At 40.1% G+C, this 65,981-nt stretch overlaps 1 protein-coding gene across 1 annotated transcript; it reads left to right on the forward strand.

Moving 5' to 3' along the window:
- Nucleotides 1-46,710: 46,710 nt before the first annotated feature.
- On the forward strand, nt 46,711-48,746 carry LOC141627503 (uncharacterized). Its single transcript, XM_074440748.1, has 3 exons — nt 46,711-47,044; nt 47,368-47,494; nt 47,597-48,746. Exons 1-3 carry the CDS (start codon nt 46,711-46,713, stop codon nt 48,744-48,746), a joined length of 1,611 nt encoding a protein of 536 aa, XP_074296849.1.
- Nucleotides 48,747-65,981: the final 17,235 nt, after the last annotated feature.

Genomic DNA, 65,981 nt, shown 5'->3' on the forward strand with positions numbered 1-65,981 from the left:
AGTTTTATCACAAATGTACTTGAAAATTGAAGGTGATAAACTTGCTCGTATTTGGTCGGGTATGAAGGCTACGGATGTCGCCTCCTCCTCTATGCAATCGTCTTCTATGACACGTCTCACTAAGGATGTCAAAGCCTTGTTGGATCTCCAACATGCTCAAATGGGTGAGATTGCGGGTCTTCGTTTGGAAGTGTCGGGTTTGCGTAAGGAACTCAAGGAGGTTAAGGGTCAAAATGAAGAGCTTATGGAGATGGTTCACGGGTTGGTTGGAGAAGATGAAACCGAAGAAACCGATGATTGATCTCTTGCTCCTAGCCGTGCCTAGCCTATGCCGTATGTCGTACCAAGCCTTTTGCCATAACCATGCCTATTGCCTAATCAAAACAAAAGCCTTTCTAATCCCTTTTTACCTTGGCTTTGTGTTTGTGATAATTTACTAATATTGGTTATGTTGTTAGTTGTTGAACAATTTGTTTTGTATAACTCTAATCCTTATTTAGACTTATGTTCTTCCTACTTGATGATGTCAAGAGGGGGAAGTTGTTTAAAATTGCAGGTGGTGATTCAATGACTCTTAGGCTTGCGTACACCGTAACTATGTTTACTTGGCGATAATATGTTCTACCTAGGCTAACGAAAAATTTGACCAATTTTCAATGACCATGTATTTATGCATCTTATTTTGATCATGTTTTGACTTGTTAACCTTGACCATGGATTAAGGGGGAGTTGCACACTGAATTTTATTTGTCTTGCCATCATCAAAGGGGGAAATTGAAGAAACCCAATTTGATTAAGATTGTGTTGATGATGCCTTAAGACAAATTAATCTCATTTGTTATTTAATTGTGTGCCTCTTAAGTTTAACCATGTAGCATGAAGCTCCAATTGTCAATTCAAGGTTATCAAGAATGTCATCATGAAGATCAAAGATGAAGATAGTCATTAGTGCTAATGTCATGTGTTGTAAGGTGATCGTTTAACACGAATTTACGTTTAGGTGCAAAAACAACAGTTGAGTCAACAGTTAATTAAGGCTCGTCTTTGAAAGAAATATTTCGAAAATATTTGAATCTTTGTTAAAGTGCTTTTAACTTTCACAAATGTTTTCTGGAAATACTTTGAAGTCTTTTAAAGAATATAGAGCTTTCAATGACTTGCTAAGGAGTTTGTTTGCACAATAAGACACTTACTATAAATGGGTTGTTTGCTTTTACATTTATGGAAATGTTTATGGTTCCCATAAACACAACCATTTATGCTTGTTTCTTGTTGAAAAACCCAGCCTATTTTTGTATGTGTGCACAACCTGGTTTCTTGCAATCTTAGGCACCGATTTCTTGAGGAAGAATACTCGGTTTCTTGGAGAGCATTTCGGTTGGCTTTGCATGTTGCCCAAGCAAACTACTTACATTATTTTAATCACTTATTCTTATGAGTGTAAGATATTTTAATGTAAAGTATACTACTTGAACATTATAAATAGCTTGCTTAATTCATTTTTACAAGTGTGCAACAAACGAGTTTTAAACTGAAAAAGACTTAAGCTTTCAATCGAGTAAATTAACTTTGCAAAACCGTTTATCATTTTCAAATCTTTGAATCTTTTGCAAGTTTGTTTATTTATCTTTTGAGTCTTTTACTTGAGTTTGTTGTTGCACCTAGTCGTTTTAGTCGTGTTCAAGGATCCCGTGTTTTGTACTTAGACTTTATCTCCTCCGTTCAATTGAGTGAACAACATTGAGATAAGTGGTCTTGTAATAAACGGGTAGAACCGAACAAAGTCTTAGGATAGAGTTATCCTTAAGCACGAAGTCTTCGAAGCGGAGTAGCTTTTTAGCATGAAGTCTTTCGGCGGAGTAGCCCAAAGCAAAAGTCTTGGAAGCGGAGTAGCTTTTAAGCATTAGCAACCGGAGTAGGTTGGGGAGTTGTTTTATTATTCGGGGTGGTCTTAGTTTGTATGAGTTTACTTCTGAGACGTTTAATAAAATAGCGCTGGACGTAGGTCGCGGAGTAGTGACCGAACCAGTTTTTAAAAACATCGTTAGTCGTGTCTATTTCGTTTTATTTCCGCTGCACACTCTACTCACGTCTTTATCTACAGAATCAACTGTTGAGTACATCAGTAACCACGCTTCTTTAATCGTTGTTGAATACTTTTAACTCTCTAGTTCTAAGTATCGACTTCTCCTTTCATCTAAGCATTGTTTAAAGTGTTTAAGAGTTTTTTTAAAGAAGCTTTCATTAAGCTTAAATTTTAAATAGACACCTAATTCACCCCCTCCCCCTCTTAGGTGCCCTCGTCCTCGACTCTTCATAATACTCCTTATCCATAAGGGCTTGTCTGGAATCCATGGAATTATTAAGGGGGTAAGTTTTATTAGGCGATCATTACTGGAGAAATTAATATGAGTTCCTTGATGATATGTTTGGCATAAGAGTAATGATTACTGAGTAGATCTTTTACTCCATTAATCATTACCCAGGTGGGAGGGTGGGTAATGTAATAGCCCTTCACAAGGGTAATAATTCCAGGAGGTGAATAATTACCTACATACCAAACATGAGAAATACACCTCACATATTACTCCCCTATTTATTCCCCTCCTATTACCCTTAATCCAAGCAAGCCCTAAGGCATAATGATCAGTGGAAATCACGAAGAGGGAGGTGTGTCATACATTGCATAGATAAATATGTTTTTTTTTTCTTTTTGTAAATTGCATAAATATATACAGTGAGAAGCGGTTAAGACTTAAGAATAACCATACGAATTACTTATGTAGGGCAATTTTATACTAATATAGTTATAAAATGAATCCAAAGATAAGTGTAGAATTAGTGGGCAAAAATGATTACTTAAAAATCTCGTTGACAATAAATTTGTGTAAAACTGTCCTACACTCTAAATCATTAGATTAAAAACATACAAATACCTTTCTCCGTAATCTCACAAATTCTAAACAAACTATTATTGTTGTTGATGACTTCATCAAAGAGTCAGTGAGTATTCTCGAGTATCTTTACCCCTGAAAATACTATTAGAGAAAATTCAACTATTACTTCTATTAGTACATATAGACAAAAAAACAAATTGGGCAACAAATTTAACAATTATATTGATTATAGAGAAATAGACGTGTATGCAAAAGTAAGAGAAATATTGAAGATTATACGTAAAGGTCAATGACTTTTAGCTGTTTCTAATACAAAGGCTCTGTTTGGCACGATACTTCAGGTAGCTTATTTGACCAAAGTAGCTTATTTGACCAAAATTTCAGCTACCTAATTTTTTTGCAAGTGTTTGGCAAGTAGCTTATTTGGTCAAATAAGGTACCTGAAATGAAATGCTACCTCAGGTAGCATTTGAGAAATCAGGTACCTGAAATGATTTATTTTCCATTTTGTACCCTGATGCGTGTTATTTATATGATGTTTTACATCCCATTTTACACGCATTTCAGAGCTCATTCTTGTAGTTTATGCTACATTTCTCCCTATTTCCGTCTACTTCCGTATTTTGTACATTATTGCAGAAATGTGGAGAATTCAACGGGAAATCAAGCCAAATCCGTCCCCGAGTAATCTGCATTACAAATGACGTAAAGGAATCACTTAAGGAACGAGCTTGGTGCGCAATCCAAGGCCCAAAAGATAAGTCCACGAGTTAAAAGAAGTCAATAGCAGCTCCATTAGTCGATCGACCATAATCCTCAGTCGATCGACCAATGTTCGGGTTCCAGAAGCTACTGTTTGCTGAGGAGCAGTCGATCGACCAACCTTATCAGTCGATCGACCAGATTTCTATTCCAGACGAGAATTAGAAGACCGAGAAAGCGCAAGCCCATGATGCTAGGTTTAGGAAATAAGATGTTACGTTATTTGCTATATAACGTACAATGAAACATTCAGTTTATCATCAAGTTTTTATCTCAGTTTTAGATCAAGTTTTTATCTCAGTTTTAGATCAAGTTTTTATCTCAGTTTTAGATCCAAGTTTTTATCTAAGTTTCATACAGTAGTTTTCAGTTTTGTTCATTCGAGTAATTAGGGTTCGGAACATTGTTTTAGCATTGGATTTCTCTTGTTCTTTATCTTCCCTCCGAAACCTCGGTATTCCTTCCCGCCCTAATTTCCGTTTATTGTTTTACTTTCGTTATTAGTATAGATTTGCTAGTTAGTACCCCTAAAGCCAATTATCGTATTATCGCTATTTGTTATCTACTTTAAGCATGAATTCAGTAATCATTATTAGTTTTGTTGTTGTTTTTACCCTTAGCATGAGTAGCTAATTCTATAGTGCTAGGATGTAGGCGATTTATGGCAAAGGCGGCATTAGATTAGACACGGATGTCTCGCGTGTTGGTCGATCGATCGACATTGTCGGTCGATCGATCGACCTCGTAGGGTTTCCTTCGTTTTAATTGAATTTAATCTTGTATTTAACGAATCGAATGCATGCGACCAGTTAGATACCTATTTTGTGACCGACCCATTAGATCGAAAGATAGGGAAAGTTTTTAGACCATCAATTAAATCGACTAGACTGTGCTAAGATCGAAAGATAGGTATAGTTTAGACCGTTAGTCGCCGACGAGAGTCGATATTAGTGACATTAGGGACCTATAGCGAGATCGAAAGATGCTATTTGTTAAGAGTGGACCGAGAGGACCTCTTTATTTCCCGCCTTACCTGTATTTGATTCAGACCGACTTAGTTTGCTGCCGCCGAAGCTATAATGAACCGACCATCCTAGTACCCTCCTTTTATCTGTCTAAATCGTTTATTTAGTTTATTATCTTTATTCGCTTTTAGTCAGTAGACCAATTCAATTCAACCCCCACGATAGTTACCTCGGATCAACATAAATCAACTAAAATTTACAACCGCCTCCTTGTGGTTCGACCACTGTACCACTAGCCTAGGTTAGTCCTAATAGGAATTATAAATTTTATCTTTGGTACTCTGTTGACGACGGTATCAAATTTTGGCGCCGTTCTTCGGGAGGCAATAGTCCTAATTTTAGTTGTTTTTATTTTTAGTCTTTCTTAGTTTAAGGGACATCTGTTCCTTAAACTTTTCTTATATTCTTTTTGTAGTTTCTTCTTATGCGCAGTCACGGTGGTGGAGAATTAGTACCGTTGAACCCTGAGCTTGAAAGATCCTTGCGCGAGTTGAGGCGAACACAAAGAGTATTACCGATAGAGGAAGAGCTGAGTACTCTGTCAAGCTACTACGAGAACGAATCGTTCAAGATAATCCACCATCTTCGCCCGTTTCCACTTCTTGGTACCGAGACATTACTTCTCCTAAATTCCGGTCATGGCCGAGGAGGCAAGTATAGCTAGTTATTCGAGCCGACAGTGACAATTTATACAAGGGGTTCGAATTACCAGGAGATGCCAGGAAATTTGAACCAAAGCCTGCCTACATTACTATGGTCGAGAGAAACCAGTTTAGGGGAGCTGCAAATGAAGATGCAGCCAAGCACATGGAGACCTTTATTGACTCTCTTGTTCCATACCCCCACCAAACGGGCGTGACCAGACCAAATCAAGGAGACCATGTTCATCTTCTCCTTCGTGATGTTTGCAAGGGAGTGGTATAGAGATCCGGGACCGAGTCATCCAAGGATCACCGATTGGAATACATTGGCACGGCATTCTACAAGAAGTACTTTTTCGCTTCAAGGACGATTGCGATTAGAGCTCAAATCACGGGCTTTAAACAAGGGCCTGATGAGAATTTCCACGAGGCATGGGTCCGATTCAAGAAGTTGGTGCGAACCATACCGCACCATGGGTTCGAAAAGTGGAGCTTGTGCAACCATTTCTACAATGGGTTGTACGACGATCGAGGGCCATTTTGGATCTGCAGACCAATGGAAGATTCATTAAAATTTGGGAGCAACCAAGGGGTGGAAGATCATTGACGATCTAGCTACCCACAAGGCCGAGTATGGAAATTCTAGAGGGAACCGGAGGAGAGTCTGCTTGAATCCTCCTCTGTTCTTTGCACTTGAGGCTCTCACTGCGAGATTTGACAAGTATGAGCTAGGAGGAGCTTCTAAAGGTGGGATGTACCAAGTCAATGCTTTGTGTCGACGGTCCTTTTGTCTGTGAAAGGTGTGGAGGTGAGGGCCATGTCTCGAAAAAACGCCTAGTCCCTTTGAATCTTGTCTTTGCCTTTCAACACTATAGGCAGACCAACACCTACTATGAGCCGAATACCCATCCGAACCTGAGTTGGAGGAGCCAAAATGTCCTTAACCCAACTCAAGCTCCACCGCAAAGAACAACCTTATATACCACCTCATCAAAAGCAACAAAGAATATCGAAACCTCCTTATGTGCAGCAGAAACAATCACAGAATTCAATTTTCCGAGCTTAAAAATCTGCTTTGCTAAAGGAGTCCCAAGCAAGAGAAGCCGGGATGAAGTTACTAGAGAGCCAAATTGCTCAACTGGCTAGTAAAAGTAACACTCGAGCTCCCGGACACTTACCCACTCAACCCGAACAAAAGGAGATCCTAAATGCCATCACTTTGAGGAGCGGGTCCACCCTTGATGGTCCTGCCATGGTTGAGGATGCTGTTGGAAAAGATGAGCCGGAAACAAGTCAAGAGAAAGCTTCAACGAACAAATCAAAGAAAAAGGCGTCTGCCAGGTACTTCAGTCGATCGACTGATATACCTAGTCGATCGACTGAAGTACGGGTTACAGGAGCTTCTGGAACTGTACATTTCAGTCGATCGACTGAAGACAGTGGTCGATCGACTGAGATCGCTGCTGATGCTGAAGAATTCCGTCCTTTGATGCCAAATAATCCGCGAGACCACTTGTTTCGGGGTACCACGGTCCCGAAGATTTTAGGACAAGACCCGAGTGCTGATGGGTCGGTCCCGGCCCTGAAGTTCGACCCAATGACGGTTAATGGTTCTCATTTGAGACGATCTGAGGAGGGGTCTAGCTTCAACAAAGAGAAGGTGACGGACTTCCAGCCTAAGTCCAAGGACACCGGCGCGCGTGAATTGGAGGAGAGGGCTATGGTACTCCTCACAGCCCCATATCCAGAGAGACTCGTGCCAACCAAGGAACAGGTATCTTTCAGTAACTTTGAGAAAGTTATCCGTAGTCTGAATGTACAAGTCCCCTTCCTTGAGTTAGTTAACTAAGTGCCCGCTTATACTAAATTTATGAAACAATTGTTGTCCAAAAAGCGGTCACTTGAAACAGTGCACACTGTTGCACTCACCAAGGAGTCTTGCTCCTATCTGTCTTACACTGCGCCCCATAAGTTAGAGGACCCGGGTAGCTTTTATGTTCCTTGCAAAATAGGTACCTTCTCAATTGAGAAGGCATTATGTGACCTAGGGGCTAGTATAAGTGTCATGCCCTTGAGTTTAGCTAGGAAGCTCAAGTTGACCCGGTTTGCTATCACAGACATGACAGTTCAGATGGTTGACCGATCTGCGGTCGAGCCTATAGGAGTCCTAGAGGACATACCCGTCCAAATAGGGAAGTTTTTCTTCCCTGTTGACTTTGTTGTCCTTGACATGCCTGAGGATGCCCATAAACCGATCATCTTAGGAAGGCCGTTTCTGCACACTGCTGGTGCAGTTATTGACGTAGGCTCTGGAACTTTGACCTTCAAAGTTGGGAAACATTCTATTATTTTTGCCCAACCTGCTAAAAAGAAGGACCCCATGTGGCCTGTTACATGTAATACGGTTTCTGAAAAGAAATCGTACTTTGTGCTTCCTGAATTGCCTGTCTCTACTACTACTCCTGTGCTAACCCCTCCGCCCCAGATTGGGAGAAAAATGGAGGAAGAATCTGTTGTTTTAGATAATGCAGGAGCTGGTTTGGGGAAGGAAGTGCTACAAGTCACTCCAGCCACGACAAAGCCTATCATTCAAAGAGGAGGTCTTGGATGCCTAAGCTATGGGACCGATGAGGAAGTGGAAGACGAGCCAACCAAGGTGAGACGGTCTGACTTGGATTCCGTTGAACCCAAGGGAGCCTTTGATTGGGGGGATGACGAAGTTGATCCATTGAGCTCTCCGACTGTTGAAACTAAGAAGGGTGCAACTGATAAGATGAGCACCATTGAGGCTACCTCTAGTAGCCGGAGGAAGCCACGTGGGCCATACCGTGGTCCTTCTTGATCAACTATTAGTTGATCAATCTCGTTACGAACTTCTCTTTATTTGCTTTGTTAAGACAATTTTATTGCTTTTTATTGTGCGAACGCTTCGCTTTTATTTTATTTGCTTAGGATTTTTAAGAACTTTAGGCTTTATTCTGGGTTTTGCGCAATTTTTGGGCGCGTTTTATTGTGTACTTGCAGGTATTTAGAGCTTGTTAGCTCAAATTATTAAGCTAATACGAGAAATTGGAGGTTGCAACAGTGTTTTCAGTCGATCGACTGGTCTTTATGGTCGATCGACTGATTTGCAGGTTTACAGGAGCTACTGTTCACGCCCACCTGGTCGATCGACTGATATCAGTGGTCGATCGACCACTGCTGCTGCTATATCCGTTCACGACCTCTCCCCTGCTGTGTTTGGTCGATATGCGGACCTAAGGGAGTTTTCTACTCCGCTTTATTTTCCGTCATATTACTTCTTTCTTCAAGTTCTCTTATTTGTGCACAATTTTACCGTTTCAAAATTGTTTTCTCAGTCTTATGCGTGGTATTTTCTGTCTTTCAGGCACTCTTATTGGTAGCATCTGCTGGGCCATCTTGAAACCTCCTAGCTCACGCTGGTTTGGGGAGGTTTCCTCTTTGCGCTTAAAGTCTTGTGAGTTCCATATCTTTCCTTTGTGTCTTGCTTATTTATTTTCTCGCAAATTCCCATTTCTCTTTTCTTCACTATATGATTTTGCACAATGGGGACATTGTGCGATTTGGTTTGGGGAAGGGTTTTGCGTCGCATATCATTTGCTTGCATTCACGTTTATTTTTTGTTTTGCATTATTTTTGTTTATTTCTTCATATACATCAAAATTCAAAAAAATTGAAAAAATTCAAAAATTCCATAAAATGCACGTTTATTTTTAGCATATAGGTCGAGTCGGAACGGTAGTATTTCTATGATGATTTTGCATTTGCGCCTGTTTCAACTGAGCCTTGCTAGATTAACATGTTATTAGTAGAATCGTAAATGCATATCTACGAGTTTTCGTTAAATTATTTGCTGAACTTAAGACTTGACTTTAATAATTGGCAAACTACATCATATTTCCGAGAATTAGAGCCTATAACTGGTGACATTCTTGACCGGTTTATTTAGGAATGTGAGTAGTACTCCTTATGAGACATGTTTCCTTAATTTGCATGAATATGAATTTGATCTACTTAATACCTGTATGCATTCGGTCTATGGTTTGTTGACACATGTGGTAGAGGTTTCCTTTTCTCATTTTACCCATAAGCTCCACACTGCCAAAAATACCCTTTTTTGTCCCATTACTACATCCTACATTTAGCTGTCCCTTGTCAAGCTAGTAGTCTGTGTTTTCGGGATTGTTACTCATTTTTGGTGGCATATGCTCTGTTGAGACGATGGTTGGGAAATGAAATGAAAAAAGGAAAGAAAGAAACAAAAGAAAAAAAAATGAAAAAAAAAAATTGATTCGAAAAAGAAGAGAAAAATAATAAAAAGAGTTCTGTACTGTAGAAGCAGTCGATCGACTGCCCCCTATAGGTCGATTGACTGAGGTTCGAGAGAAAGAAAAAGGAAAAATCAGTTCGCATGATTCAAGCTTTTATCTTTTGGCGATTTTTGCTCCCATGTTTCATTTATATCCTATGGGGAGTTTATTGATTTGATAGTTTGGAGATTGTGAGTTTTGTGCTTGCTATAGCACCGTTTCGCTTGTTTATGAGCAAGAAGCTGGATGTTGCCACTTGGTTCCGTTTTGGTACTAGCTTGATCACCTGTACCTCCACTTTACCATAAAATGTTTTGCCTCTTCTTACCCATACCTCACATATCCCATATATACCTCGGCATGTGTCATTAGTCATCTGTTTGGTTGGAATGCGTATGTACGGTCGTAGAGGTCATTTTCATATTTTATTGCTGGCATGTTTTCATAGGTCGTAGTTAGGTGAGAGTCACTACAAATATACTTCTTTCTATCTTTTACATTATTCACCTGTGCTTATTTGAGTGATTTGACCGACCCGTGAGAGTCCAATTTGATAAGTCTCTACAGTTGACGGTTCAGCAATCTTTAACGACTTTATAATTCGTTTGCATGATTCGCATTACTAATTGATTGTTGGTTTTGCATTAAATTGGTTTAGGCTTAACAGTCTGCATTTTGCTCTGAGATTGAACTCGTTCCATTAGGTCATTAGATCGAGTCTAGTTCTTGCTTGGGGACAAGCAAGGGTTTGGTTTGGGGAAGTTTGATGCGTGTTATTTATATGATGTTTTACATCCCATTTTACACGCATTTCAGAGCTCATTCTTGTAGTTTATGCTACATTTCTCCCTATTTCCGTCTACTTCCGTATTTTGTACATTATTGCAGAAATGTGGAGAATTCAACGGGAAATCAAGCCAAATCCGTCCCCGAGTAATCTGCATTACAAATGACGTAAAGGAATCACTTAAGGAACGAGCTTGGTGCGCAATCCAAGGCCCAAAAGACAAGTCCACGAGTTAAAAGAAGTCAATAGCAGCTCCATTAGTCGATCGACCATAATCCTCGATCGATCGACCAATGTTCGGTTCCGTGCTTACCGTTTGTTGAGGAGCGATCGATCGACCAGCCTTATCATGATCGACCGATTTCTATTCCAGGCATTTAGAAATTAGAAGACCGAGAAAGCGCAAGCCCATGATGCTAGGTTTAGGAAATAAGATGTTACGTTATTTGCTATATAACGTAACATGAAACATTCATTTTATCATCAAGTTTTTATCTCGGTTTTAGATCAAGTTTTTATCTCGATTTTAGATCAAGTTTTTATCTCAGTTTTAGATCCAAGTTTTTATCTAAGTTTCATACGAGTTTTCGCTTTTGTTCATTCGAGTAATTAGGGTTTGGAACATCGTTTTAGCATTGGATTTCTGCTCTTGTTCTTTATCTTCCTCCGAAACCTCGGTATTCCTTCCGCCCCTAATTTCCGTTTATTGTTTTACTTTCGTTATTAGTATAGATTTGCTAGTTAGTACCCCTAAAGCCAATTATCGTATTATCGCTATTTGTTATCTACTTTAAGCATGAATTCAGTAATCATTATTAGTTTTGTTGTTGTTTTTACCCTTAGCATGAGTAGCTAATTCTATAGTGCTAGGATGTAGGCGATTTATGGCAAAGGCGGCATTAGATTAGACACGGATCTGTCTCGCGTGTTGGTCGATCGATCGACATTGTTGTCGTCGATCGACCGACCTCGTAGGGTTTCCTTCGTTTTAATTGAATTTAATCTTGTATTTAACGAATCGAATGCATGCGACCAGTTAGATACCTATTTTGTGACCGACCCATTAGATCGAAAGATAGGGAAAGTTTTTAGACCATCAATTAAATCGACTAGACTGTGCTAAGATCGAAAGATAGGTATAGTTTAGACCGTTAGTCGCTTTTCAGGATGAGAGTCAGTATTAGTGACATTAGGGACCTATAGCGAGATCGGAAGATGCTATTTGTTAAGAGTGGACCGAGAGGACCTCTTTATTTCCCGCCTTACCTGTATTTGATTCAGACCGACTTAGTTTGCTTTGCCGAAGCTATAATGAACCGACCATCCTAGTACCCTCCTTTTATCTGTCTAAATCGTTTATTTAGTTTATTATCTTTATTCGCTTTTAGTCGTAGACCAATTCAATTCAACCCCACGATAGTTACCTCGGATCAACATAAATCAACTAAAATTTACAACTGCCTCCTTGTGGTTCGACCCTGTTACCACTAGCCTAGGTTAGTCCTAATAGGAATTATAAATTTTATCTTTGGTACTCACAACGACGGGTATCAAATTTTGGCGCCGTTGCCGGGGAGGCAATAGTCCTAATTTTAGTTGTTTTTATTTTTAGTCTTTCTTAGTTTAAGGGACATCTGTTCCTTAAACTTTTCTTATATTCTTTTTGTAGTTTCTTCTTATGCGCGGTCACGGGGTGGAGAATTAGTACCATTGAACCCCGAGCTTGAAAGATCCTGCGAGTTGAGGCGAACACAAAGAGTATTCCCGACAGAGGAAGAGCCGAGTACTCATCAAGCTACTACGAGAACGAACTGTTCGAAGATAATCCACCATCTTCGCCCGTTTCCACTTCTTCACCCGAGACAGATTATCTTCTCCTAAAATTCCAGTCATGGCCGAGGAGGCAAGTATAGCTAGTTATTCTGAGCCGACAGCCGACAATTTATACAAGGGTTCGAATTACCAGAGATGCCGGAAATTCGAACCAAAGCCCGCCTACATTACTATGGTCGAGAGAAACCAGTTTGGGGGAGCTGCAAATGAAGATGCGGCCAAGCACATGGAGACCTTTATTGACTCATCACTGTTCCATACCCCCACCACCGGCGTGACCCAGGACCAAATCAAGGAGACCATGTTCATCTTCTCCCTTCGTGATGCTGCAAGGGAGTGGTATAGAGATCTGGACCGAGCCGTCCAAGGGATCACTGATTGGAATACATTGGCACTGGCATTCTACAAGAAGTACTTTTCTGCTTCAAGGACGATTGCGATTAGAGCTCAAATCACGGGCTTTAAACAAGGGCCAGATGAGAATTTCCACGAGGCATGGGTCCGATTCAAGAAGTTGGTGCGAACCATACCGCACCATGGGTTCGAAAAGTGGAGCTTGTGCAACCATTTCTACAATGGGTTGTACGACGATCAGAGGGCCATTTTGGATGCTGCAGCCAATGGAAGATTCGCTGAAAATTTGGGAGCAACCAAGGGGTGGAAGATCATTGACGATCTAGCTACCCACAAGGCCGAGTATGGAAATTCTAGAGGGAACCAGAGAGGAGAGTCCGCTGAATCCTCCTCTCTTGTCGCACTTGAGGCTCTCACTGCGAGATTTGACAAGTATGAGCTAGGAGGAGCTTCTAAAGGTGGGATGTACCAAGTCAATGCTGTGTCAGATGGTCCTTTCGTCTGTGAAAGGTGTGGAGGTGAGGGCCATGTCTCGAAAAACTGCCCTAGTCCCTTTGAATCTTGTGCTGCCTTTCAACACTATAGGCAGACCAACACCTACTATGAGCCGAATACCCATCCGAACCTGAGTTGGAGGAGCCAAAATGTCCTTAACCCAACTCAAGCTCCACCGCAGCAACAACCTTATATACCACCTCATCAAAAGCAACAACAATATCGAAACCTTCTTATGTCAGCAAAAAGAATCACAGACTCAATTTTCCGAGCTTCAAAATCATTGCTAAAGGAGTCCCAAGCAAGAGAAGCCGGGATGAAGTTACTAGAGAGCCAAATTGCTCAACTGGCTAGTAAAAGTAACACTCGAGCTCCCGGACACTTACCCACTCAACCCGAACAAAAGGAGACCCTAAATGCCATCACTTTGAGGAGCGGGTCCACCCTTGATGGTCCTGCCATGGTTGAGGATGCTGTTGGAAAAGATGAGCCGGAAACAAGTCAAGAGAAAGCTTCAACGAACAAATCAAAGAAAAAGGCGTCACAGTACTTGATCGATCGATCGATATACCTAGTCGATCGATCAAGTACGGTTACTGGAGCTTCGAATCAGACATTTCGATCGATCGATCAAGACAGGGTTTCGATCGACCGAGATCGGCTGCGATGTCAAGAATTCCGTCCTTTGATGCCAAATAATCATGAGACCACTTGTTTCGGTACCACGGTCCCCAAGATTTTAGGACAAGACCCGAGTCTTTGATGGGTCGGTCCCGCCCCTGTTCGACCCAATGACGGTTAATGGTTCTCATTTGAGACGATCTGAGGAGGGGTCTAGCTTCAACAAAGAGAAGGTGACGGACTTCCAGCCTAAGTCCAAGGACACCGGCGCGCGTGAATTGGAGGAGAGGGCTAAGGTACTCCTCACAGCCCCATATCCAGAGAGACTCGTGCCAACCAAGGAACAGGTATCTTTCAGTAAGTTTGAGAAAGTTATCCGTAGTCTGAATGTACAAGTCCCCTTCCTTGAGTTAGTTAACCAAGTGCCCGCTTATACTAAATTTATGAAACAATTGTTGTCCAAAAAGCGGTCACTTGAAACAAAGGCACACTGTTGCACTCACCAAGGAGTCTTGCTCCTATCTCTCTCTACATGCGCCCCATAAGTTAGAGGACCCGGGTAGCTTTTCTGTTCCTTGCAAAATAGGTACCTTCTCAATTGAGAAGGCATTATGTGACCTAGGGGCTAGTATAAGTGTCATGCCCTTGAGTTTAGCTAGGAAGCTCAAGTTGACCCGGTTTGCTATCACAGACATGACAGTTCAGATGGTTGACCGATCTGCGGTCGAGCCTATAGGAGTCCTAGAGGACATACCCGTCCAAATAGGGAAGTTTTTCTTCCCTGTTGACTTTGTTGTCCTTGACATGCCTGAGGATGCCCATAAACCGATCATCTTAGGAAGGCCGTTTCTGCACACTGCTGGTGCAGTTATTGACGTAGGCTCTGGAACTTTGACCTTCAAAGTTGGGAAACATTCTATTATTTTTGCCCAACCTGCTAAAAAGAAGGACCCCATGTGGCCTGTTACATGTAATACGGTTTCTGAAAAGAAATCGTACTTTGTGCTTCCTGAATTGCCTGTCTCTACTACTACTCCTGTGCTAACCCCTCCGCCCCAGATTGGGAGCAAAATGGAGGAAGAATCTGTTGTTTTAGATAATGCAGGAGCTGGTTTGGGGAAGGAAGTGCTACAAGTCACTCCAGCCACGACAAAGCCTATCATTCAAAGAGGAGGTCTTGGATGCCTAAGCTATGGGACCGATGAGGAAGTGGAAGACGAGCCAACCAAGGTGAGACGGTCTGACTTGGATTCCGTTGAACCCAAGGGAGCCTTTGATTGGGGGGATGACGAAGTTGATCCATTGAGCTCTCCGATTGTTGAAACTAAGAAGGGTGCAACTGATAAGATGAGCACCATTGAGGCTACCTCTAGTAGCCGTGGAAGCCAAGTGGGCCATACTGTAGTCCTTCTTGATCAACTATTAGTTGATCAATCTCGTACTTAACTTCTCTTTATTTGCTTTGTTAAGACAATTTTATTGCTTTTTATTGTGCGAACGCTTCGCTTTTATTTTATTTGCTTAGGATTTTTAAGAACTTTAGGCTTTATTCTGGGTTTTGCGCAATTTTTGGGCGCGTTTTATTGTGTACTTGCAGGTATTTAGAGCTTGTTAGCTCAAATTATTAAGCTAATACGAGAAATTGGAGGTTGCAACAGTGTTTTCAGTCGATCGACTGGTCTTTATGGTCGATCGACTGATAGTTGATCAAGAAGGTACTCAATCTGTTTGACGCTCATAGTTATTAGTATGAATATGACACACATATGGTGTGAATATAGAGCATTTGCGAGTTTGAATAACTAATACGGAATAGTTCTTTATCGAGTTGTTTTTGCATGAGTTAATTGAAGTTTATTAATATGTCAACTTATTATGTGGTGTGAATATGAGATGAATTTGCGTGTGAATACAACAACTCAATGGTGCAAAAATGTCTTTTTGTTTCATGATTTATGGTGCAGTGCAGTGTTGTGCTAGAAACGATGGCAGTGATGAAGAATGTAGAGGTAAAAATTTCCGGCGCAAAACAAGGGAAAATCCGACTCTGAATACGAAATCCAATAGTACCGTTGATGTCGCAGGAGATGAAGAAGTTGCTAGGAACAATATGAAAAAGGATACGACCAAATGCTACTATTATATTCACTTTTAATTCAGTGATAATAATGTAATTTGATGAATATGTACAACAGTGCAAGTAGTTTGATATTCACCTTATGATAATATTACATTCACTTTAAATTTAGTGAATATGGTAATGTAATTTAATGATTACGAATTACTCCGTATAAACTTGATAAATTCGAGTACAAATAGAAGAAAAATTGTTGAATTTGATAGAATTATAGAATTTTAAATTTGATAAATTGAGTAATTTGGAAAAAAAGAAGAAGAAGAAGAAGAAGAAGAAACATACAGTGATGTAGTGGACTAGTGGGTAGTTAATTTTGTCTTTTTGTCTTTTTTTTTAATGGGTGTATACTACTCCCTACTCCTAGGAGTAGGATATAATTTGCTCAAATCTGTCTTCCTGTGACCTTGTCGCCTGTAAGGGCTTAAAAAAAACAAAACTTTTTCAACTGTACAATGGTTTTTTTTTTCAAAAAACTCTCTTATAAGACCGTCCTATACGGCCCAAATAGAAGAGAAGCCTAATAAAAAGGTCAATAATTTAAAAAAAAATGGTTAAAATATGAAGTTAAGAACGCACAGTTAACAATTGTAACCGACAAGAAAATGGAGAGAGAAGAGACGACAACTGCACCCCCAAAACATGCTAAAAGGCTATTGGCCATTGCTATTCATCCTCACTAGTTTTAAACCCGTGCAAATTGCACGGGTATGCTCTTTTAAACTATTTATTATAAAACTAATATATATAGGATACATTTTTATAGTAGTTAATTAACTCCTTTCAAAGTTATTGTCTTTAAAAATAAAATTTTACAATAAAATAATAAAATCTCTGTTTTTTGTTAAACAAATTGAAATTACAAATCTAATAGTTGATGAGTTATAAAGTCATATTTTAGTGTTTATTATAAATCTTATTTGCAATTAACGTAAATAAGCATAAGGGTTAATTGGACAGGTAGTTATTGTAGTATGTATTTTCTTGTTAATTAAATTTGAGTTACTAACATAAAAAAAAAAAACCCGACTTACACATCAAGCCAATTTATTCGGATGAAAATTAAACAAATTTAGTAAAAACGAATCGGTTCGTATAGTCGCAGACCCGTGCAAGTTGTTAAACTCATTTTTTGTTTAGTCAAACTTGTGCATATTTGTAGAAGTCGTGCAAGTTTAAGCTAAGAATTTTGACTCGTGAATATTTAAAATGAAAATTTTGACGCGTTTTTCATTTAATACCGACTGTTAATTTGCGAAGTATGACAAAACGAAAATTGTCACTCGTGCACGTTTAAAATGAAAATTTTGACCCGTGTATTTTAAAAAATAAAAATTTTGACGCGTTTTTTTATTGAGTACTGATCGGTAATTAGTGAAACAGGACAAAACGAAAATTGTTACCCATGCACGTTTAAAATGAAAATTTTGACCCGTGTATTTTAAAAAATGAAAATTTTGATGCGTTTGTTATTGAGTACTGATTGGTAATTAGTGAAACAGGGCAAAACGAAAATTGTCACTCGTGCACGTTTAAAATGAAATTTCTACCTGTGTACTTTTAAAATGAAAATTTTGACGCATTAAATATTGATTGTTAATTAGTGAAACAGGACAAATGAAAACTGTCACTCGTGCACGTTAAAAATGAAAATTTTGTTGCGTTTTTTATTTGAGTAGTAATTGATAATTAGTGAAACAAGACAAAATGAGAATTGTCACTCATGTACGATTAAAATGAAATTTTTATCCGTGCAATTTTAAAATGAAAATGTTGACGCGTTTTTCATTTAGTACCGATTGTCAGTTAGTGAAACATGTTAAAATGAAATTATGACTCGTGCACATTTAAAATAATTTAGTCAAATGATTTAATAGTAATGTCATCTAAAGCAGAGCAAAACATTCGATTATCCAATCTGATTCAAAATCAGTATATCTTCTTCGAAAATTGAATGATCCGAAAACCGTTTGGATCGGATAAGCTTTCGAATTTTGGATTTGTTTGAATATGGGTTATAAAATATTCGGATATCCAACTCCTATCCGACTGAAACTCTTTTAGGGCTTCTTTCATATAAAAATAGAAATCTCAAAGTTTCTCAATTTCTCTTGCTTGCCGTCTCTATTCAATCACATTTCCAAACCCTCTCATTTTATCTCTTTCATCACTTTTTCCTCATCAAACATATACTGAGTACTAATATAAAAAAAAAATGTTCACTTTCTAACTATTTCATATGTATCTCCCCAATCTATCATTTAAAAAAAAAAAAAAAAATTCTGCACTCGCTGACTCTAAACTATACTAGTGTGTTGCATTATGCACGGGTATAATATACATTTGATATCAATTAAAGGAAAATATACGTTTTTCCTTCTCAATTATTTGTCTTTTCTTTGACTAAAATACTTCTTACAAAGAATAAAAAAGATAAACAAATAATTAGAATGAAGGAGTAATATCTATAATAATTTTTATGCATATACTCACCGAGGATAAGATATTGGAACACCCTCGCTTATAAGGCGATACTATAAAAACTTGTTTATCAACATAGGTTTACAATGGACTTTTACTATAGGTCGTAATATAAATCTTTTATGAAGTGATTACGAAGGGTGGTGTAAGGCTCAAATTGAGGTGATGAGAGTACATTGGTGATGGTGGTCGTTGATAATGATAGTGGTGATGATCTGATCAGGAAGGTGGCATTAATAGTGGTTATAACCCGTGGTGATCTGACGATAACCCGTCAACTATGAGTCAGACGTGTGAGAGATGGACTAATTATGTTAAACTTATGGACCTGTTTTTGTAGTTGATCATTAGTATTAGTTAAATATATTTTGTAATGAGTTTCTCAAGAAACATGAACATAAAATCTGATCATTTGAGTCACCTCAACACTTCACCGCCACTCATTGTGAACTAAAACAATCGAAATCTGCTTCTGTTTATCAACCACTCGCTCAACAATCACACTACGATCTATCTCTACCTAAGTCTAGAAATATTCACCCGCGAAAGAATACTGACAAAAGTAATCATTTTAAGAAAGTCATTAACTAAATTATAAGTACATAATACAATCTCCATCATAATCAATTAGTTTCCTTAGCCTTATTCTATTTTTCTTTTAGGGAAAAGATTGATCTATTCATTAATTATGAAAAGCCGTCACAAAGTCAGACGATACAATTTCAACAATCAAATCCGGGCATATGTCCACCCGAATTCTAGTTGAAAAATAATGTGTATTAATGAGACATACAATGGGTGGCCTTTAAACCCTTCCGCCTAACAAAGTTTAAGTTTAAGTTTAATTCTACATGCTCAAAGTCATTAACAACAAAAAAAATCTCTCAGACAATATTTCCAAAGTAGCTACCTTCTGTTTTAGTGGCCTCAAGATACTTGACTAACTTTCTACAATCATCTTTTGTATCCCAATTAGCCTGGGCATGATCATTCCTAAGTGAGCAGCCTTTGCTTCGACAACATCAACATTCCATATTTGTCTCAATTGCTTTACGCCAACATGCCCAACCACACCCATATGGCCTCGGATAACCATACCTAGCCCGCATCCCACCTCACCAGATATCGCTGCAACAACATTTACTTTCCACACATCAGAGAGGGACATTTGAAGCCAGCCTGTACTGCTCCTTTTCCTCGGGCGTGGCCACATTAGCATCATCCTAAATTACCTCAGTATAGTTATGTAGAAGACGGTCAGTACCCTCCACTATCGCCATATAATGGGAAACGACATATAATTTGATATGAGATTCTTCGTTGGCCTTAATCTGATATTATCGATACTAGCAACGATCTTTGAGTTGTAATTTCAGGTACACTACACAGGGACAACTATTATACTCTGCAAAATTAAACAAAGTTCACTGTTATTGTCCTATTGTCTTACACCATTGATTTTCAATCTTATAAGACCTTCACTTAAAAGGCTAATAGTCACTTAAAAATAAGGATTTAAATTTTAAAGGCAAAAAGATCAGTATCTTCAAGGTATTTTGCTGATCAGATCAATATGCATGCATCTAATATAATTTTCATTTTAATAAGAAAATCAAGAAAAAGCAAAAATATCAAAAGAGTTACCTCTCCCAGAAGAACTCAGAGACACTAAGTCGCATGACACACACTCCTAAGTAGCACGTCCATATGCTTGAGACAATGAGAATCGAACTCCGGATACTAATAAGACAAACGATCAAGTGAAAAACACTATTAAATGCAACATCTTCTCAGGAATAAGAATAAACAAAATAGGTTAAATTTTAGGAGGAGATAATGATCACACACTGAAGGGTGTAGCAAGATAATCTATGGCCCGATAAACTTACCTAAGAATCCTAAGATGATATGTGCTTCCTCCATCTTCCCCCTGATTCACCTGTTGCAGTAGATTAAAGATGCTTAAAACTACAATTAAATACGAAAGAAAGATGATTATAAATACAATTACATACGAAACTTAAAACAATATATGAACAATCCTCTAATCGCCAATCTAAAGCTTATAATGGCAGAAATTTCCCCACTATCGCACAATCAATAAGAGCAACGTCCCTTTTTCGAAATTATTAAGATATAATGTGAGACTAACTCAGGCCTAATAATAAGCTCGAAATTATCTAAGAAATATATGTCCTCGAACACACTTATATTATCAATATTTGACTTTTTAGTCAATTGTTGTCGACTGTGAGCCGTATTTTATAACAATATACAATGTTTAAATTTTAAAAAGATAATATGAAGTGATGCGTGTATTTTATATAAGGATTTTACCTCATTTTTACACGCATTTCTGTCTATTTACGTGGCATCTAGCTACAAATACCCCAGAATAGTCTACTTTGGTTTGTCTTGTGTATATTGCAGGTACGGGCCAGAAAGGAGCAAAACCGAGCCTAAACTTGTCTCATTTGCATGCATTTTGGAGAATAAGGGATCAGAGCTTGGAATCCATCACCTAAAGACGCGTGAGCTGACCTCGGAAGGTGCCAAAGAGTCCTATGTGCTAATATAGCTCCATCGGCCAATTATTTGGTCGATCGAATGCTTTATCCGTCGAAGATTCACTCGATCGAGCTGTCCTCGATCGAGTGGTTTCAATTCACTCGATCGAGAGACTTTGCTATTTATGCGTGTTTTTACCTTATTTCGAGATGGGCTTGGTAATTAGGATATATGTTAGGTTAAGAACGACGTTGATACTCTCTTCTTCATCATCTCTTAGACCTCGACCGATTTTTCTTCTCTACTACTCTCTCATTCTCTTACTCTAGAATTTTGGTTTGGATCTTGAACTTGTAATCGGTATCTTTACTCTTTCTTTATTCTTAATCATAATCATTTATTGCTTTTTATTTCTTTCTCTCTTTACTTACAATTGCTATTATCAATCTTTCATTGCCTTGTTATCATGTTTAATCTCTCTTACTTGTGTATGAGTATTGCTGTTTCAATGATAATGCATAGCTAAATTCTCTTGCTAAGACATAGGGGAGCCGTGATTTTAAGGGAAGTGTAAATCGAATCATTAGGTCTGATGCTAGTTTAATCTATGTTGTTAATCGCTACTTATAATAGTTCTTGTCTAATTGAGTCGACGCAATTAGTTAATAAATCACAGTAAACCTTGACCTAGATCGGAAGATTGGAAAGGGTGAGACTCGTGGCGAACATTAGGGCACTTTAGTGAGGGCGGAAGCTAAGCTATTTGTGTTTTAGGGCGAATTGAGACCGGAAGGAGATATTCACTGCCCCATAGATCATACCCGTATTGACTTGAGACCTAAATTGCATGACTAGAGAATCATGGTGAACCGACTCTCTTAGTTATTTTCTCTCTACTTGTTTAATTTCTACTCCCTTGCTTTCTTTCTCTTTCTTGATCTCAGTAGATTAGAACAAATTATTCAAACCCCCAGAACTGGTTACCTAGACGGATTTAATTAAGGCTGACATTTTCCCATCTCCCTGTGGAGATCGACCCTACTTGCTACTAGCTTCTGTTAGTGTATCTAGGTTTTATTTTTGGTACCTGAAGACGTTATCAAATTTTGGCGTCGTTGCTGGGGAGATGGCTTAATTTTGTTGCTTTTATTGAGTTTATTCCTTGAGATTAATCTCATATTTTTGCTAGTTCTTAATTAGTTTTGCAGGATATCTGTTCTAGAAGAGAACATTGTCGTACCTGCCTTGCTGTAAATTCTATCTGCTAGGATGCCGAATATAGCTAGTCATTCAGAGCCTACGGTGGATTCACTTCCAAAAGGTTTCCTGTTACCCACTACTAATTCGGGGACCTTTGGAATCCACCCCTCATATATACAGCTAGTTGAGAGAAATCTCTTCAGGAGGTATCTGGAGAAGATCCGTGCAAGCATATAGAGCTATTTACAGAGTATTGCTCCACCATTCCTCTAGCTGCTGGGGTGACACAAGACAGAGTTAAGGGAGTCCTATTCCCTTTCTCCTTGACTGATGATGCCCGGGAATGGTTGAGAGATTTAGACAGGGAAGCTGCCGGTGTAACTGACTGGAATTCCCTTGCCTTAGCCTTTTACAGACGATACTTCCCACCATAGCGCACTAATGCGTTGAGAGCTCAAATTACTGCATTTGAGCAACTACCTACTGAAGACTTGAACGGGGTTTAGATCAGGTTCAAGAAGCTTCATACCCGTCGTTGTGAGTACCAAAAATAATATTTATAATTTCCTATTAAGACTAACCTAGGCTAGTGGTAACAGGGTCGAACCACGAGAGAGGCGGGGGAGTTATAGTTGCTTTTGTTTCAAATCTATCGGTAAATATTGTGGGGTTTTGGTTTGAGTTGATTCTAAAACTAATAACATAAAATAAATAAATAAATAAAAGTAAATAAGGATGTAAACAACGATGAAAGGAAATGCTAAGACGGTCGGTTCACTATAGTCATGATGGCACATAATCCTAGGTAAGTCCGAAATACGGTCGTGTAGGATGGGTAAAACAAGTCCTTTCGGTCCAAGTTAACTAGTAGCTCCTTTCGGCCCATGCTACCAGTCCCTAAGTCTCACTAATACTAGCTCTCATACGAAAAGTGATTCTTAAAGCCTAAATTACATTATCTCTCGATCTCGGCAATTTAGTCGTCTTAATTCGTTAATTAATGCCCTTCCCTATCTCTCGATCTATGGGTCGGTCAAAACTAAGCATCTAACAAGTCTCCTCTCGGTCTCATTGCTAAATATTGCACTTAACGAATCAAACAATGCTAATCAAACACGAAGTCAGTCGATCGACCGGCTACCCCAGTCGATCGACTAACCGGCTCAGTCGGTCGACCAGAGAAGCCAGTCGATCGACCAAGCCCTAATACGGGGTCACCTATTCTAATGCCATCTACGCCATAGATCCCCTACATCTCAGCGGGGTTGATTTAGCTAGACATAACAACGATAATAACAACAATGAAATTGACTAATAAAGCTAACGATTGCATATTTATATTAACTAAGCAAATGAATAACATAAAACAATAATATGGCTTCGGGAAATCTAAGCTAACAATTCTAACTACGGAGGAATTAAAGCAATAAACTGAACAGAAGGAACCGAAGAATACCGTAGGGAGGATTGAATAGGAAATACCAAAACCAAGTGCGGAAAGTGAACTTTATTGACGGAGAATTAAACAAAAACAATCTTTTAAGAAGAACCCTAATTAATTCCTAAAATTCGATGATCATAAACTGATGCCTCTGGTTACATTATATAAAAAATATTGCGTAACTCTTATTCCTAAACCTAATTAGAATGGGCTTTGGAATTCTCGATCTTTTAATTTGCGTATCAGCTCGCGTGGTGGTCGTGTTGGGGTTTGTGTCCTTAACAGTTAGTGCAAGGACTTATAAACCTCTAAAAGGATCAAAGGGCATACTTTTGGTATTATTATCAGTTGATCCACGTTTATCAATAACGGTTGGCTTGCTAGATAAGTTTGACGTTATTGTCATACAGATGGCGGTGATCAACTGGTCCCTAAAAGTCACACCTATAGGATACGTTCGAGAGATGTGACAAAGATGAAAATACAATCATGTAGATGCCAAATTTGACTAACCAGTTAGTCCGAGTTATTTGACTAGTAATTAGTCAAAATGTGATGTTGAGATATTATATTTAATACGGATTAAATATCATGGGCTAAGGCGAATTAACCAGTTAATTCGTAAAATTAAATATAAGCGATTTATATTTAATTAATGTATACTGAATAAATTATACAATATCGTCTTTGTCGGACATGTATTAATACTTCAACTAACCCGTGTTATTAGTTGATGTTTTAATAGCCGATAACCGATGACGATTTATAATAAACCGCGTCATATACATTTAGCAATTTATGAGCTAGGTCCCACGAGGTAAAATTAAGAGGAAGTGGAAGCCCACTTCCCCATGCAAACCCACGGCTGGCCGAGGTTAACAAAAGGAGAGACTCCCTCTCCTTTTTGACCTAGAGAATTCATTTTACAGAAAACTAGGGTTTTGGAGACAGTTTCTCTCTAAAACCTAGATCTCACATCTCGAAAACCTCACAACAAGTTCTCTCAATATTGCAAGGCAATCAGAGAACACCATCTAGCACAAGGGCATATCTCGGACAAGTCTTGGGTGCAACAATTAGGAGGGAATCTCGTTTGATTTCTGTTCTTTACGCCGCACTATAAAGGACCCGAGGTTAATTCTTGTTCCTTATCGTTTCTCTGTTGTATTTATGTTTTATGACGATAATCGCATGTTAAATTTACGTTATAGTCCTAAATTTAGAGGGTCTTATACGGATATTACCCCACAAGTGGTATCAGAGCGAGGCCACGTAAATTTTTCTATGTGTTTTTCATAAAACGATTTTGAAACGGTTGTTGTTTGTCTCGAAATCCGTGCCTTGTATACACGGATGTTGCGTTTTTGTTAAAACCGTGCGTGCGCTGCTTTTACGGTATGTCTAGGGTTGTTTTTCGATTTGTTCTTTTACATTGTTGTTATTTTATACGGAGATTATAGCAACATGTCAAGTTTTGTCAATTGTTAAATTGTTTTGATGCGTTTTTGATCAAAATTGCAATTGTTTTTGTCTCGACAAAATGTTTTCACGAGGGTTTTGAATTTTCAGCCATGTTTGCATTCGATCGAGCGTATTTCTACTCGATCGAGTGCTTTTTCTGTCTTGTTTTTGTTCGATCGAGTCCCTGTTGTACTCGATCGACCCCTTTTCAAAACCCTACTGCTCGATCGAGTTGTCCTCGTACTCGATCGAGTAGATTTGCTGATAAAGGTACTCGATCGACCACCAGTTTAGTCGATCGAGCACTTTCTGTTTGGCAACCCTCTCGATCGACTTGCAGTTCAGTCGATCGAGCCCTTTCATTCCTCGATCGAGCACCTGTGTCCCTGGATCGAGGGATTTCTGTTTTGACAGCTTTGAAAATTTATTCTTTTTGCTTTAAATTTTCTTTTGGCTACAAAATGTACATTATACGGATATTGTACACTCGCTATGATTGTGAAACGGTTCACACACGTACCATTAAGTTATTTTAAAGCGTATTTAAAGTAACGGACTGTATTGGATTAAAATTAAATGATAGAAGCGGTTTTATCACATGAATTGTAATCATTAAAAGGTGGTTTGGATAAATTTAACATAATTACGGAATTATGTCACGAATGAATTTGTTTTTAGTTGATGCATTTTTTTTTTATCGTTAATTTTGAATGCTTGTGAATGCCTCTTATTACGTATTTAATTTTGCAATCAGTTGTAACTTAGTGTGGCCTTAGTAGAACGTGTTACCGTAATGATGGAACACGGTCTTGGTTGTATTTTGAGATCTCGTATCTCCGTTTTGGATTTTTCACTTGTAATTACAGTTTTTAATTAGAATGTAATTAGGTTTATATTTTGTAGTTTTAATTGTAATTTTTGAGAAGACCAAAGACGGAGACCAGATGCTCACTCCCGCTAACTGGATCAAGATGGAACAACAAGACAAGCTTCTTGCGTCCAACGGTGGATTCCAAAGTTGTATTTTGTTCTTTTTATTAGGATAGGCCACACTAGGAAATTTTATTTACGTATTGCATTCAATTATTTATTTTATCGTAACGATAGTATGCATCATATTCCGCCTAAAAACCAAACCACCTAATAAATGCATGAAAACTGACACATTTAGAGGTCACGAGTTAGTTTTCTTTGACATTCGTATGTCACACGATTTTTACAAGCCATCACCCAAATTAATTCATTCATGCAGACGCTAGTTATTCGTTCACTTAATATGAATTATAATTTAGTTGATGGGATCTTCCTCGTATAAACAAAAATTGAGAACGGTCTTTATAGGTCAAACTCCAATGAGTCCCTTCTTCGTCGGTAGGCATAATATGACCCCTTCTACGTCGGGTAAGTTGGAACCGATTGACCTATTTTATCTCAACACTATGGTCACTCGTACGATCCTGTGACTGTGGTGGACTATAGATAGGATTTACGGAAATCTATCGACCAAGAGTTCTTCCGGAAGAATTAGCTAAACAGTTGGCTTATCAATTTACAGAAATTGAGTCTTGGGATCACTTGTATCATTCTTGAGGGAGATCAATTATGCAAGTGCGAGAGTCTACATGTTTAAAATGAATTTTAAAATAGACTTAAATCACCTCGATGAGTTGCTTATTTCGTTTTGTTTTTCTTTCTTTTTTCAAAGTGTAGATCACGTTTTATTAAACCGCAAATAACAAATGGTCAAGTTCTACGATAACCCAATGCCAAGTGCCACATTGGACCGTGAGTCTTGGCTTCGGATCTTCATGAATCGGATGAATCGGTCTACTCGATCAAGAATGATGGATCAAACTTCGCGACCGGGAGGCGGCATTACGGAATGCTTGCCGCTTGACGGAAGCTCAAATATCTCTTGAGCCCATCCCGCGAACCCAGTCCCACGGCTAGAGCTGCTGAAATCACCAAGTTTAATGATTTCTGTATGGAAGCGGGTGCGATTAAAAACGTACTCATTTTTGCAATGGAACCCAATTTGCAGAAACGCTTCATAGCCCATGGTGCAAACAAGATTTTCACCACGCTCACCAAGGAATTCTCGAAAGCACCGAGAATCGTGACCTATGAGCATACCACTCGCTTCTTTGATGCGAGACTCCAGAAGGGCCAACCGGTTAGCCCACACATTCTCAGCATGATTGAGAATGTCGAGAAGCTGGAGACCTTTGATTGTAAGATCAGCGAGAACATTGTTATTGACCGCATACTTCACTCACTCCACGATGGTTATTCGCAATTTAGAGCGAATTACTATATGAATGATTTGAAGAAAACTCCCCATGAACTGCACTCCCTCCTCGTACAGACCGAGAAGGACATGAAGTTCAGTGGGAGCATGAAACAGGATGTTCTCGTTGTGACAAACAAGGGAAAGGGTAAGGGCAAAGCTCGAGCAAACCTAGCGAGAGGGTAAGGCGAAGTTCAAGAAGTCGGGTTCAGGTAAGAGTGGGCCTGGTGAGTCGAGCACCTCATCAGGCGCGACAAAGAGCAAGAATGAAAACATGGAATGCCATCATTGCCACAAGACTGGGCATTGGAGGCGTACATGTCCTGTTTATCATGAGGACATAAAAGCAGGTCGCGTTAAACCTGTTGGTATGTCTTCTCCTTCTACTTTTATTCATATGATTGAGATTAACCACGCAAGTTACGGAACTTGGGTACTTGATACTAGTTGTGGTTCTCATCTGTGTAATCATGTGCAGGGCCTCCGAAATCTCAAGCCTCTCGTAAAGGGTGAGGTTGACCTGCGTGTCGGGAATGGAGCAAGAGTGGCTGCCGTCTCGAGGGGAACATATGTGATCCAGCTTCCTAGCGGATTTGAGTTATCATTATATGATTGCTATTATGTACCCAGTCTTTCGAAAAACATTATTTCGGTTTCGCACTTGATAAACTTGGTTTTTCATTTGTAATTGAGAATAATACTTGCATTTTCTCATTACACGATATGATTTACTGACAAGCGCTCCATGAACGAAATTTATGTTTTAGATCAGACCACGGAAATATTACACGTAATGAATAAAAAGTTAAAGGTTGGTGACAAAGATCAAACGTATCTATGGCACCGCCGTATGGGACACATTAATGAGAAACGCGTAAAAACAAAAATCATCAAACATGGAGCTATCTCGGCCTTTGATTTTCAATCATTTGGCACGTGTGAATCATGTCTCATCGGTAAGATGACTCGGATTTCCTTCAAAGGTGTTGGAATGCGCGCTGCTGACCTATTAGGGCTCATACACACGGATGTATGTGGACCTATGTCAATCACCGCACGAGAAGGCTATAGGTATTTCATCACTTTCACGGACGATTTAAGTAGATATGGCTATGTCTACTTAATGAAGCACAAAAGTGAATCCTTTGAGAAATTCAAGGAATACCGAGAATAGGGTAACCTATTAGGTAGAAAGATTAAAACACTGCGTTCGGATCGTGGTGGCGAGTATCTTTCTCACGAGTTTGATCAACACCTAAAGGACTGTGGGATTGCCCTACAGTTAACTCCACCTGGAACACCTCAGTTGAACGGTGTGTCCGAACGGAGAAATCGAACACTACTTGATATGGTTCGATCCATGATGAGTCACACCGTGTTGCCTGACTCATTGTGGGGTTATGCTCTTCCTGTCACCGCTCTAATACTTAACCAAGTCCGTCTAAAGTCATTGACAAGACTCCATATGAACTATGGAAGGGAACGGTCCCTAACTTGTCCTTTATACGGGTTTGGGGCTGCGAGGCTTATGTCAAGTGGAGACACGAGGATAAGCTCGGCCCGCGATCGGTCAAGACATACTTTATAGGTTATCCTAAAGGAACACGTGGTCATTACTTCTATTCGCCAACCGAACAACGCGTTTTCGTTGCGGCTAGTGCGACATTCTTAGAGAAGGAATTTCTCGAGAATGCAAAGAGTGATAGAACCTTCGACCTGTCGGAGATTCCAGAACCAAACACCGAGCAACCATTGGAGGAACCCGTTCCTTCAATCCCGGCCGCGGTGAATATTCCTGAGGAACCTAGGAGGTCGGGAAGAGTCTCTATTCCTCCTGGACAGATACATTGGTCCGGTCGAGAACATGACATAGATGACATTCTACTCTTAACGAGTAGTGAACCCGCAACCTATAAAGGTGCCATGACCATTCGACTCAAAGCTATGGCTTGAGGCCATGCAATCCGAGATGGACTCCATGTATGAGAACAACGTGTGGGATCTTGTTGACTTACCCGCTAAGGTTCGTCCCCTTCAATGCAAATGGCTTTACAAGATAAAGCATTCAGTGGAAGGTCAACAAGATATCTACAAAGCACGACTAGTTGCTAAAGGTTTCACCCAAGTGCCAGGTTTGCACTACGATGAGATTTTTGCACCCGTAGTCATGCTGCGTTCCATTCGGATTATCTTAGCGATTGCCGCTTTTCATAACTATGAAATTTGGCAAATGGACGTGAAAACCGCCTTCTTAAACGGCTTTTTGGAGGAAGAGTTGTACATGGTACAACCCGAAGGTTTCATCGATCCACATCATCCTAAGAAAGTATGCAAACTTAAGCGTTCCATTTATGGACTTAAGCAAGCATCTCGGAGTTGGAATCATCGCTTCGACCAAGTGATTAAAGAAAATGGATTTACTCGATCTGTCGAGGAACCATGTCTATATATCAAGTCGAGTGGGAGCAAGATTGTCTTCCTAATATTGTATGTCGACGACATACTCCTGATTGGGAATGACATACCTCTCTTAACTTCGGTGAAAGTATGGTTGAAAAACCATTTCCAGATGAAAGATCTGGGAGAGGCACAAAGAATTCTAGGCATTCGTATCTATCGAGATAGATCACGACGGATGTTATCTCTCCAGAGTCTTACATAGACAAAGTCCTAGAGAGATTCAAAGATGACTAACTCCAAGAAGGGGTTCCTTCCTATGGCTCCAGGGGTGCATTTGAGCAAGTCTCGTGCACCGAGACACCGGAAGAGAAAGAGCGCATGACACGGATTCCATATGCTTCTAAATAGGATCAATCATGTATGCCATGATATGCACACGTCCGGACGTGGCATATGCATTGAGTATGACAATTCGATTCCAACAAAGATCCAGGTGAACCACATTGGCTGGCTGTCAAGAACATTCTTAAGTACCTATGGAGGACTAAAGATTGGGCATTGACTTATCGAGGCGATCAAAAGCTATGCGCAACCGCTTACGCAGATGCTAGCTTCCAAACGGATCGAGATGACTCGAGATCTCGATGCCGGATTCGTTTTTACTCTTAATGGCGCTGCGATCATTTGGAAGAGTTCGAAACAAATCATTAAAGAGATTCTACGATCGAGTCCGAGTACTATGCCGCGTCTGAAGCTACAAAGGAAGCGATATGGATGCGTCAATTCTTACATGGGCTCTCTGTAGTGCCTAGTTCGAATGACCCGATCACCATCTATTGCGACAATAGTGGTGCCATCTTCCAAGCTAAAGAGCCAAAGTCTAGCAACAAGTCTAGACATGTACAACGGAAAGCTCATCTAATCCGGGATTACGTGGAGCAAAAGGAAGTAGTGATAGAAAAGATTGCTACAGATGATAACATAGCAGATCCTCTCACTAAACCATTACGACAAGATAAGCATGAAGGGCATGTTAATTCCATGGGAATTAAACGTGTTCCTAAGTTATAGTACTCTTTTATGGATCAGATTCATTCTCTCTTGTACTCTATACGACATCATCGTTTTGATATTTTATATATATATATTTTGTTTTTCATGTGGAATTGTACGACAATTTTTGAACACCACAAAGTGAACTGAACGAACATTATATTTTTTTCGGTCCTTAATTGCCCACAGCTGATAACTCGCAATTATTTTGTGACGTTGGTTGATGGTGGGTTCAACGAGCCATAAGTCAACCGGTTGACTGACCAATCACAGAGGCGATTTATACGGATATCTCGTAGGACACAATTGTGACATCGACGTGGAGTCCTAAATGTTTTATAACATTCGTTGCCCGGTCGTGGATAGGACTTCCATGGTGATCCTAAGAGTCGATTCTTTTGACTATCGACTGTCTCTTGAGACTACGGCAGATTTTGGGTGACTTTGGTTTTTTTCTCACGGTCATCCGTAACAGGGGGCCAAGTAGATTTTTTCTGGGTCATTTCATGCTGTGCTTAGATCGACCAAGAGTGCTGTACAGAGTTGCATTCTGACGATTCCAGCAGCGCGCACCGATCTTAAAACAGCTGCCATTTCTTCGTTACTTGGTCAAATCAGGCGTTCTACGCGGCGTTGGAAAGCTAAGAGGATAAGCTTTCACCTCCAATTGGAATCAATCGATTATCTGCTCTAGAACTCGAGATATAGCCATCTGAAGCAGCCTGCAATGTCGAGAAGTGCTTCTTTGCTTCTTAAACTCGTACGCACCCTTGCTTTTGCTATCTTTAGGCCTTGAAACGCGCACCAAGCTCATTCCTCGAGTCAATACTCCATGTCAAATGCAATGCTAAGTACTTAGGGACGGATTCGGCTTATTTCCCGCTGAAATCTTCATATTCCTACAAAATCGCAAGAAAAGGAAGAAATGCACGAAACAAGGGAAATAGTAGCATAAACTACTCAATTGAGCTCTGAAATGCGTGTAAAATGAGGTGCAAAACATCATATAATAGACACGCATCAAACTTCCCCAAACCAAACCCTTGCTTGTCCCCAAGCAAGAACTAGACTTCATTCCTAAAACCTAATGGAACGAGTTCAATCTCGTGAGCGAAATGCAACTTGTCAAGCCTAAACCAATTTAATGCAATAACCAACAATCAATTAGCAATGTGAATCATGCAAACGAGTTATGTAGTCGTTAAAAAACTGCTGAACCGTCAACTATAGAGACTTATCAAATTGGACTCTCACGGTCGCTCGAATCACACATAAGCACAAGTGAATAATGTAAAGATAGAAAGAATTCATTTTGTAGTGACACTCACCTAACTACGACCTATGAAAACATGCCAGCAATATACTATGAAAATAATCTCTACAACCGTACATACGCATTCCAACCAACAAATGACCATGACACATGCCGAGGTAAATATGGATATGTGAGGTAATGGGTAAGAAGAGGCAAAACAATTATGGGAATGTGGAGGTATAGGCGGCCAAGCTAGTACCTAAACAAAACCATATGACAACATCCAACTTCCTGCTCAAAAACAACAATAAAACCGGGTGCTAATTATCAAGCACAAATCTCGCAACTTCCATAAAAGTCAACTCCCCAAAGAATATAGATGATAACATGGGAGTGAAAATCACCAAATCAGAATAATTACAACATGTGATTTTTCGAACTTTCTTTTTCTCGGGCTGCAGTCGATCGACCATAGGGAGCAGTCGATCGACCACCTTCTACAGCACTTGTTTCTTTTTTTTTCTTTTTCGAATCATTTTTTTTCTTCTCTTTTTCTTTCTTTTCTATTTTTTTCTTCTTTCTTTCCTTCCTTTTTCTTTCATCTTCCCAACATCATCTCAAAATGAGCATATAACCAAATTTGCAATAAAACATTCCCACAAATACAAGTACTAGCTCGGATAAGGTAGGCTAATTTTAGACTGTAGTTTATGGGACAAAAGAGGCTAAATTTGGCTATGAGGGGTTCATGGGCAAAATGAGAAAAGGGAAACCTCTACCACATGTGTCAACAAACCACAAACCGAATGCATACAGGTATTAAGTAGATCAAATTCATAATTATGCAAATTAAGGAAACATGTCTCATAAGGAGTACTACTCACATAAACTGGATAAACTGGTCATGAATGTCACCAGTTATAGGCTCTAAAACTCAGAAATATGATGTAGTTTGCCAAAAATCTAAGTCAAGTCTCAAGTTCAGCAAGAAATTTAACGAAAACTCGTAGACTATGCATATATGATTCTACTAATAACATGTTAATCTAGTAAGGCTCAGGCATAAACAGCTGCGAATGCAATGTCAACATTGAAATACTACCGTTCCGACTCGACCTATATGCCAAAGTAAACGTGCATTTTTGTTTGAATTTTTGAAAATTTTTCATTTTTCATTTTTTTTTTTTTTGGATTTTGTATATATATAAGGGAAATGAAATAAACAAATGCAAACTGAAATGTAAACGTGAATGCAAGCAAATGAAATGCAACGCAAAACCCTTCCCCAAACCAAATCGCACAATGTCCCCATTGTGCAAAATCATGTAATGAAATAAAATTGGAAAACGGGAATTTGCGTTAAATGAAATAAATAAGTATGACATGAAGTGGAAATCGGGAACTCACAAGACTTTAAGCGCAAGAAAAGGAAACCTCCCAAACCAACGTGAGCTAGGAGGTTTCGATGAGCGCAAATGCTACCAACGAAGACCAGAAAAGACAATTAAAACCGCGCATAAAACCAAGAAAGCAAAATTGGGACAGTAATTATGTGCAAGGTTAAGAAAATGGAAGAAATCAGATATATGACGGAAAATAAAGTAGAGTAGAAAACTCCCTTAATTCCGCAAATCGACCAAACACAGCAGGGGAGTGATCGAAAATAGGTACAGCAGCGGCAGTGGTCGATCGACCACACAGGACAGTCGATCGACTGAAAAACCTGCTGTAACTTCTGATTTTCTTCGAATTAGCCCAATAACTTGAGCTAATATGGTCTTCAACCTGCAAAAGCACATAATAATGCGCCCAAGATCGCGCAAAACCCAAAGTAACAGTCTAAAGTTTATAAAAATCCTAAGCAAACCAAATTAAAGAGCGAAGTCTCGCGCACACGAAAAACGATAAACAGTCTAAAAGCAATAAATTGTCTTAAAAAAGGTCTAAGAAACGAATCAACTAAATCATGAAAATCTCCGACCAAGGCTTCTGTCTACATGAAGTAGCTTCCGCAGTGCTCATCTCAGAAGCTGGACTCCACTCTACTCCGACTGGAATACTCAATGGGTCATCTCTAGCATCTTCCCAAGCATGGCCATCATCTTCTAGCTTCTCACACTCGAGATCCCACTCCGAAATTTTGACTGGCTTCTTCTTCTTGGGCTCCTCATCTGGCTCCTCGTCAGTTGCATAGCTCAGACATCCCAAACCGCCTCTCTGAACAATGGGCTCCTTCATAGCTGGAGCGATCAGCGATTCTTCCTTCCCCAAACCGGCTCCTGCAATATCTAAAACAAGAGAATTGTCCTCCATATTGCTCCCAATCTGGGGCGGAGGTGTCATAACAGGAATAGGCACAGGTAATGAAGGAGGAGTGTCAGTAATTACAACATAAGACTTACGAGTAGAAATCGCATTACAAGTGACAGGACACATAGCATCTTTCTTCCTATAAGTCTGGGCAAAACTAATGGACTGCTTCCCCACCTTAAAGGTTAGTGTCCCCGAGCCAACATCAATAATCGCACCAGCAAGTGTGCGAAAGGGTCTACCCAAAATGATAGGGATATGGGTATCCTCAGGTATGTCCAACACAATAAAGTCAACTGGGAAGAAGAATTTTCCTATTTGCACAGGAATATCCTCTAGGACTCCTACGGGCTGGACCGCAGAACGATCAGCCATCTGTACCGTCATGCTAGTAACTGCAAACCTAGTCAATTTCAATTTTCTAGCAAGACTTAAAGGCATGACACTAATACTAGCCCCTAAATCACATAATGCCTTCTCAATTGAGAAGGTACCAATATTACAAGGGACAGAAAAGCTACCCGGGTCAGCTAACTTGTGTGGAGCAGTGTGAGTCAAATAAGAGCTAGATTCTTCAGTTAAATTAACAGACTCGACCCTATCAAGTTTCCGCTTTTTATTTAAAAGCTGCTTCATGAATTTCATGTAAGCGGGAACTTGATTTACCAACTCAAGAAAAGGTACTTGCACATTAAGACCATGAATGACATTTTTAAATTTTTCGAAATATACCTCATCCTTCGTTGGTACTAGCCTCTCGGGATATGGGGCTGTCAGAAGTAGCTTAGCCCTCTCCTCTAGGTCTCTTATACCGGCATCAGTGGATTTAGGCTGAAAATCCACCACCTTCTCTTTGTTGAAGCTCGAACCTTCCTCAGACCGTCTCAGATATGACCCATTAATCGACATCGGGTCATACTTGGGAACCGAGACCCGACCCATCGATGCTCGGGTCTTGCCTCAATGAATTCGGAGTTGCCGTACCCGAAATAAGTGATCCCTCAAGTTATGCGGCATTGGAGGACGAAAAGACTCACCTACAAAGCGTCGTCGATCGATCGACCATGCATGTCGATCGATCGACGACTTCTACAGAACGATGAGGCTAGCTTTGTATGTTGCGGATCGGTCGATCGATCGGTATGTCGGTCGATCGACCGTGATTACTTCTTGATCGTCTTTTTCTCGCCCTTTTTCTTCTTCCCTTTTTCAAGACTTTCTCGGGTTCATCGAGAGCAGACTGCTCCTCGGCGTCATTGCATGTACGGTCTCAATACGCTGATTCGAGAGTGAAACGACTTGGTATCTCACTGCATTTTGATCCAATGTTGCAATATGAGATATCGCCGCGATTAAGACCCGATTCGCCGCATTGCTTTTCTTCCGTACCTCCACCATAAGCAACAGACTAGACTCGTCAACTCTGCAACTTCGTTTTTCAACTCTTGCTGTGACGGAGTGGATGGTGATGGGGCTTCATAAGGAGGCTCATATGGTTGATGCGGTGAAGTAGGAGCGCAATTATACGAATTGTCGAGCTGAAGTTGATGAAAAGCGAACATCTTCTCCTTAGGGTGCCCGCATGCCTCAGATGTGTGTCCAACTCCGCCGCATCTCTCACAAAACGGAACTCGCTTTGCTCCCGAGAATGGAACATGTGTGGATCCTTCTGAAGTGCTGCGAGATAGGACCCGTAGGACCTAACAAAACAACACTAAAGAAGATGGTAAGAACGCCTCAAGTTACTCGCTTCCTTGAGGCGAAAAAAAAGACTAAAATGAAAAACAACCAAAACTAGCGCTGCCTCCCCGGCAACGGCGCCAAAATTTGATACCCGTCGTTGTGAGTACCAAAAATAATATTTATAATTTCCTATTAAGACTAACCTAGGCTAGTGGTAACAGGGTCGAACCACAGAGAGGCGGGGGAGTTATAGTTGCTTTTGTTTCATCTATCGGTAATGATTTGTGGGGGTTTTGGTTTGAGTTGATTCTAAAACTAATAACATAAAATAAATAAATAAATAAAAGTAAATAAGGATGTAAACAACGATGAAAGGAAATGCTAAGACGGTCGGTTCACTATAGCTGCGATGGCACATAATCCTAGGTAGGTCCGAAATACAGTCGTGTAGGATGGGTAAAACAAGTCCTTTCGGTCCAAGTTAACTAGTAGCTCCTTTCGGCCTATGCTACCAGTCCCTAAGTCTCACTAATACTAGCTCTCGCCCTGAAAAGTGATTCTTAAAGCCTAAATTACATTATCTCTCGATCTCGGCAATTTAGTCGTCTTAATTCGTTAATTAATGCCCTTCCCTATCTCTCGATCTATGGGTCGGTCAAAACTAAGCATCTAACAAGTCTCCTCTCGGTCTCATTGCTAAATATTGCACTTAACGAATCAAACAATGCTAATCAAACACGAAGTCAGTCGATCGACCAAGCTACCCCAAATCGATCGACTAACCGGCTCAGTCGGTCGACCAGAGAAGCCAGTCGATCGACCAAGCCCTAATGCGGGGTCACCTATTCTAATGCCATCTACGCCATAGATCCCCTACATTTCAGCGGGGTTGATTTAGCTAGACATAACAACGATAATAACAACAATGAAATTGACTAATAAAGCTAACGATTGCATATTTATATTAACTAAGCAAATGAATAACATAAAACAATATTATGGCTTCGGGAAATCTAAGCTAACAATTCTAACTACGGAGGAATTAAAGCAATAAACTGAACAGAAGGAACCGAAGAATACCGTAGGGAGGATTGAATAGGAAATACCAAAACCAAGTGCGGAAAGTGAACTTTATTGACGGAGAATTAAACAAAAACAATCTTTTAAGAAGAACCCTAATTAATTCCTAAAATTCGATGATCATAAACTGATGCCTCTGGTTACATTATATAGAAAATATTGCGTAACTCTTATTCCTAAACCTAATTAGAATGGGCTTTGGAATTCTCGATCTTTTAATTTGCGTATCAGCTCGCGTGGTGGTCGATCGACCATGCATGTCAGTCGATCGACCAAGAGTGCTGTACAGAGTTGCATTCTGACAATTCCTGCAGCGCGCACCGATCTTAAAACAGCTTCCATTTCTTCGTTACTTGGTCAAATCAGGCGTTCTACGCGGCGTTGGAAAGCTAAGAGGATAAGCTTTCACCTCCAATTGGAATCAATCGATTATCTGCTCTAGAACTCGAGATATAGCCATCTGAAGCAGCCTGCAATGTCGAGAAGTGCTTCTTTGCTTCTTAAACTCGTACGCACCCTTGCTTTTGCTATCTTTAGGCCTTGAAACGCGCACCAAGCTCATTCCTCGAGTCAATACTCCATGTCAAATGCAATGCTAAGTACTTAGGGACAGATTCGGCTTATTTCCCGCTGAAATCTTCATATTCCTACAAAATCGCATGAAAAGGAAGAAATGCACGAAACAAGGGAAATAGTAGCATAAACTACTCAATTGAGCTCTGAAATGCGTGTAAAATGAGGTGCAAAACATCATATAATAGACACGCATCAAAGCTCGTCCGATCTGTACCTCATCATGGCTTCAAGCGCTGGTTCTTGTGTACCCAATTCTATAATGGGTTGTATCCGGACCAGAGAGCTATTCTTGATAATGCGGCTAAGGGGAGGTTTCAGAAGAATATGGAGGATGATCAAGGGTGTCATCTTATCGAAAAAATGGCCATTCATGTTGCTGAATATGGAAATCCCCGAGGAGGTAGGTATGTGAACGAGTTGGTAGTGGTTGAGGTGGAGAGTCCTAGCGGAAGGCTAGGTAGTCCGGAGATTATACAGACTATGGGTGAGCACGAACAAGTTTGTGCTATTACTGAGCATGTGATAGTGTGTGGTAGATTCGATATGGAGGGGCATGACCCTGTTGGTTGTATGGCGGATGTAGAGCGCGTCATTGCCTATCTAAAATACAAGCAAAAGGTACCATTCTCCAAACTTTATGAGGATTTGACAACAAAAAATGTCTCTAGCCCTTCTATTCCAATGCCGTAACCAAATTCGCTCTCTACAAATAGGGAGTTCGCCGAGCTGAAATCCTTGGTGTTGAACTTAACGCAACAGCTCGGGAAGAAATGTGACAAGGATAATACCGCCATAACAAAGCTATGAGAGCAAGTTGCGCGTCTAACACTTGCGAAAAACCAAGCGAATCAACCACCTCCATGTGACCCAATCAACGCCATTAATCTCCGAAGAGATCTTACTTATGATGGACCGAAAATGCCAGAAGACGGGGTTGTGACAGCTGATGATACCCCGGATAACGAGTTGGAGGAGCTAATAGACGATATCCCTGCTGAATATCATCCCGCAGCTCGATCGAGTGAAAATATAGCTCGATCGAGTGATTTAGCTTCTCCCATTACTCGATCGAGTACAATACCTGCTCGATCGAGAAGTGCCCAATTTGAAGACTTCGATCGAGGAGTTAATTCCTCTCGATCGAGTGATTTGGCAGACAAAGTTGTTCGATCGAGTGATTCTGGGACTCGATCGACTCGTCGATCGAGTTATTTTCCTGAAAAAACCATTCGATCGAGTGACAAATGTGTTCGATCGAGCACTAGAACTAGCGAAACATCAAATTCAACATCTAATTCCACTACCGTGTCTTCTCCCCCTGCCGTGGGAGTGTCACGTGCTGATAAAGGTAAAGACAAGGTCGCGGGTCCACTCATTGATACCAGAGTTCCTTATCCGGGACGTCTGAAGGACGCTAAAGTTGAGGGATAGTACGGTAAGTTTGTGGACGTGGTCAAGAACCTCCAGGTAACTGTCCCTCTTACCGAACTTATTACCCAGGTACCTACTTACGCTAAATTTATGAAAGACATTGTGACGCGTAAGAGAGAGCTTAGTGAATTTGAGACTGTTGCCTTTATGGAAGAGTCTAGTAACTTACTTTTAAATAAAGCTCCGCCTAAAATGAAGGACCCGGGTAGTTGCTCTATTACCTATACTATAGGCAACGAAGTAATCGACAAGGCTCTTTGTGATCTAGACTTCATATAAGGTTCCAAGTTTGGCTCTCATCCCAATGCTCCCAAGTCAACTAATCTTTGGTACCTGTCAAATCTGCTCCCCATAAAACGGTTCACCGCAGGTGTTCACGAATACACAGTCAACCGCGAGGTTGAGTAGGAATAAAATTAAACAACAAGAACATACAATTATCAATCCAATTCAATTCACTTTCATTGCACAACCCCCTGACAACGTGCTCCTTTCCTTTACTTAGCACAACTCCCTTAACAACGTGCTCAAATTACTTTGGTACCCCTCCCTTAACAACGTACCACAAATATGTAATAGTACCCCTCCCTCACAACGTACATATTACCATCACCTCAGTGTACAAACTCCTCAACAACGTACAACTGACTGTCGCACAACTTTTCATAATAATCACATTCCAACCAACGATAGCAATTCAAATCACCTCATCAACACTATTAATATTAGCCAACACAATCAATATAATTCACCCTCCGAACAATTACGATATGATCAATCAATATATTCAACATAATTCTCCCTTCCAACAATTACGATAATATCAACCAACACAAGATAATATAATTCTTCCTTTTCAACATATGAACAATTCCACTTTAACGTAAGTAATTCACCATACCAAACATAGATAATTAAAAGTCGAGTTGAGTAGGATTATCCCTACCTGGCAAGCGATTCCAATTATGCAGCTTAAGCAATCCAAATAATTAAAGCAATCCGACCCGATTATAATTTCTTTACGAATCAACCTAATCAAAATATTATAATTCAATTTAATTAATTAATTAATTAATTTATTTATTCCTTTTATTTACTTATTCAAAATAATTATTTATTATATTTATTAAAGGTCACGATATTAAAACCCGACCCAATTACAAACCCGAATCACCCAAATAAAAACCCGTCTTAAAACTAAATAAGTCAACCCATAAACAAAACCCAAACCCCACGTATTCCAGTGAAAACTCACAACACAAACCACACACAACCCGTCAAAACCCGTCAAAACTCACAACACAAACCACACACAACCCGTCAAAACCGTGTACAACACCCCCACCAAAACCCATCCATCACGACCTCCCTAACCACCATCAGCCTCGACCAACCCTGCCACCTCCTAGCCCACACCACGACGAACACCAACGGCCAAAACCACCAGCCAAACCGCCACCAGTAGCCCCCAAACTTACGCCCTAACTACCCACCTCGCAACATCCACAATAACCACCTTCACGCAACCCCCAACTCAACCCCTCGCACACCACCACACACGACACCCCACCGCCTATGGCCACCACCTTTGTCACCACTGACTCACGGTGGTTCCATAGGTGGTCCCCTCAACCGTATTATACAGGCCATGACAGACAGTTTAAGACAGTCACACACAAACACCCTCATCTCCCCTGTTTTCGCGTTTTCCAGCCACCACTGGCGCAAACCACCATCTCCGGCCACCAATACACCACCAAAGTGGTCGACTACCTCCCCCCATCACAACCCTACCATGCCCAGGTCAAGACTCGACCATTAGAGGGTTCAATTACTCCCTAAAACCACCCACGACCGAACCCGCAACACCCCCTGACCATCCACTTTTAGCCGCCTACCACCGCCACCCTAGGCCTTCCCTGACACCATAACTACACTCATTTCAACCCTTTCAATCCCACGTACCACCTCCCAAAGTTTGGTAAGATTCCATCAAGGTTTGGGTCAATTTCTAAGCGTCTTAAAATCGTCTCACATTCAGCTGTATAAGAAAATAAAACGAGATTATAAGTTGTTACCTATTAATTACCGCTTGCTAATTCCGTCTCCAAAAGCTCCTCCTCTTAATTTGTGATTTATTTCTCAGATTTAAGGTGGTATTTATAGTGTAAGATTTAGAGAATACGAGGTTAATTAGGAAACTATTGTGACTTACCTTCTTCTATTTAGTATAGGAATTGCTATTACTATTATATTATTATTATCATATATTATTATTAATCTTACCATAACTAGGATTTCCTCATATAATATTTATTAATTTATTATTGCCATAACTTTATTATTATTATTATAATTATAATTACCTTTATATATTATTATTTCCTTATTATATTATTATAAATTTCCCGATATAAATCCCGATTACACTCATACCAATTTAATAAGTTTCGGCCCATATAATAATAGCACACGGCCCAAAGCACAAATATTAGCCAAACCCAATTACCGACTTGAATTATTAATTTATTATTTAATTAACGTCTTACTTGTATTTGTAGGCACGGAAAATTTATTAATGTGCCGAATAAATAAAATAAAGTAATAAATCTGAGTTAATACTAAATTTTAGCTCGATTTAATTAATTTGTCCCAATTAAATGAAATACGGGTCGATTCGTGTTACAAAATGGGTTATCCGGATCGTTAAACCCGAAAAAGATCAAATTTGGGCCAAATTCACTAATAAACCCATAAATGGGCCTGTGAATGCCAAAGTCCACCAAGGGGAATTGAAACTCTATAAATAGAGCTATTCCCATTCATTTCAAAGTTAGAAAAATCATAATCATAAAATTCAGAGAGAAGAAGACACAAAAGCTCTATAAATTCCCTCTGCAAGACACCTCTGCAAGCAGTCAACAAGCACACCAAAACTGTGCCGCCTGCCCAAGAAATCCAAGTTCAAGCTACAACATCAAGAGAGAACAAGTCGCAGTGACCCTCTCAAGAATACAAATCGACACCTCCTACAGAGTGCATACAACCTCTACAGGTGTCATTCAAATACAACGTTTGCGCCTCTACTACAGACAGCGTTTACGTGATCTACTACGGCATTTAGAATCAGAGGATACATTAGAGATTGTACACATAAACTTTCTGATATTAATAAAAATTTATTTGTTTCCTATTTTGTATTACATTTATTTTGCGATACAAAATTTGCTGTTACAAATTTTGGTGAACCCGACGTGAAGATCTCTACCTCTCATCTCTACTGTTGTTTTATTCAAGTCTAGCAAAACAAGAATATGTCTACTAAGCAAAACATCTCCTCCAGTCCATCCAAGAAGACCTACGCAGATATCCTGCAGGGTACCCCCATTCTTTGCTACCTCCCCTCGCTACGCGATCGGTTTAGCATCTCCACAAGAGGAATGGCGAAGAAGGCTGCTGTCAATGCTGCTGCTGCCAATCTACGCTCTGCACACGTCCCAACTAGGCCGCGCAAGTTCTCTGTCGCCTCCATAGCTGCTGCTGCTACAGCGCTCCTGGCCGCCTCTTCTCCTTCACGCGAGGAGAATAGAAGTGTTAAGGTTGACAAGAAGGTTTCTCCTTGCAAACCCAAAGCATCGCCAAAGAAGAAAGAAACCTCAACTCCTAATGTTGCTTCAGTCATGGTGATAAGTGGCGATACTCTTGAGGATCGAATGCAGAAAATGAATGATCTCCTTGAAAAGATGATGAAGGAGAATGAAGAAAAGAACAAGAAAATTGATGAGCTCCAAAAAGAGGTGGTGGCACTCCGTGACAGGAAGGCCGAGAGCGAGCATGGTTACACCGATAGGGATGTTGATAGCGATATAGAAGTTGGCGAGGATAGGGAAAAGCCAAAGAATGAGATCAGCAACTTCACTGAAGAGAAGCTGCAGGAGTTAATAGCCAAGACGATCAAGTGTCAGTTGGATGATAGCTCGACAAGTAGTGGACGCTACATCAAGCCTTACACTAAGAGGATTGACAGTCTGCGCATGCCATCTGGGCATCTGGCTATCAGCCTCCAAAATTTCAACAGGTTGACGGGAAGGGGAACCCAAAGCAACACATCGCCCACTTCGTCGAGACATGCAACATTGCTGGAACAGAAGGTGATCGTTTGGTGAAGCAGTTCGTTCGTTCGCTCAAAGGGATCGCGTTCGACTGGTACACAGATCTGGACTCTGAGTCAATTGACAGCTGGGGTCACATGGAAGATGAATTCCTCAACAGATTCTACAAAGACTAGACGTGTCGTCAGCATGAGCGAATTGACAAAGACAACTCAATGGCAAGATGAGCACCGTCCGATTACATCAACATGTGGCGTCTTTTGAGTCCGAATGCAAGGATCGCTTAAGTGAAGCGTCAGCAGTTGAAATGTGCGTCAACGGGATGAAATGGGACATTCTTTACATCCTGAAAGGTATCATGCCAAAGAGCTTCCAAGACCTGGCTACCCACGCCCATGACATGGAGATCACAATCAAAGAACATGGTAGTGCTCGACCAAGTTCTTCTAAGGTGCCAAGTGAAAAGAAGGAGTTCAAGAAAACTGATAAGAACTCCAAATCGTCGACAAAGGAAACAATGGTCGTCAAAACCAGCAGTGCACCTGTGAAAATATCGTCAAAGCCTAAGTATGAAAAGAAGAAAGAGTCATTCTCTTACAACTACCAACGAGACAAGCCTACATTGAAAGAGTTGTAGGCTAAGAAATACCCATTCCCAGATTCTGACTTGTCTGGAATGCTCGATGACCTCTTAGAAAAAAAGATTATACGATTGCCAGAGTCCAAGCGCCCTGAGCAAGCAAACAAGACAAACGATCCCAACTATCGCCGTTATCACAGTGGTGAGTCACCCTATTGAAAAGTGTATAACACTCAAGGAGAAGATCATGCAACTCTCGAAGGAAGGAAGATCATTCTTGACTTGGATGACACAAGAACCACAAATCGGACTACATCGTAGTCTTGGAGCAACTTTGGAGCCAATTATACGACAAGGATAGTGTGTGTATATATTGCAGTTCGGGAGTTTTGAGCCTGTGGCATTACGGATCCAAGGGTCATTGTCGACACTACCTCCATCGTCATTGGAAGAAAGACTACCTCCTCAGGATAAGAATGAGGAAAAGAAGCATGAAGATGACGATAAAGGTTAGACTTTGGTTACGCGCAAGAAGTCAAAGAAACAAACAAGACAGATAGCGCAACTTGTTCATCGTCGAAGAAAACAATCAAAAAGGACGAAATCTCGCAAGACGAAGGGAAAGAGAAAGTCCAAAACAGTGGTCAAACCACATGTCTTGCCTATCGATATACTTGAGCAAGAACCACCGAGTCCCGTCACCTTAAAAGAATTTTTCCCACAAGACTTCTTAAACAAGGTTACCGTGTGCACCGTCTCATCTACGGAAGGTGGTGATGATAAAAAGAAGATAGAGGAAGGAGGCCCAGATGATGTGGTATTGCCACAACAGTTGTGTTCTGAAAAGGAGAACGAAATAGTGGCTGCTCTTGACGCCCTTCCTACAAAAATGGGATGGAAGCAAATCTTTCACCTACCTAAAGAGAAGCGTCAGCTGATAATTCAAGGACTTGAGAAGCCCGAGTTGTATGCGGGCAAGATGAAAGAAACAATTGAGCCTCTTGAGCAATCAACTGGATATGTCTCCTGCAACGCAGCCCTTAGTTTTTCAGATGAGGATTTACTTCTTGGATCCAAACCTCACAACAGGCCACTTTATCTGTCCGGGTACATCCGGGGGCAAAAGGTCAAGCGCATCTTAATAGATGGAGGATCAGGAGTCAATCTCATGCCAAAAGCAACCATGAACGAATTAGGGATCACGATGGACGAACTCTCCAGTAGTCGAACAATGATTCATGGTTTCAACTTGAATGGGGAGCGCGCAGTTGGCATGATCCGCGTGAACCTTACCATGGGTGATCTTTCTTTTGACATATTGTTCCATGTCATGGATGGCAAGACATCGTTCAAACTATTGCTGGGACGACCTTGGAAGCACGAAAACGGAGTTGTCGCCTCAACCCTCCATCAATGCTTGAAATATTATCGTGGTGGTGAAAAGAAGATAGACGGAGACGCCAAACCCTTCTCTAAGGTCGAATCTTTCTTCGCTGATGCAAAATTCTTTGAAGAGAATGGTACTTCCAGTGAGTTCATGCCAACCACCATCTCTTCAATAGGAAAAGGGGGTAAGCGGGAAAAGAACATCAACAAAGAAGATAGTGCTGCAAGTCCTGCTAAAGAAAATGATGTAGACAAGGCCAGCAAAACAGCTACTCCTGTTGCGTCACCCAAGAAACAAGAGACGCCGCAAAAAACTACACCACCAGTACTCCGCTACATCCCAAAGTCTCGCCGCAAAGATGGGGAGAGTCCTTTTGCAGAATATCTAATACCAAAGATAGAGCCTAAGGATAAAAAGTCAAGTCTGGTGTTCAAGCAGGAATGGGTGGCCAAAGTCGTTACACCTCTACCAAGTTCATCTCAAACGAAGATTGTGAGACCTCCTCCGAATGGTTTCGTCTGTTCATCCAGTCAATCATCAAGTGAGGAAAACAAGGGGATATTTGATTCCAATGCTTACAAGCTACTTGCGAAGGCTGGATATTACTTTACAAATCTGACTCCTCTCGGCAAAGTTATATAAGTTGAGCCGTACGGTCTTAACAAAGCGCAACATGAAGTGTTCAAGCAATATGGGAGCTTCATGGTGACCAGGGTCGGGCTCGGATATGAGTTTCCTGCGCCTGTGAAGATTGGTGCTCGTAGAAAAGGGGCTACTGTATCTTCTCAGCACATCATAGTAGAAGAGGTCGAAGAAAATGAAGGAGAGGAAAAGATGCATCCATCTTCAGTCTTCGATCGAATAAGTCCACCTGAAGAGAAGTGTCGTCCTTCTATATTTACAAGGCTAGGGAGACCAAGTGCTTCAACCAAACACATTTCTGTCTTTACCAGGCTTGGCAATCAAGGAGAAAGTAAAGTCAAAGTATCAACACTTTCGTTGCGCACAAACAAGAAGGGTGCAATACATGAACGCTTGGGCGGTCCATCAAAAACAGTCTTCAGTCGACTAGGGGCTCCCAAGAAGAATAGCGGTGAGGGTCGTCCTCTCTCAACTTCTACAACACAAAATAAAGAAGAATTAAGAGTAAGCGATGACTTGAGAAGCGTAATACCATCTCGCATGAAGCGTATGCAAGTAGTGGATATCATCCAGTATGAGCCACTCAAAGCAAGGAGGCGCGTACTAGTTCTCACAGGCCAGTCAAAAAATGTTGAGCCTATTCCTTCATCTTCACGTCCTTCTGGTGTAAAGAAGCCAGGAGATATAGAAGTTACAACGTCGTCATATCACATCACGAAAGAGAAGAGATACTTGACGAGAATGAAGAAGTTGAGGCCAATGAGGCCCACGAAACACTTGAAGACGGGGGCAATCGATCGTGGATGAACTCAAGGAACTCAATTTGGGAACTCAAGATCCTCGCCCCATTTATGTCAGTGCTCTGCTGACTAAGGAAGAAGAAGAGGAGTACTACAAGTTGTTGGTCGAGTACAAGGATGTCTTCGCTTGGAGCTATAAGGAGATGCCTGGACTCAGCCCAAAAATTGCAGTTCATCGTCTAGCAATCAAGAAAGGCACCAATCCCAAAAAGCAACCTCAACGTCGTTTGGTGGAGCTTGTACACGAAATTGAAAAGGAAGTCAACAAACTCATTGAAGCAGGTTTCATTCGAGAAGTCAAATATTCTACCTGGATAGCAAACATTGTCCTAGTCAGAAAGAAGAATGGACAACTGCGCATATGTGTCGACTTCAGAGACCTTAATGATGCATGCCCAAAGGATGACTTCCCTTTACCAGTTACAGAGTTGATGATTGACGCAACCACCGGTCATGAAGCCCTCTCATTCATGGATTGTATGCTGGTTACAATCAAATATATATGGCACTGAAGATCAAGAAGCAACAGTTTTTGAACCCCAAAAGGAATCTTCGCCACACGTCATGCCGTTTGGATTGAAGAATCTTTGGCGCTATGTACCAACGCGCAATGCAAAAGATCTTTGATGACATGCTGCATAAAACAATAGAGTGTTATGTTGATGACGTGGTTGTCAAATCAAAGAAAAGAGAAGACCATATCAAAGACCTTCGAACCGTCTTTGAAAGACTTAGAAAATGTCAACTCAAGATGAATCCACTCAAGTGCGCATTTGGAGTCACATCTGGGAAGTTCTTAGGTTTTGTGGTTAGGCATAGAGGCATTGAAATTGACCAAACAAAAATCAAAGTTATCAACGAAATGCCGGAACCAAAGACATTGAAAGAGTTGCGCGGATTGCAAGGACGTTTGGCATACATCCGAAGGTTCATCTCTAACTTAGCCGGGCGTTGCCAGCCGTTTAGCCATCTCATGAAAAAGGATGCTCCATTTCAATGGGATGAAAAATGCAAAAATGCTTTTGATAGCATCAAGAAGTACTTGGCCAGCGCGCCAGTGCTGGGGGCACCAATTCCAAGAAGGCCACTTGTCCTCTACATTGCAGCACAAGAACGCTCACTGGGGGCAATGTGTGCTCAAGAAATTGAAGACCGCAAGGAGAGATCACTCTATTACCTGAGTCGTACCTTGGTTGGAGCTGAGTTGAATTACGCGCCTATAGAGAAGATATGTCTTGCTTTGGTGTTTGCCATCCAGAAGTTGAGGCACTACATGCAGGCGCATACCATACATGTGGTCTCAAAAGCTGATCCAATCAAGTACATACTCTCAAGACCAGTCTTGTCTGGAAGACTTGCGAAATGGGCAATGTTGCTTAAGCGGTATGACTTGGTGTTCGTGCCTCAAAAGGTCATGAAAGGTCAAGCTATCGCGACTTCTTTGCGATCATCTGATGCCCCGGTAGAGTGGGAAATTTCAGATGACCTCCCAGGAGAAGAAATTTTCTACGTGGACGTTCTGCCTCCATGGCAGATGAACTTTGATGGTGCTGCAAGGCAAGATGGAGCTGGAGCTGGAGTTGTGTTTGTAACTCCACAAAATCATCTCATGCCATATGCCTTTACACTTACTCAATTGTGCACGAATAATATGGCAGAATACCAAGCTCTTATACTCGGCCTTCAAACGGCGTTTGAAATAGGCATCAGGGATATGGACATCTACGGAGACTCAGAGTTAGTGGTCAACCAAGTCCTTGGTGAATATGAAGTAAAAAAGGAAGACTTGATTCCCTACCATCAACGGGCATTACAACTGCTGAATCAACTTGACGACATCCATGTTGGTCATGTACCAAGGAGTGCCAATAAGTTGGGTGGCCGACGCTTGCTAATCTTGCGACCACTTTGGCACTCAAAGGGCGAAAGAGTCTATGCAAGTCCCACCTGCAAATCGCTGGGCGGATCTTTGCTTGAAGGAGAAGAAAATGTAGACACAACCAACATGATATGCGTCTACACAGCTGATGAAGATGATTGGCGTCAACCTATCATTGATTTCTTGGACCACCAAAAATTACCTGATGATCCCAGACACAAGGTGGAGATACGTCGACGTGCTCCAAAGTTTATTCACTATAAAGGGACGCTCTACAGACGTTCTTTCTCAGGCCAATGATTGAGGTGTCTAAGCAAGGACGAAGCTGTTGAAGCAATGCATGAAGCTCACTCTGGAATTTGTGGCGCTCATCAATCTGGGCCTAAACTTCATGATCGCGTAAAGAGAATGGGGTATTACTGGCCAACCATGGTACAAGATTGTATGGACTTTGCGAAAAAATGTGAACCCTGTCAGTTCTACGCAAACTTCATACACCAACCGCCGGAGCCGTTGCATCCTACTGTTTCTTCATGGCCCTTTGAAGCTTGGGGACTTGATGTTGTGGGACATCTTACTCCAAAGGCCTCAAATGGACACGAGTATATCCTCGCTGCCACTGACTACTTTTCAAAATGGGCGGAAGCCATTACACTACGGGAAGTGAAGAAAGAAAATGTTGTGAACTTTATACGAACCCAAATCATCTACAGATATGGTGTACCTCAGCGTATCACAACTGACAATGGAAAACAATTCTTCAATCATCTGATGACAAGTCTGGGAGAAAATTTCAAGTTCAAACAATACAAGTCATCCATGTACAATGCTCCTGCAAATGGTTTGGCTGAAGCCTTCAACAAGACCCTTTGCAACTTGCTGAAGAAAGTAGTAGCAAAGTTAAAGCGAGATTGGCATGAAAGGATTGGTGAAGCATTGTGGGCATATCGTACCACATACAAAACACCTACTCAAGCAACCTCGTATGCATTGGTGTATGGAGTGGAGGCCGTGTTGCCTTTGGAGTTGAAGATCCCTTCCTTGCACATTGCTATTCAGGAGGGACTCACAGATGATGAGAATGACAAGTTGCGATTAGCAGAGTTAGATTCTCTCGACAAAAAAAGATTAGAGGCCCAACAAAAGCTTCAATGCTATCAAGCGAGGTTGTCACACGCTTCAACAAAAAGGTGCGCCCTCGTTCTTTCCAGGTAGGAGACCTCGTCCTTGCAGTACGAAGGCCAATCATCACCTCTCACAAACCAGTTGGTAAATTCACCTCTAAGTGGGATGATCCATATGTGGTACAAGAGGTCTACACAAATGGTGCTTATAAGATTGTTGATGAAGACGATGTGCGTGTCGGTCAAATCAACGGAAAATTCTTGAAGCGCTACTATTCTTGAGGCTCAACAATGAAGGCTCCTAAGCAAGAGCTTAAACTGCACACCAAAGCTCCTAAGCAAGAGGTTAAACTGCATACAAAAAAATAAAAAAATAAAATCCTTCCGTCCTTATGAACTACGTCAGCTTGATCTTGTAAAGTACTTCGTGCTTTACAGGTACGTAGGCAGCTTGGGTGAACATGTAGCTCAAGTGCAGCCACACCTTCAAACAAACCCCATCCATCTTTGAACTACGGTGGCTTGATCTTGTGAAGTACACTTCGTGCTTTGTAGCCTCTTGGAGTCGCAAGTCAGGTACACTGCATGACATCTCCTAGGAGAGTAGCTCGCCGTCTTGTTCTTCCTGTCGTCGACGAGTCAATACATTGCATGACTCGGAGTAGCTCGCAGTCTCTTGTCTCTTACACCTCTTGCAGTCGACGAGCTAGGTTCATTGCATGGTAACTCCAAAGAGAAACCAAAATGATCCTTCTCGAAGTAACTCTTCCAAATCTTCATGCGGTCGACGAATCGGGCACATTGCGTGATAACCCCAAAGGGGAATCGAAATGATCCGATCGGAGTACCTTCCAAAACTTCATACGGTCGACGAATCGGGTACATTGCATGACAACTCCGAGGAGAGTCGAAATGATCCGACCGGAGTACCTCCCAAAACTTCATGCGGTCGACGAATCGGGTACATTGCATGACAACTCCGAAGAGAGTCGAAATGATCCGACCGGAGTAATCCAAAATCATCATGCGCCTTTATTTCTTTTTACACTACATAAAAAAAAATTAATTAATTGTGAAACTGTGACAAGAAAAAAAAAATGTTGTTGATCAACCTCATATAATTTAGAGATAATGATGATTCTGGTTCTTTTAATCATTATTGTAGACGAAAAGTTAACAAATGCCTGCAATTCTCATATGTCATTACACACTATAAAAAACAAGTGTGACTTGTGAGTGCGCGAGTCTTTCATAAATATTAACACCGCCATGTACGGTGAAACTTTGCTAACCTGCTCCTGATCAAACGCGACAACGTCGCGACCTCGACAGAAAGTCTGAGGACGGACCATTGATTCAATGAATATTGCTATCGTCCCGAGGCGACCACTTCACCATTGTGCCAGCCATCTTGAAATTCAGAGATTTAGCACGGTGAAGATCGAAGAAGTAGCAGCTTCAAATGAAATGAGTCAGGCGTGTTGTCTTGGCTGTTTACATGAACATTGATTTGATATTAAAAAAGAGCAAGGGTGTAATGGTGTCCATTAATACCACGGAAAACAAATAAAATTCATGCACTTTCGTACACAAAGATGCAGAAGGTTTTCATCATTATCATCACTCTTAATATCAGAGTTCATCTTATCCAATCGGTCCATATCGAAGACGAAATTCGGATCGTCGCAAAATTCGAAAACCCAAAAGAAATAGTTATCTGTGTCGTTAAGGAATTCGGTCGAAAGTATATATCGTCAACATATTGCCAAATCAAAAAAAAAAGCTGAGATATACCTGGCCAAACTCAAGCAGTATAAAGAAAAAGCTAAAAAAAAAAGACAAAAAGAAAGAGGAGTTACCTATAGTCCAGGACGAAGATGAAAATACAAGATGGAGGTGTTATGTTGTTCAAGACTCAAGGCTGCATGAGTATTTATAGGCATGGGCAAGCTTTAAACCCTAATTCAAATGCAAGACTTGTGGCCGAAGCAGCATAGAATCCAAGGAAATAAGGAAACTTTGTTGATAGAGTTTTTGTTTCCCAAGATTATACTAAGTACTACGTAAATTATGAATCTAGTTAGATATACGGCGTACCATCAATTCCGCCCATGTCTAGCTAGATAAATTTGTTTACGTAATAAATTCATCTAGCCATGCAATGAGAGGTGGGGTACCCACATCACGTCATACGTCATTCATCGACTCAACTTTATAAAGAATTGTGATGCTGAGCTAAAGTGAAGTATAAGGAAACAATGGTCATCCGCCAAGTCTAAAAATGACAGGGTGACGTCAAAAAAAAAGGCTACCTTTACGACAAGTTTAGGTACGCACAACTTTCAAGTCAAAGAAAAAATCGCTCGTCAAATCAAATAATGATAGAGTGACATTAAAAAAAGATGAGTCGTCCTTACGACAAGTTTGGGTACGCCTCGACAATCAAATCAAACAAAAAAATATATGTCAACCGCCAAGTCTAAATATGATAGGGCGACATTACAAGAAAAATGGACTACCATGACTACAAATTGAGGTGTCACTGACTTCCAAGTCAAGCAAAGTGGAGTTACCTTCGTGACAAGTTAGGGTGCTCACCATCGACTTTCAAGTCAAAGCAAAATGGATCGAGACCCCGCCACGCCAAGGAACTAAAAAAGTGCGCGTGACAAGGTCTCGAGGGGGCAATTTGTAGGCACGGAAAATTTATTAATGTGCCGAATAAATAAAATAAAGTAATAAATCTGAGTTAATACTAAATTTTAGCTCGATTTAATTAATTTGTCCCAATTAAATGAAATACGGGTCGATTCGTGTTACAAAATGGGTTATCCGGATCGTTAAACCCGAAAAAGATCAAATTTGGGCCAAATTCACTAATAAACCCATAAATGGGCCTGTGAATGCCAAAGTCCACCAAGGGGAATTGAAACTCTATAAATAGAGCTATTCCCATTCATTTCAAAGTTAGAAAAATCATAATCATAAAATTCAGAGAGAAGAAGACACAAAAGCTCTATAAATTCCCTCTGCAAGACACCTCTGCAAGCAGTCAACAAGCACACCAAAACTGTGCCGCCTGCCCAAGAAATCCAAGTTCAAGCTACAACATCAAGAGAGAACAAGTCGCAGTGACCCTCTCAAGAATACAAATCGACACCTCCTACAGAGTGCATACAACCTCTACAGGTGTCATTCAAATATAACGTTCGCGCCTCTACTACAGACAGCGTTTACGTGATCTACTACGGCATTTAGAATCAGAGGATACATTAGAGATTGTACACATAAACTTTCTGATATTAATAAAAATTCATTTGTTTCCTATTTTGTATTACATTTATTTTGCGATACAAAATTTGCTGTTACAGTATTTATTAGAAATGTCATTTAATCCATTATTAGATTACATAAATTATTCCTATAAATTATTATTAAAATACGGAGTATTACACTAATCGTCATTAAATGCTACTTATAACAACAAAGACATGATAACAACAAAGACATGATAACAATTATGCGCATCAACCGTCTAATCCTCAAAAGCTCTCGATCGAGCACAAAAGCACTCGATGGAGTACAGTAAGAATCAAGGTAGTCGATCGAGAGAATCAAAGTACTCGATCGAAGACAAAAAGTATTCGATCGAACACAAAAAGTACTCGATCGAGCACTATAGTACTCGATCGAGTGGATTTCAGCTTGTAATTCCTGCTTCGCGCACTTAACTTCAAACGGCCGCCATTTCTTCGTTGCTTGTCGGAAACAAGGGATTTTTATGGCGTTGGAAAGCTAAGAGGATAAGCTTTCACCTACAGTCAGAATCATTTAAATATAAGTTGTAGAACACTAGATATGGCTCTTCAAAGTAGGCACTAGTAATTTGAAACTCTTCCTTTGCTCGCCTAGCTACCTTACTTCTACGCGCATCACCAAATAGTAGTTTCCAAGCTCTGACTCAACTCATCTCCTAAATGCATGCTTAGGGACATGTTCTAAGCTTGATTTCGCTTCTCTTTGGTTCATTCCTGTAGACAATTCGGGGGACATTTGTAGCTTAATACTACGAAATATGCGTAGAAATGCGTGCAAATACGGTACAAAAAGTCTATATAAAATGCACGCATCAAACCTCCCCAAACCAAACCTTTGCTTGTCCCCAAGCAAACTATATGCAACTAACTAATGGAACGGAGTAAAGCTCAGAGCTAGCTACAAATCGTCCACCTAAACCAATCTAATGCAAATGAATTAACACTAGTAGCTAAATTGTCAAATGCAAACGAGTTATAGAGACGTTTATAGAAGTAGTTGGATCGTCGACCTTGCAAGACCTTCAATATTGGACTCTCACGGGTCAGTCTCTCTCAATGAAACAAAGGGTAAACATATAAATGTAAGAGAGAAAGAAATATAGTCGCTCACCTAAACCACGACCTACATAAGCATGCATGCAATCTAATATGATAAACAATTCTAGCTACCGTACACATACACTCCATCCAACGAGGTCATATCACATGCCGAGTGCTTAAAAAATATGGAAAAGTGAGGTAATGGGTAAGAAGAGGCAAAATATTTTGGGAAAGAGAGGGTATAGGTCAAGCTAGTATCCTAACAAAACCAAATAAACCATATCCACTTCTAATCCAATCTCCAAAACTGAACACAATGCCTTCATTTGGCAAAAAACTCACTAAACCAAATACAAACGACTCCTCATGAGATATAATGAGAGCATAGGAGCAAAACCGATATTATTCAAACTCTTTTTCCATTTTTTTTCTTTCTTTTTCTTCTCGGTTTTTCTACTTTTTTTCTTTTCTTTCTTTTCAACCTTTTTTTCTTTTTTTTTTTCACATTCTTCTTTTCCAAAACTACCACTCCCAACTTTACAGTGCAAACCAAATTTGACACAATAAGCAATATACCCGCAAAAACAAACACTAAACTAGCTTGACAAGGCAGGCTAAATTTGGATGTAGTTAAGGGGTCAAAAAGACAAATTTGGCTAAATGTGAAGTTAATGGATAGTAATGAAATAAAGGGTATGTAAGCACCTCTCCTACATGTGACACCAACCACTAACCCGAATGTATGCAGGCAATAAGAAATTGAATTTCATACTTATGCAATTTAATGTTACATATTATGCAAGGAGTATACTACTCACAATCGTACATAAAACTGGTCATAAATGACACCAATTTATAAGGCTCTAACTGTAACACCCGCGGATTTTCCATTTTGACATTTATAATTTAATAAACCATTTTACTATCTTATTTAGATATTAAATTATTTAATTTAATTAATTTCATTTTTAAACATGATTTTTATAAATATTATATTTTTAAAGCTTAGCTTATACAAAAATAAATATTTTGGTCGGATAATGATAATAATAATAATATTTTCCATCCTGAGTTGTAGTGGGCTTGAGACGTAAATTTTTAGTGTATATCGACTCAATTTTGTACGTTGGGTCTAGTATGACTATTGGGCTCACATACTACTCTTTCCTCCTCATAAAAATCATGAAGGGAACCCTAACTACACCTCCCTCCTCAATTTCTCAGCACTCATCTTCAACAACCACCACCATTGTTACACATTTCTCTTACAAACTTCAAAAACTCCATAACTTGCTCAATTCTTATCTGAATCAAGTGATTTTAGCGTCTATCTCTTCCTCTCATCACCCTCCATCTTTCTAGGTAAGAAGGATCCGACTTTCCTCCTTATATAGGGCTGTCGAGCCATTTTATACATGGTGTCCTTTTTCTAATTCCGATTCATAGTCTTAATTTGTGTTTTCTTATGTTTAGGAGAAAGATTAGTTAACCCAGAAGTGGATTCTTGAAAGGTAGACGAGTCTATTGTGGATTTAAGTGCAAAAAGGTAACGGTGATGGGTTACTCGACATTATGTCAATTTGGGTGTTTATATATGTTATAGTTTGTTCACATGTGTGTTAAAGTTAGATTCTTTACATGTTTTTACTTGTTTGTTGTTGAATGAGTTTTGTGTGGAATCTCTCTTGGTGGTTTGAAGAAGTTTCTAGTCTTTTGTATACATGGATGAATTAGTAAAGAATCCGTCTTATTCATGCTTAATAATGGTGCTTAATTAAGTCATGAAGTTCTTAGTTTGGAATTGTTTGAATTTGAATCGAACCTTGTGTTTTAATCCCTCTTTTATGCTTTGATTTCACCCTTAATACTTGTATAAAGTTACTTGGGTAATATATGGTGCAATTGGGATGGTAATGAAATGATGAAAAAATGATTTGGGGATGAAGATGAATTTGTTGTGTCGTGCAAATCAGTGATTTACGCAGGCTGCGCACCTCGGCGCAGGCTGCGCCACAGCCTGAACCAGTTTTTGTAAAATGGCCATAACTTCTTCGTTACTTGTTTGTTTGAGGCTTATGACCTAGCGTTAGAACCGTAAGAAGATAAGCTATCACTTCCAACTAGTTTCACCTTATTATCATGTATAGAACTCAAGTTATGACCGTTTAAAGTTGACCCTTATTGTAGTCGAGTACTAAACTTGTTGTTATAGATTGGATTTTATGTTTCTTATTGGGTATGTATCTTAAACTTGTTTCTAATGCTTGTGTATGGTGTATTGACACTCTTTTATCATAGGAGCACCTAATATTTATTATACTCTCGTACTTATACATGCTCCAAATGAATTGTTTACGTTATGTTTATATAATCATTTTTACTCGTATTTGTGACACAAGTGTGACGATTTACATGGTGTGACTACTTGACATTCCTTTTTACCTCTTTCGGACCTTTGACGATTTACATGGTGTGACTACTTGACATTCCTGTTTACCTCTTTCGGACCTTTGGTCATGAGTGTGAGCCATGTTTCTGGATTGGGTTATCTTTCCCCTTTCGGACCTTTGGTCACGAGTGTGAGCCATGTTTCCGAACTAGGATATCCTTCCACCTTTCTTCAGACCTTGGGTTATGGGAGCGTGACATGTCTCCGATTAGAGGTTACTCGACCTTTGGATACGAGTGCGTGCCATGTTTCGAGTCTTGGATACGATTGGGTATCGTTTGTCGAATCGGGTGTCGCCCATCCCGAGAGTCTGGATCCAGGTTTAGACTAGGACCGTATTATTATCATCGTCCTACCAAGAGGTTGGAGTCTAAGTGTTTGTCTTGTTTGAGTCCATACTAGGTAAATATCTTGCTTGACTATGGTCATTGGCGTGTCCTTATATACGAGAGTTCACATCTTATATGATTGTTTGTGAGAGTCTTGGTCCTATCGGACACTAGTGGTGAGATGCAAGCCCCTAGTTGTGATATGATCGTCGGGATCGATGTTCTCATCCGTTCTTATGGTGAGATGCAAGCCATAAGTATGAATGCGACATTAGTAGCCACGCCCCATGCTATGGTTGTTAAGAAGTTTTCAAAGTAATGGCTATGGTGTCCATCCATGTATTTTCTATTTAATTGATCCGTTGTTTACCTTCTTCATATGATTCGATGCCTAATCTCATATCCATGTTTTGTTTCCTTTAATGCATGTTTAATATAATGTACCATGCCTATCTCATTAAGAATGCAGTATGCCTATCTCGTTATGATTATCGTTATATTCCCTTGCTCATTATTATTCAAGTATGATGTATGATCAATATGTTTATTTAAGTCCTTGCTTATGTGTATTTTGACATATTGTGGCTGGGACAACCCTGAGTTACTCCCCACTGACTGTGGAGTTCATGTTTACATGAATGACAGGTTTGTGATCCAGATTATGGGGAAGACGTGTGAGCTAGCGAGAACATCGACCCTTGGACCTTAGTTATCGTTTTCTTAGACTCACCTATCTTTAGACTTGTGCTTATTCATGGGATATCTTTTCCCCAACGCACTTTGTTTTTAATTGTAAAATTTAATTATCTTTCTTTTCATTTTCGTTTGATCACTTATGGTGGATTTCGCACTTTAAACTTTTAAAGGTTTTAAAAATCTCGTATTTTCCGCTTAGATTTAATAGTTCTTTTGATGCCTTATCGAGGGGTGTCACACTAATTCCTTAGAAATTATAAGTAGGTTACCAAAATCTCAGGTCAAGTCTATTCGTTCAGCTAAATTTAAACATAAACTCGTAGATTATGCAAAAGACGTACTAAAAGATGTTAGTTTATGCAAGGCTTAAGCAAAATGACTAAGTGTAGTGCAATTTCATCATCGGAAACTACCGCTCCGACTCAACCTATATGCTAAAAGAAACATGATTTTTTTGAAGTTTCGAATTTTTTTATTTTTATGAGATTTTTGAATTTTTGAAATAAAAATAAACAATGCATGCAAAAATTAAACGTGCTAACTGAAATGCAATAAAGACAATATACAGACACATATATGGATGCATATACCCTCCCCAAACCAAGTTGTACAATGCCCTCATTGTACTCAACAGCTAACAGTAGTAGCATAAAGGGGAAAGGAAAATGCAAACTAAATGAAATGAACTAAGAGGAGGAGCTAAGAAACTCACAAAATAGCGTGACATAGACGGACCTCTCTAAAGTAGCCAGCAACATAGGTGGTCATAGCTAGCAGCACCGGATCAACTCAATTCGTGAAAAGAATGCAGGTGTACTTTCAATTACGCAAATAGCGCCCCAAAAATACTACCAAAACCAAATATAAAATGTTCCGCAATCTATAATCGAGAAAACTAATTATTAAACACGCAATAAAAACTAAAGTGTTTGAAAAATCTAACTAAGCATAAAAATTCGGGTTGCCTCCCGGTCAGCGCTAGTTTCATATAGGTCCTAGCTCGACCTTCTTTCGTCATCCACCAACAAAAATTAATGGCCCACAACAAGGCTTCTAAATGAACGTAGTCCCTTCAGCATCCATCATTTTCACTTTTGGCCTCCACAGCAAAGCATCAGAAGAACAGCGGCTCTTTACAGCATCATGGACTACGCTATTTTTGCCCTTCTCTCGCGCCTTCTTCCTACGTGGGATGAAATCTTCAAATCCTCCTCCCGGGTCATCTAACCTGTCAAGACCTGTGTAAGAAGAAACAAAACAATATTCCTCCAACTTGCTCCCAAACTGGGGCGGAGGCGTCTAATAACAGCAATATATGATATAACAAGGATTAGAAGGAACCCCATCGGGATCAATAAAAGGAATAGCATTACCTCCAATTGGATAGGATTGGTCTTCAATTACCTTCTTATCGTCACTCGGAATGGGCGTAAGTGACAAATCAACACTGTCCATAGCCAAATAATTCGATCAAGAGAGAACAGTACACGATCGAGATGTTTCCTCGCCAAAACTGCTCGATCAAACACTTGCATTAGTTCGATCGAGGTCTTCCTCGTACAAACTGTTCGATCGAATGTTGAATTCTGTTCGATCGAGCTCTCCCTCATATAATTCATTCGATCGAACACTGTAGCTAGTTCGATCGAATTTTTGTTGTTGTACAGTGCTGAAGTCTTCGTAGGATGCTTCATTTTCAACTAAATCTTCGAATTCCGAGTCATACATATCATCATCGTCAATAGGCAACTCAGGTCCTTCATAGGAAAGACCACTTTCGGTACATATAGCATATACCGTCTCTGAGTGCCTAAAATCCAACTCGGCAGCTAATTGAGCTATTTGAGACTCAAATCTCTTGAAATAAGCTTCTCTAGATTTATCAGATTCTTGCACTAGAAGTCTAAGTGTCTTCACTAAGACTTCAATTCAGCAATCTCTTCCTTGTTGATAATAGAGGGAGGAACTTGCTGCGGCGGAAAATAAAATGAAGGCTTTTGAAAGCCTTGCTGATGAATCGGATGTGGCGGCCCATAGTAATTCTGCGGCGGAAGTGGAGAATAATTTGGGTAACCCCCACTTTAAGAACCATAACGACCTTGTCTATACTGCCGATAGGCATAGACTTGGTCATTCTTCGCATAACAAGTAACAGCATCGTGCCCCGCAGCACCACATCTCTCACAAAATGCCACCTGCTGCGCCATGGGATGGAACATAGGTGGAAGATCAAAGGTACTCAAGCCTTCCCTTTGATGATCTTCTCCCAATAATCCTGTTTAGCTAGACCTGTAGGACCTATCAAAACAGCACTAGAAAAGAAAATAAGAACTGCCTCAAGGAATAAATTCCTTGAGGCTAAAGACAAACTCAAATCGAACAGCTAAAAAGCGTCGCCTCCCCGGCAACGGCGCCAAAATTTGACACGGGCTGTCGCAACCCTATCAAAGATAAACCCGAGGGGTCTCTAACTAATGCAGCTAGGGAAGTCGGGGTCGAATCCACAGGGAGGCTATGTTGATGTCTACTTGCTAATCTAAGTCTGTCGGTGTCACAAATGGGGGTTTAGATATGATAACTAAACTAAACAGCGAAAACTAAAAGAGTCTAACAGATAAGAGAAAGGGACTAGGATGTCGGTTCATCAATGAATGCCAGATAATTGCAGTTAAGGTCACAGATCAATCACATGTATCAGTCTAAGGGGTAATGAAAAGGTCCTTCTGGTCCGCTATTCACCCTAAAATACTACTAACTTAGCTTCCGCCCTCATTAGAGTATCCTAAAGAATTATGGCAGGTCTCACTCCTTCCAATCTTCCGATCTAGGTCAGAGTTTGCCAAAAACAACTAGAACAATTATGCGCATCAACCGTCTAATCGTCATTAAATGCTACTTATAACAACAAAGACATTATAACAACAACAGATCTGGAAACCTAATTAGCAACTATCAACAATTCATTGATTTCCCTAAATCCTAGTAAGGAAATTAGCTACTCATATTAATTATCATGCTAATAACAATAATTGAAACGATAACTAAACTAAACATAATCATTAAATTGAAATAACAATTAAACTAATTAAGATAAGAGAGTAAGAAGGGATAATCAACAAGAGAAATAAAGAGGAAAACAATTAAGGGAATTCCAAAGTTTAAATTAGCTAAAGAGAAAGGAGAGAAAGGAAAAAAGAATTACAAGTATAGATCCGGAATAAGAAGAACAAAGCAACGTAATAGAGGTTCAAGCAGTGAAAAGTTCCGAACCCTTAACCTAATGAATGTTTTTCTCTTATATAGTAAGAGATTTTATTATCTTATAATATAATATAGCTAAATATAATCAGTCTCGACATAAATCCTGCGCGTCAGACTTGGTTTTACTCGATCGAGCAGCATAAAGTTGGTCGATCGAATATTTTTTCCTCAAAAGCTCTCGATCGAGCACAAAAGCACTCGATCGAGTACAGTAAGAATAAAGGTAGTCGATCGAGAGAATCAAAGTACTCGATCGAAGACAAAAAGTACTCGATTAAAGACAAAATGTACTCGATCGAGCACTATAGTACTCGATCGAGTGGTTTTCAGCGCGTAATTCCTGCTTCGCGCACTGAACTTCAAACAGCCGCCATTTCTTCGTTACTTGTCGGAAACAAGCAATTTTTATGGCGTTGGAAAGCTAAGAGGATAAGATTTCACCTCCAGTTAGAATCACTTGAATATCAGTTTTAGAACTCTAGATATGTCTCTTCAAAGTAGGCGCTAGTAATTTGAAGCTCTTCCTTTGCTCGCCTAGCTACCTTACTTCTACGTGCATCACCAAATAGTAGTTTTCAAGCTCTGTCTCAACTCATCTACTAAATGCATGCTTAGGGACATGTTCTAAGCTTGATTCCGCTTCTCTTTGCTTCATTCCTGCAAATAGGACAAGAGAAACCAAAGTAGACAATTCGGGGGACATTTGTAGCTTAATACTACGAAATATGCATAGAAATGCGTGCAAATACGGTAAAAAAGGTCTATATAAAATGCACCCATCAGAAGAAAATAGGAGGAGAAAAGGGAGTGCAAGAGGAAAATAAGAGGAGATGTGGAGAGGGAAAGGAGGAGGGGTTTGCAGAGAGGAAGGTGGAAGGAAAGAAGGATGAGAAGAAGAAGGGAGATGCGAGACGAAAATGAAAGGGAAAGATCGAGGATGAGGCCAAGGAGGTGGAGATGAAGGGGAAAGGGAATGAGGAAAGTGATAATGAATTAAGAAGCCAAAGGGGAGGGGAATTGAATTGTAATAATCAACTTACAGATGGTTGTTAATAAGAAGAAAAAGATGAGGGAGAAGGAGGAAGGAGGAGTAAGTCAGCGAGAAAAGGGGAGAAGAGGAGGGGAAAGAGAGGAGTAAGTTGAGGAGAAATGAGAGGAGGAAGAGTGAGAAGAATAACAACAAGGAAAATAAGGATGCGAAAGCGGAAGAATAACGGCAAGGGAACAAAACAAGCATTTGTAGAAGAAGCGAGGAGGATAAGGGAGTAACATAAGGGAAGGGGATTGATGTGACCATAATTAGCGCATATTTAGCCCCCGAATTAGCCTTGTTCCCATGCTTTTTAGTGCATATTTGGGTCATTTATTGTCTTTAGTTCTTTGTTTTGCATATTCTTTGAGATTTTGATCCCTTGGTAGGAAAGGAGTGCAAATCTTGCATTTTCATGGCAAAACGAGACTAAATTGATTGAATTCAATGACCAAGCATCAAGGAGAAACAAGATTAGAAGGCCTTTGTACATATGATAGTAGATGAGCAATGTTGAGAAAGGATCCTTGCATCCCCGAGGAAATCCCCAAGGATTTTATGAAGAAAAGGAAAGAAAAGAAGAAGAAACCGTGCTGAGCTACAATCCGAGCGGATTGTCCTGAATCCGCCCGTCCTCCTCAAGCACAATCCGTGCGTCTTCCTTCAAAGACGCCCGGGTTAGCAGCCCCCAGAATCCGCCCGGATTCCCCTGAAGACGCCCGTCTTCCCCTGCCTGAATCCGCCCGTCCCGACTCCAATACGCACGGATTCCAAAGATGCAGTAAATTTCATCTTCTCCAAGCTACAAAGAAAGAAGCCCTTCCTTCGAAAAATACCGGCTTCTCCATGCTCAATCTAAAAAGTGTAATTACTAGTTTAGCCCTTAGTTAACCCTAATGCATCCACCTAATTTCCACTATAAATACCCCATTAGTCTAATTAGAAGAGCATGTTCTTCTTATCAATAATTAGAGTAGTTAATATCAATCAAATCTGTCTTTAGTATTGTAATCAACAATTAATCAAGTTCTAATACAAGTTTTATTTCCTTAATCTCTCTTTTGTTCATCCTTTATTTTGGGTAATTGAAGATTATTTGGGTTATTATTGGGAGATTGACAACCTTTCAATCAAGCATCAAGTACTTCTTTTATTCTTTGCTTTATTATTGGAATCATTAGTAGGTATAATTCTCTTAATCCCTTTTTAATGATTGTTAATTACTTTCATTTATTCATCATGTTTCCTTTTGTTGGTATGATTGACAACCTTGTTAGCATGATCAACATGATAATGAGTGAGTAGTGACCTAGCTAGGGTTAATGGGTAATTAGAGGAAACCAACATGGGGAATGATTCATGCTTAAATTAATATGCTTTCATGGTTTATTTGCTTGCTTGTTTTGATCTCAACTCATGCACATGTTATGTTTGATGAAATGTGAGCCTATGAATCCTTGCATTTTTTTACCCATCACCTATCTTTTCAATGAGACTTGTAAGACATAAACCAACTCGAGTCTCATTAGACCATGCATGTTGTTGAGTAGGGAAGACTAAGTCGACTTGTAGGTGTTGTACAATCTAATCGATTCGGCTCCGGGACCCAAACTTTCCTAGGATTGTAAGATATAACCCAACTCAATCCATCACAACAATAATTGCTTGCTTATAATTTGAGAACATGTTTGTATGATCAATTCCCATGATTCCCCTATGACCCCATGACACTCTAGTGCTTTTTATCAATTGTTTACAACCCTTTTAATTCATCTTGCTTATTTACTTTCATTGTTATTTAGTTAGTGACCTTCTACATCAACCCAAATTGTGACACCCCTAAGACACCACTAGTTTCAATAGAAATCTCATCTCAATTCCCGTCCCTTGGGATCCGACCTTTACTTGCCTCTACTAATTGTAGAGTTGTTTGTGAAGCTATAAATTGTGTTTTGATTCGAAAGTGACCCAACGACAACATCTATTAATTTGTGAACACGAAACGGACCGATCAAAAATGGCGCCGTTGCCGGGGACGGTGTTAACTTGATTTAGATTTTCTTATATTGTTATTAGTTGTGTCTTTCTTTGCCTTGGGGAAGTAAAACTCCTCAAGGTTTGTTCTAATTATTTTCAAGTTGTTCGATATTTTGCAAGATGGACCTTATAGATTGTTTTGTAGAGGACCACTTAAGTATACCTTTCTTCAAAGATCCCATGCAAGCATTGGAGGCCTTGGAAGCAAGTGAGGCTAAAAATATGTATTGGGAATTGGAGGTGGATCTTTTTGAGGCCGCTCTAGCTAACAAAGAACTTACTCATGCACAATCCGTATTGGTGCATAACATCCTTGTAGAAGCATGTCAACCCATGGAAGATGAGCAATCCATCCTAGAAGATATTTTACAAGCTCAAGAGCAAGAGGAACCCATCATGGAATTTGAATATGATGAGGTTGATGAGAATGAAGTTGAATATGCTATGAGAATGGAATGCCTAATGGAGATGGAGCAAATTCTCAATGAAACTCCAAAGGAGGAAAGTGAGGTACAAATTCCTACTTTAAAACCCCTTCCCCCAAATTTGAAATATGCTTACCTTGATGAATCAAAGACCAAACCCGTGATTGTTAATGATAGACTTGATGAGAACCAATTGGAAAAATTGCTTGATGTGTTGAAACAACATGAAAAGGCTATAGGTTATAGTCTAGATGACCTTAAGGGGATAAGTCCCAACTTTTGCATGCATAGAATTCATCTAGAGGAAGATCATAGACCTACCATTCAACCCCAAAGAAGATTGAACCCCCACATGCAAGAAGTTGTCAAAGGAGAAGTTATGAAATTGCTTGATGCGGGAATTATATATCCCATATCGGACTCTTTGTGGGTTAGCCCCGTCCAAGTGGTACCTAAGAAAGGAGGCACCACGGTAGTGACAAATGAAAAGAATGAACTAATACCCACAAGAATGATCACCGGTTGGCGTATGTGTATTGACTATCGAAAATTAAACTCCGCAACAAGAAAGGATCATTTCCCCCTACCATTCATTGAGCAAATGCTTGAGAGGTTAGCCTCCATCAAATTCTTTTGTTACCTTGACGGGTATTCGGGATTTTTCCAAATCCCTATACACCCGGATGACCAACATAAGACCACCTTCACATGCCCTTATGGTACTTTTGCATATAGGAGGTTGCCTTTTGGTTTATGTAATGCCCCCGCCATTTTCCAAAGATGCATGATGAGTGTCTTCTCCGATTACTTAGAGACCATAATGGAAGTTTTTGTGGATGATTTTAGTGTTTATGGAAAGGACTTTGACTCATGTTTGCATAATCTTTCTCTTGTATTGCAAAAATGTGAAGATGTTAGTCTTGTTTTAAATTGGGAAAAGTGTCACTTCATGGTCAATGAAGGAATTGTTTTGGGTCATTTAATTTCGGAAAAGGGCATCGAGGTCGATAGGGCTAAAGTTGAGGTGATAGAGAAACTCCCACCTCCCGTGAATGTTAGAGGGGTGAGAAGTTTTCTCGGTCACGCGGGTTTCTATCGCCGTTTCATAAAGGATTTTTCAAAAATAGCGAAACCCCTCACTCAACTTTTGCTTAAAGATGCCCAATTCCAATTCACTGATGAGTGTGTTGAAGCCTTTAATAGAATCAAGGAAGCACTAATCTCGGCACCGATCATCCAACCTCCAAATTGGGAATTACCATTCGAGATTATGTGCGATGCTAGCAACTACGCCGTTGGAGCGGTTCTTGGCCAACGGGTAGGGAGAGCTCTTCACGCCATCTATTATATAAGCAAGACTCTTGACTCCTCCCAAGTGAACTATGATACCACCGAGAAGGAGCTTCTTGCCATTGTCTATGCTTTGGACAAACTCCGTTCCTACTTGCTTGGATCCAAAGTGATTGTATTCTCGGATCACCGTGCTCTCCGACATCTCTTAATAAAGAAGGAGGCAAAACCAAGATTGTTGAGATGGATTTTGCTTCTTCAAGAATTTGACTTAGAAATAAGAGACAAGAAAGGAGCCGAGAATGTAGTGGCGGATCATTTGTCAAGGATCCGGTTTCATGATGAAAATGGAGAAACCCCGATCAATGACTCATTTCCCGACGATATTTTGATGGCCATTCAAACACAACTCGAAAGGCACATCACCCCATGGTTTGCCGATTATGCTAATTATATTGTTGGAAAAGTACTCCCTCCAAATTTGAATCACAACCAAAGGAAGAGATTCATATTCGAAGTGAAGAGGTACTTTTGGG

The sequence above is a fragment of the Silene latifolia genome, chromosome Y (genome assembly GCF_048544455.1).
Source record: "Silene latifolia isolate original U9 population chromosome Y, ASM4854445v1, whole genome shotgun sequence".
NCBI classification, from domain to species: domain Eukaryota; kingdom Viridiplantae; phylum Streptophyta; class Magnoliopsida; order Caryophyllales; family Caryophyllaceae; genus Silene; species Silene latifolia.

What these genes read in the sequence shown, in the direction of transcription:
- LOC141627503 (XM_074440748.1), top strand. Translation starts at nt 46,711, where the DNA reads ATGCCTGGACTCAGCCCAAAAATTGCAGTTCATCGTCTAGCAATCAAG. An exon ending in AGCCCTCTCATTCATGGATT is followed by an intron (nt 47,045 to 47,367) that starts GTATGCTGGTTA and finishes GGAAGTTCTTAG; the next exon opens with GTTTTGTGGTTAGGCATAGA. An exon ending in CGTTTGGCATACATCCGAAG is followed by an intron (nt 47,495 to 47,596) that starts GTTCATCTCTAA and finishes TGCTTTTGATAG; the next exon opens with CATCAAGAAGTACTTGGCCA.